The sequence below is a fragment of the Mauremys reevesii genome, linkage group 4 (genome assembly GCF_016161935.1).
Source record: "Mauremys reevesii isolate NIE-2019 linkage group 4, ASM1616193v1, whole genome shotgun sequence".
In the NCBI taxonomy this organism is placed as follows: Eukaryota; Metazoa; Chordata; order Testudines; family Geoemydidae; genus Mauremys; species Mauremys reevesii.
In genome coordinates, this window is record NC_052626.1 from 26,895,473 (window position 1) to 26,967,561 (window position 72,089).

The window sequence follows — 72,089 nt, forward strand, 5'->3', positions numbered from 1 at the left end:
AAACTCTCTGTCTGCTCCCAGCTCGTCTACCAGAGACCAGTATAAAAAAACTAACAAGAACACAGCATATTTTTCAAAGGCTTGACATTTGCTCACATGCCAAGAAAAAGTATGTAGAAGATTGTGTAATTGTGCCACCTGCTGATTCCTGCCATAACAACAGGACAAACAGTGAGCATCATTCATAAAGCATTTTCTCCATTAGGGTGTGGATTACTTGAATATAAAACAACACATCCATTACATGTGTTAATCCTATGTAAGGTAGAATGGGGCCCACTGTTTTTACTCATTTATTAACCGCATAGAGTGTTCTGGCAGATGCTCATCTTTGAACTAAATGTGTGAGTAGGATCTCTGAACCATGGGCCTGGTCTAAGGTAAGTCTTTCCATTGACTTGAATGGTATTTGGTTCAAACCCTGTCTAGGTATGTGGGTGGTGCAGTCCTCTTTCCTAGCCACTCCTGCAGTGGGAAGCAGAGTGGTCTTTGCTTAAAAGCAGATGAATGTTGCCTCCTATGGCTCACTCATGCTGCTGGTGCTGCTTTGTGTTCATGTCCTCTGGGCACTCAATACTGTGGTAATTCACAATGGAATAACTGCACAGATTTCCCTAGCACTGCAGCTATTAACCTTCTACATGACAGTTTCTCACTTGAAACCATTTGTAACCCAATGCAAGGTATTTCAAATGCCATCTTTGCTCCTTTCTCACTTCCCTTGTTCTTTTACTAGAGAAAGATCCACACCAAAGCCCAGGTCTAACCAACTCAGAATCTGAGGTGTTCAGACTCCAGATCTCTTGATCCTACTTATTTAAAAAAAATCTTATGGGGTAAATAATGAAGGGATAGGAATGTCATTTATTTACATTTGTTGTTTGCGGTGTTGTAGTCGTGTTGGTCCCAGGATTGTTGTTTCATTACAACAATCTGTAGCCCACTAACCCTTCTTTGCCCTATGACTGCAGAGTTGTGAAGTGCCCACTTTATCTTGAATGGTCTCTTCCAACGTGTGTTAACTCCTTATGCTTAAAAATCTGTTCCACTTTGTATTTCACTGTGACACTCCCAGTACTTTTACCAGACCCGAAGAAGAGCTCTGTGTAGCTTGAAAGCTTGTCTTTCACCAACAGAATTTGGTCCAATAAAAGGTATTACTTGACCCACCTTGTCTCTCATTTATTTACATTAAAATATTCAACCTGAGTTCGCTAATGTGAGGTAGTTAACCTGAGTTAAGAACATCCTTTTTTTTTTTTTGCAGTGTAGACACACCCTTTGAATTCCCACTTCCCAGGATGCTTTGCTATTGGGGAAGCAGTTGGAAATATTATGAAAGATTTTATGTCATTCATGACTGTGCAGTGAGTTCTCATGTTTAGAGCTGGTTGGAAGTTTTCAATGGAATGTTTCCATTGGAAAATGTTGATTCATCAAAAACAAGACTTTTTGCGGAAACACATTGGTTTTGATTAAATTTTCATGAGGAAGATTCCTGAGGATGGAGTGTTTTGATCACAGAGAGAGCAAGAGTCCAGAATAACCAATGGTCCAGTGGTTAGGGCACTCACCATTACAGAATGAGAACAAACGTCAAAACATCGCCATTTTTTTGCGAAACAGAATTCTTGTTTTCTGGCCATCATGACTCACTAAGGTAAGTGTAGCACAACCAGAGTCATGGACTTTCCTATATTTCCCTTCACTAATGCTGGTGCATTTCTAAATGCAGTCATTTTTTCAGAATGTAAGACATGTGAGTAATAACATGTCAGAGTTTTAAATGGCTTTTGAGTCTTTTTGGCCTTGTTTGGACAGGAATCTGTGTCTGAGAGCAGCCAGCACACATGCACTGAGCATTACACATTGCAGCTGTGGTTAAACTTTTACTGATTGAAAAAAAACCATTTTTGTTCATTGTCTAAACTGGATCAAAGAATTGTTGTTTCCTGTCTCCTATTACTTCTATTGTAACCTTTAGAATTTTTTGTGTCACACTCAGAGGAGGAGAGTGATTCCAATGAAAGATTCATCCTGAGGATCATATACAGAAAGGCTATATTTAGGGGAGATTGTTGAACCAACACATTCTATTGGCATCTACTGATCAATAGGCAGCTTATACTGAGCTGTAGGGCCTATGCTACAGACTCACACATAGTGGGCCTGCTTATCTACTGCTTTGCACCTTCTGTACTCATTTAAAGTTGTGCCGAGTGCATTGTGATTGGGTAGCATTCCACGCAGATATAAAGGCTTTACAAGGCATGGGCACTAGAAAGAAAGATGTCCAGTGACTTCTGCATTATAGTGTATGATGTGAAGGGTTAAGAGCACTCCTTTGTATACAGTTTCATAACGTAACTGGTCATTGCCTTTCATCTAAGATGCTTACGTATAATACATTTGTTTATACCTTATGCTTATACAGGCACTCAGATAAAATGAATTAGGACTTTCTTATAAAGCGCTCATGTCATCTGAGGATCTAAAAGCACTTAACAATCATTATCTGAACCTCAGAACATTTCTATCAAGTTGGTAAACTGAGACATGTTAACCTCTTTGCTTATCTATTTGTTTAAGTTACTTGTCCAAAGTTTACAGAATTCAAGTAGCAGAACTGAGAAAAGATCCCAGAAGTCTCAGACCGATACCCGAATCATTAGAAATCATATTCCTTCCTAATAAAGGTCTTGTGAAGCTTTTGTGATCTTCCACATAACGTTATTGCTACAGTATAACAAAATGATGGACAATACCATGTTCTTTATTAAGATCCTCTTCAAAATCAACTTGACAATTGGATCACTTATTCTATGCCCAGTAAAACAAAGTTTCCTGCATACATACATAATTTCAAACACAGTTCTTAGCTTACTTAGATTTCCATACACATACATGTGTCAATGTACAGTAATGGCTGAGAACTTAAATGAGAAATAATAATACTTAACACTTTTATATAGTGACTTACAGACATTAACTAATGCATATGAATCACTGCCCAATGAGAGAATAAACAAATGTTATCCTTATTTTACAGCTGTGGAAGCAGAAACAGAGAGGTTATGTTATTGGCCCCAAACCACACAAGGAGTGAATGGTATATAGACAGGAAGGGTAGCCCAGTAACTAGTGTGATAGCCTGGGTCTTGGAAGACCCAGGGTGAATTTGCTGCTCTTGCTACAGATTTCCTGAGTGCCTTGGACAAGTTATGTAGGCCCAGATTTTAAAGATCTGTAGGTGTTGCTCTGCCCAGCATTGAGGTAATTTAGCTGGCTAAGATACTCAGGACTTGCAATGCTGAGCAGAACATCACCTAAATAACTATAAAAAGCGAGTCTTGACCTCTTTGTGCCTCAGTTCTCCATCTGTAAAATGGGATGACAGAGAAGTACTATCTCACAAGAAGGTTGTGAGAATACATACATGAAAGTTTGTGAGGTGCTCAAATACTGTGGTAACAGAGGCTATATAAGAGCTGAAACAGACAGTGTAAGAGCCTAGAATAGAACTCCCAGTCCTGTGCCCATTATGTACTGTTCATGGCTTTTATTTATATGACCAATAGTAAAACTGTGTTGATCCTGCTAATGTTTTTCTCCATGAACTTGGTGGACAACAAACATAAGCTTATTGAGATGATAATAGGGCTCTGCAGTTATTATGGGCAAAATTCTGCCTTCACTTTCTCTAAGCAACCCCACTAATGCTGCTTTAACATGATAGACTGTAATGGTTTCCAAAGGCTTATGGCAGAAAGTTGTGTGGTCTTTAGTGATGTCAGTGAGGATGTTAAAAAACCCAGAAATATTTTTTTCTTATCATTAGAGATGGCCAAAATGATTCAAGTTTTGGGCAAAGGTTCAGGGAAGTTCTTATTTTACCAGAAACAAACCCAATCTCAAAGAGTTCTTAAGGTTCAAAAAGGGGTAGCATTTTTCCTGTTGTTTTAAAAATAATAATTTTTCCCACCTCTGCATAAATTATTCCTCATCTTACTTCTCTGGAAATTCTTCCTCTCACAAACCTGCCATGCTGCTTCTCCTTTTATCTAAGAAGGTAATCAGAGAAGAAAACTTTCTATTTTGATATAAGGCTAGGGTGTCCTTCAGTATTCTTTCATTTAGAGCTAGTCCGAACTTGGTATAGCCATCCCATGGGAAATTTTGGCATTTCAATATTTCCTGTGAAATGAAATTTTCAAGAACAATTTGTTTTCAGTCAGTCAAAAAGTTCTGTTTTGGTAAAACTGAAACATTTCAGTCTGATTTTGACTTTTTTATTATATTATGGTTTATAATAAAATATCAAACAAAATAAATTTGTAAACAATAAGCTAAGAAACAAAAAATTGAAAATATTGCATTGCACCCTTCTTGAAACAGTTTAAATTTTTTTAAATGAAATTTTGTCAGAATTGACATATTCCCACAGCGCGTTTTACATTTGTTTATAAAAAAAGGCATATTCTGAGGGAAAAGCTTTCCATCAGAAAATTTTGAACCTGCTCTGCTTTCACTGTAATTTAGGGCCACTCTACTTATGCTTTTCATAATATGCATCTTGGCTCCCTATGAGTAAATAACATTAGCTACTGCATAAGGACTTCAGCCTGCAAGCTGTTGAGCACTTACTGAAAAAGGCTGAGTGTCATCAATTGACTTCAGCTGTACTCTAATGTCCAGAGCCCAGTTCTGCAAAGGGCTGAGCACTCATCTCCAGTGTTAGCACAATTCAGCAGCTGCTAACACAATCACTCTGTGCAGCTCCGGACTCATTTTGCAGTGTGGCTGCTCTCACTTGAGCTAGGCTTACTCATGAGAAGTTAACTCATGTAGCTAAGTTAACTCAACAGTGCGGATATCGCCTATATTACATGATAAAGAATGTGCTCATGCATTTCTTAATCATTCAGATCTTCCACTACCATCAGTTTGATTTCAAAGGCAGTCATTGTATGGTTTTCTCCATTATACTTCTGTTTTTAATTTTTTATGAGTATGCCCCATGTTTGTCTAATCTGTATTCTCGTGTATTAATTATACAGCACCACAGATGCGAATTATTCTTTATAGACAGGTATAAAATACAGGTCTTTGCTCCTGAACAGCTTACATTCTACATTGTCAGCTACATTCATTGACCCAAATTGTGCTCTCAGTTACACCTGTGCAACCCCTTGTTGCTGGGGGTTACACAGATGTAAAAGACAAGAAATTGTCCCACTCTACGGAATAGAGGGTTACATTCCATTCCATTCCATGCCACCAAAGTCAGAGCAATCCCCAAAAGGTATAACCTGGCAATCACGTAAACAGCAATTTTTGGATTGGAGCATTTGGAACACCTTATTAGCCAAAGGGGGAAAATAATGTGGACACTAAACATCAATTTAAATTGAAAGGGGGGAGGGATAGCTCAGTGGTTTGAGCATTGGACTGCTAAAGCCAGGGTTGTGAGCTTAATCCTTGAGGGGGCCATTTAGGGATCTGGGGCAAAAATCTGTCTGAGGATTGGTCCTGCCTGGAGCAGGGGGTTGGACTAGATGACCTCCTGAGGTCCCTTCCAACCATGATATTCTAGGATCTTAATGATCCTATAAGACCTTCCATTCACTATAGTCTCATTTGAAAATGTTCCTTATATTAAAAATGTATTCTTTCAAATGTATGGGTACGGTGTTTAGCTTCATAATACTGACAGTAGCTGTTATAACATGGCTTTACTTAGAGAACTATATTCTGACATCAGACACTTATCTTCATTAGCAATATAAATATTTAAAAAGATAGTGTGTCAAATATACTTCAGCCATGAATATATAAATATATCATGAAATGTGATTCAGTCATGAAAAATGTTGTCCATTAGCTGGTAGAAATAGGTGTCTACATGGAGTTTTGTATTGAGATCAGCTCCCCAAGCTTTCATGCATAATGAATGCAGCCAGGGCACACAATGGGGTGCCATAATAGATGGATATTAGGAACTGATATGTTGAAAGGTTTTCTTGTAACTTTGCAATAAGCAAAACTGTGCTATCGTGCTAATGAAGAAGCAGACTTTTTCTTTGGGCATTCAGTCGAAATGGACGTTCTCAGAGTGTCCAAAGAATTCTCCATCCGGATGGACTCTGATTTGTTGCATATCCTAGGCAGGCAGCATTTGTAGAGTTCCCTGGATTTCTTTCTGAAATGCTTGCCTACAATGACATACAATACTGGGTTAAGGCAGCTGTTGCTATAAGCACAGTATGTAGCTACCTGGGTCACCAAATCACTGATATCTTTAGTAATGCAGTCAGAAATGATGCCTACCTGAATTAGTATGTCAATGAATGTGGTAATCTGGAAAGGAAGCCAGCAAATGATAAACAGCAAAAGGACAGCAAGGACCAAGATGGTGGCTCTCTTCTCAGTTTGGATTTCTGTGAGTCTTTGTATTTTGTTGTCTTGTAAGGCTTTGATTATTTGAATAGTACAATAGGTAATTACACAGAGTGGGATCAAAAAGCCCACAGTATTCAGCAAAATGTGTGTTGCAATTGTCCAGTGTGTGGATGGATAATGAAGAATGCAGGCTGTGTCCTTGATTTCTTCCACATAACCGACAGACCTGAACACTAGAACAGGGGAACATATGAGTAATGCAGACACCCAGATGATAAGGCTGTTCCATTTGGCACATGTACCTCGTCGCATACGTCCAAGAGACATGGTTTTCACCAGGGCCAGGTAGCGATCGATGCTCACCATCATCAAAAAATAAATGCTAGAATATAAGTTCATGTAAATGATTGCATTGACAGCCTTGCAAAGGAAAGTGCCAAAAGGCCACTTAAACTTATTAGCGATATTAATGGCCCAGAAAGGTAAACCGCAAACTAACATCAAGTCGGCAACTGCCAGGTTTGCCAGGTAAATTTCAGCCACTGTGCAGCGACTCTTGTGGAAACACAAAACGCTGAGGACGAAGCCATTCTCTATCACTCCCAGGACAAAAATGACCCAGAGGAACATAGGCTGAAATGTATATAACCAATCCCATGCATCCAAACTAATACAGGTAGAGCTGCTGCTGTTTTCTGATGTGTTGTGTGAAAAAGACTGATTGATTCCAAGCTTCCAGGTAGTCATACCACTGGAAATATTTTCTGCTGTGATGGAATCCATTTCTCTGCTGGAAAATAAAATGTGAAATAAGATAACTGTTTATACTCCCTAGGATCATGTCTTTGAATAGAATACAGACTGACAATTAATTGTATATAGCATGTGGTTTACTCTCTTACAGATACTGCATATCTGCAGAGGCTTTGAGACAGTAACCACAGGAGCATCCCAAGTGGACCTCGTTCAAGTGACTGAAAACAGAAGAGGTGAAACAGCGGCATATGTGTGGGGGGCTATGGTTTGGGATGACTGAGGCTGGGACAAAATGTTTTTATGGATCATTAATTCTATCAATATAAACTAGAGCATTTTTGACACCTTGAGTGGGCTGTTGGTTTCCTTCAAGGTTTATCTTTTTGTAGTGTTAAGTGTAGTCTCCTATAGGACAGACTTGTATTCTCTTTCTCTCTCTCTTTCTTGATAGTTTTATGGTGTGCAGGTGTTATGCTTGTGGCATCTCACTTGTTATTTTATACCCTTCCTTGAAAAGTGGTGATTTGGTTTCTACAGGACATGATGATCCTTTCCCCCTCTTTCTTTAATGGTTTTTAGGCTACAGTGATGGAATGAATGTTGTCAGCAGCTAAGCACCACATTTTCAAATGCAACTGTGCAACTGTGATTTTGGACAGGTAAATTTGTGAGTGCAAAACCTGCATCTGCCAGCAAATTGGGTTGCTTGCCTTCTAATGGCACGCATCCAACGAAGTGGGTATTCACCCATGAAAGCTCATGCTCCAAAACGTCTGTTAGTCTATAAGGTGCCACAGGACTCTTTGCTGCTTCTAATGGCTGGATTCACATGCCTATTTTTTGCATCTATAATACCCTGCCTGATCCACAGAGTGTATGAATGTTACAGCCCCAGCAAGAGAGTCCTGCTTTTAGTCTGGAGGACCCTGTTTCAATTTCTGGTCTGATGGCCAAGATGGTGTCTGTCACATAAGTTCAGGCCTGTCCAGGATTTCTGTGGGACAATTTTGATGCCAGGTGACAACCTCTTAGAGAACGTGGCCCTATATTGTTAATATTACACAGCTTGGAATGCCTTCATGTTTCAGGGGAAGCACTTTAGAGGCACTAATGTCAGTTAGGTGCCTAAATTCCGTTGAGTTCAAATGGAAGTTGGGTTTCTAGCTGCCACTCTGGGCCTTTGAAAATCAGCCCTTTGCTTGTTACTATTATATTCATAGATTCCAAGGCTAGCAGGGACCACTGTGATCATCTTGTCTGACATCCTGCATAACACAGGCCATAGAACTTCCTCAAAGTCTTTTAGCCAAACATCCCAACGAGATTTAAAAATTGTCAGCGATGAATAATCCACCACTACCCTTGATAAATTGTTCCAATAGTTAATTACCCTCACTGTGAAAAACATATGCCTTATTTCCAGTCTGAATTTGTCTAGCTTCCAAAATCCAGCCTTTGGATCATGTTATACCTTTCTCTGCTAGACTGAAGAGCCCAGTGTCCAATATTTGTTCCTCACATAGGTTATAGACAGGGGCGGCTCCAGGCCCCAGCACACCAAGCGTGTGCTTGGGGCGGCATGCCGCGGGGGGCGCTCTGCTGGTCGTCAGGAGGGTGGCAGGCAGGGCTCCGGTGGACCTCCCGCAGGTGTTCCTGCGGAGGGTCTGCTGGTCCTGCGGCTTCAGTGGAGCCGCGGGACCAGCGGACCCTCCGCAGGCTCGCCTGCGGGAGATCCACTGGAGCCGCGGGATGGGTGAGCGGCAGAGCACCCCCCGCGGCATGCCCCTGGTTATAGACTGCAATCAAGTCACCCCTTAGCCTTCTCTTCGTTAAGCTAAATAGAGTGAGCTCCTTGAGTCTATCACTACAAGGCACCTTTTCTAATCCTTTAATCATTCTTGTGGCTCTTGTTTGAACCCTCTCCATATTTTCAACATGCTCTGGAATAGTGGACACCAGAGCTGGACACAATTTTCCAGCAGCGGTTGCACCAGTGCCAAATAAAGATGTAAAATAACCCCTTTACTCCTCCTAAAGATTCCCCTGTTTATGCAGCCAAGAGCATACTGTGATATTTTTAAACTGTAAGTACAGTACTGTAAGTACAGTCTTCCAGGGTTTTAGTGTAGCTGTCAAGACTGAGTGACCCGTACGGAACCTGCCTTATGCCAAGCCTTTAAAATTCCATAACTTTTATTATAGTTTTATTGGCAGCTGTTTCAAATGTATTTGTAATCAGGGCAGTTGTCTGATACAGCTGGTAACTTGACAGCAAAAGGACAACTTTAGATCTCATTGAAGGGCTCTACTGTCTATTATGCAAATATAAGCTATGCTCTGGTTACTACCTTTGCTAGCTGACAGCTGGAAATGTACATAAAAACATACTTGCTGGAAGCAGGATTACCACAAAACTGTCATTAATTTATTATTACTGTAGTATCTTAGAACCCCATCAAGATCAGGATTCTTTTGTGCAAGGTGTTGTAAAGGCAGGTAACAAAGAAGATAGTCTCTGCCCCAGAGAGTTTATAATATAGATGTCAGATAGGGCGGGGCAGAACAGGGGAATGAAACAGACAGAGCGGGCTGGGAAGATGAGGTAACTTTAAAAGGAACAGAGTTTAGCAGACAAGTAGATATCATGGTCATTTAGGGTGACCAGACAGCAAATGTAAAAAAATTGGGATGGGGTGGGGAATAATAGGAGCCTATATAAGAAAAAGCCCCAAGTATCAGGACTGTCCCTACAAAATGGGAGCATCTGGTCACCCTATGGTCATTTGTGTATCCATCCCCCATGAGCAAGATAAAGTTCAGTATCCATTAAGTTGTATGGTGAGTTCAGTGTTCTCAACTGTCCCAGGATTCATGTTGTCCAAAATATAACACGTCCTCATACCCATATCTAAACTCAGGAGCATATCCCCATCCTCTGACTTCACCACTGGCTCTCTGTCCTTGTCAGAACCCATTCAAACAACCTCCCTCATTGTCTTCAAATTCCTGCCTGGTTTTGGCTCCTTACCCGTTTTACTATTGTCTGAAGAATTAGCAGCATGTCACAGTGAGTTACACTGTGACCGAAGGTCTTGGGGATGCCTTGATTTTTGGAGCTATTTGGTACAATTGATTTGGATTTACTTACTATAATTTAAAGCCAAACAGACTCATTTTGGGAGTTTTATGTGTAACATTGTACTTCTTTTGATTGCAGCCTTTCCCCCCGCCCTTAGTTTGTGCTCATTGTCTTATATTGTAAAAGCTGCTTGGTGCCAGGATTATGTCTTTGTGGGAACTCCCTTTATGCAGTACAGGTATAATGTTAAGGCTCCAGGATCATGACATCCACCATTCTAAGCAACATCATCACTGCAAACTCCTCTATACCAGCAAAAGGGCTCCCACCAGACTTCTCTCTCCTGCTCTATTCAGCCCCCTTCCTGCAAAATGCTGAAGTCACTGAGCAAAAGTCCAGTGCTGGCAGTGGCAATCTCTCACTCAGTTTCATACAATACCGGTATCAAGACACCAGTGCTAATAAGCTAAATATCTGAGAGCTCTGAGGATGTGGTAGGTCCATATAATGTGTTGCAAATAACTTTGCTTTACTCCCTCTTCCTGTAGCACTTACAGATTTATGCCATAAATGTACTCGTCAGACTGGTGGACGACTGCCAATCAACTGGTCATTCCTGAACAGAAGTCCTGCTGGATGCTGCAATTAAACAGAAGCTGTTTATCTTCCTGTTAGTAACATAAAAGGTTCTGACTTGGTGAAGAGCATTATAAGAGTCCTTTATTTTGTGCTCTGTGGTTGGACATATGCACATATTTAAAAGCCATTCATCTGCAATTCAAAGAAAGTTCATAAAAGTTGTGACATTGCTTGGCAATTTCTTATTCCTTCTCCTTATAATTATGACAAGCAGAAGAAGAATACCCCACTGCAGAATGTTAATTTTACAGTGAATAGCAGCACAACAAGGAGAGAGTACACGTTTTAGGATATTTCTCCCTCACCTCATCTCTTTGGGATTACATTTTTAGAAGGGAAGCATTTACAAAGACAATTCTGTAAAATAAAGTAAATAGTGGCATTGTAGCCAATACAATGGCTGTGATTTTGTTTTCTGTGTACTGGACCCCTCATACTTTGAAAGTTAACTAGCTACTATTTTGTATTCAGTTGAGATCAATCATAGAATATCAAGGTTGGATGGAACCTTAAGAGGTCATCTAGTCCAACTCCCTGCTCAAAGCAGGACCAATCCCCAGATGGATTTTTGCCCCAAATGGCACCCTCAAGAATTGAGCTCACAACCCTGGATTTAGCAGGCCAATGCTTAAACCACAGAGCTATTCCCTCCACCTGTTACAATGGAGATACTATGCATGAAATCCTCTCTCACCTCAGAACCCTAATCCACAGGCTACTTTGAGGCAGGGTTCTCTCCTGCATGAAATACTGAGAGATCCAAGTTCAAGCCCTGCCCCCCAATATATCAGGCAGAGTAGGGATTTGAACCCAAATCTTCCAGATTTTAACTGAGTGCTTTAGTTACTGGGCCATAGGCACCATTTCCTCTATCAGCTATATTTTGTATATGTCCTGATCAGGTAGGCATTTTCTTAGGCAGCCTCTAAGCACCCCTACCCAACAGGACCCCAAAGGTGAGATATGTGGGGAAACATCTAGCTTGTGAATCCAGCTGCAGCTTAGATAAGAGTTAGGTGGCTTTGTGCATGTCCAGTGACAGAAATTTAGGCACCATGGGGAATTTAGTGGTGGAAACTTAGGCGCCCAGGGACTTCAGGTACCTCCAGGGCTAGGTAGCAACTGAGTGGTGGTTTTCTGAATGCCAGTGGTGCCTAAATGTCAACTAACGTGAAAGGTGCCTACATCCCCCTGTGAATCCAATATTAGCTGATTCATCCAAAATTCTGCTAGAGATGCCCAGGCAGTCACCAGTGGGCTTTGCTGCAACAAGCTTGAAAGGAATGCAGTACGCTTCCCTCAGTGACTAACCAGCTCTGTTAGCCTATGTGGAGTGGAACCATGATCCAACCCTCATCCTCAGCCTGGTCCACCACCTTTTGAACTCAATGGATAGACTCCCATTGACCTCAGTGGGGGTTGCATCAAGTTGCCTCTCCTTCTGTGCCTTCTTTGAGTTACCTAGGGCTGAAGCAACCAGAGTCTAGGTTCCCAGTGAGGATTCTGGCCAATCCCTGAATTGAGCCCAAAGATAGAGGAGCATCTTGGGTTCTACCTTACCACTCCCATCTGTGAGCATCCATGCAGCAGTTAGCCAGAATCTGGTGCAATGTTAGTTATAAAGCTTTGGAGATGAAAAGCACTTTGTAAGAATCAAATATTGGTATAGATGTGGGAGGAATTTATGAATACTGCATGAACCAGGATTTTGAGTTCAATTTAGGTAATATATTTAAATGCTGCAACATGTTATGCAACATGTTCTCTGTAGTGTAGACGAGCACTCATTTGATTTTACCACTTGTTTATATCATGCGTTTACTGACCGATCCATGGTTTACACAGCTGTGGAAATGGTAAGTGTCCTTAAGCCATGGTTTTCAAACATTTACAGTGACACCACATGACCATTAGCTTATTTATCATAAATTAGTTACATGTTTACACGCAGGGTGTAAATATTGACCAGGCAGGATACAGAAAGGCTAAAATCCAAGACAGTGCCTTTCCAAGGATAGGGTGGTTTCATTTCTTTGTTTAAACACTGTCCAATGCTAGAAAACCATCACAAGTAAATATAAATGGCTAGGCAACCTCAGTTGATGTAACCTGGCAAACAGTTCAGGATTTGGCTCAGAGAATCTGATGTTCATCTTGCCTCTGCTGTGCTGCAGATTTTTTGTACAGTTCTCTGTGTAGCTAATCTCTCACAGGCATTAACAGTAATTGCTTTCTTTGCTCTGAAGTCACTCTTCAAATTTCAGACTGAGGAACTACTGGAATTTAATTGTTGAATACAATGCACTATTTCTAGAGCGCTTAAGGACTCTCGTCTCCTAGGGTCTCTCGGATTTTGTAAAATATATGCATATCCTGAAATGGCTGTTTGCTTACATCGGCTGGAGATTTAGGGCTGAACTGTGTCACCACAGGCTTCCCTGACTCAAGCAACAGATAGATATTCCTTGCCTTTGATGCCATGTGGTGGGGTGTAAACACCACTGAGGTGAACAAAGGGTTAACAGGAGTCTGAGAGCTCAATTAACCCCCTTTTCTCCAAATGGAGGATGTGTCAGGCTTGATTTGTTATCAGACCCAGCTGGGGCAAAGCTAAGCAAAGCTAAGCCTTCTACATAAAGGAAGGAAGTGAAAGCTATAGGGGAGGCCTAGAAGGGGAGTAGGTTGGAGTTTTCCGTCACTCTGGGAAAGGAATTATGGGGAAACTGTAGGAGAGGAGTTAGCCCCACTGGTAGGCCCTGTGAAAAGGGCCCCAGGGAAGTAGCCCAGGTAGTTGGTTTTCTGGATCTGGAACAGGGATCTTGGGAGATCCTGGCGGGACTAAAAGCTCAAGTCAGACTTGGTGGAGATGACTTTAGTTTGGTTTGTTTGGGGTTTTCTGTGCCCTATTGGGAGATACAGGGAGGAAGCCTAGGAGTCTGCTGCTTTCTGAGGAAAAGTGGAACTGCAGAGGAGCTCTGGATACGAATAAGATGCTCTGTTAATAATTAGAGTTGTGTGGGACACTGATACCCTGCAAGGAGTAAGACTTTAAGGTGATCTGGCTGGGGGGCTGAGTCACCAAACAAAGTGGACCACGGAGGGCCAAAGTGGCTGTTGGCAGGGACACCAGATGCGTAGAGCCTACTGTGCCATGCCCCGTCATGTGGAGGTGTGTTGGCCAGTAAGTCACTCTTCTACATGCCACCTGTGCAACTATGAATAACTTCCAACCCCCCTCACCTGTAATTAAAGAAGGAAGAGACTGTATTATTAAAGTAAAAATGCCCATTGCTTGACAATGCTGCCTTGCACTAACTAGGTGTGTCACAGCTAAATTGCTATCATCTCAGACTTGGGTCTATTGAGAACTAATGGTAATTGATAAATAATGTTCTGTGTTTGTATAGAGCCTAACACAATGAGACCCTAATCCATGACTGGGGGGTTCCTAAGCACTACTGTACTACACACAATAAAAAAATAGTACAAATGAGAGTGCACTTTTCGCTGTGGAAGCTCATAACATTATTTACCTATTTGAAGCCCAGTCCTGCAATGCAGCTCATGCAGGTAGTCCTTTTTGCTATGCAGTGATGTCAGTGGGGTTCTAGGACAGCATGGGAGTCTGCTAACATATAACTCATTGCAAGGTGGAGGCTTTTAAATATACTTTAGGAATATTTTGTTCCATGGTGAAAAGAGAACAGTGGCCAAGTGATCTTGTTTGTGTGTAAATTATTGCCTTTCATGACCTCTTAGTATTGAGACCAGTGAAGGAATCACTGACAGCTCTTTAAGACTTTGGTCCAAATTCAGCACTGACATAACTTCACTAGCGATAACAAAGTGTAAACTTGGTGCATTGATTTCTTCCCTTCTGCTTCTCTGCTGCCAAGACCTGAACAGGATGGGCTGTATCATTGCCAGCACCGTAATGTGAGATGCAGTCACAACATCCTGAGCAAACTCAGCTTCTCTGCTCCAACCATCTCTGTATTTTTAGTCATACAAGATATCTGACTTCCTGTTTGACACCATGGATTAAATTTATGGTGAGCATAAATTGGGCATATACCTCTGAACTAAATGGAATGACTACTACTTGTAAGGGAAGGCATCACTTGACTTAAAATGACTGGAGATTGTTAATGTACTGGATTTTGTCAACAGAGTAGTGTTATCTCAGGAATCTACTCATGACTCTGAGTTCTGCATGGCCTCAAAATGGTACAAACACAGCATGGAAATATCTGTAATTAGTTAGCTTCAGGCTCCATTCAGGAAATCTAAGATAAGCTTTCTTGTCTCAGTCCTCATGTGGACAAAACTCCCACTGACTTCTGCAAGATTGTGGTTGATCAATATGTACATCTCCCACTCACCTAAGCCTTTACCAGCTCTACCACATCCCTTCTGCTGGACGATTATCATTGCAGTAGTGCCTCCAAGCCTCTAGTTATGAATCAGGACCGCATTTGCACTGTACAAACATTGAAGAAAAAGATGGTGCCTGCCCAAAGAGTTTGTAATTGAAGTATAAGACAAGAACCGCAGGTGGATACAGACAGAAGGGAGAGCACAAGGAAAACATGAGAGAATTCTGTTCAGCGTAATAGGCAGTGGTCTCAGCCCACACCACATACCTAACTGTTCTCAAATGAGGAAAACAGCTAATCATAGAAATGTAAGGTAGGGCTGGAAGGGACCTCAAAGTCATTAAGTCCAGCTTCCTGTGCTGATGCAGGACCAAGTAAACCCAGACCATCCCTGACGGGTGTTTGTCCAACTGTTCTTAAAAACCTCCAATGAGGGGGATTCCACAATCTACTCCAGAGCTCAATTCCCTTAGAGTTAGAAAGTTTTTCCTAATATTTTCATCTAAATCTCCCTTGCTGAAGATTAAGCCCCTTACTTGTTGTCCTACCTTCAGTGGACATGAAGAACAATTGATCACCCATCACCTTTATTACAGCCCTTGACATATTTGAAGATTGTGAGCAGGAAACCCCCCATCCCCATCTTTTCTCAAGACTAAACATGCCCATTTTTTTTAACCTTTCCTCATAAGTCAGGTTTTCTAAACTTTTTATCTTTTTATATTATTATTATTATTCTCCTCCAGACTCTGACCAATTTGTCCATATCTGTCCTAAAGTGTGGCCCCCAGAGTTGGACACAGTACTCCAGCTTAGGCCAGTGCCAAGTAGGGAGGGACAATTTAGCTCCCAGGTAAATACCAATCCTGTTAGTACCCCAGAATCTTAGTCCTTTTTGCAACTGTATCACTGTGATGGTATCCAGGGTCAAGAGGCACCTCCCCACTACCTGCCCTTAATGTGACGTGGTCTTGTCTGTACCTGCTGCAGCTCAACTCCCTGAAACTAACAATGCAAGCACTAATGTTCAGGCCTCCCCAGATCTTGCTCTCTCAGTGCAAGCTAGTGACACTGACTTTGACCCCAGGGTCCTCAAGCACGCTCCCTGCAGTGCCCAGACCCTAGCCATGGACACTCACAGAAATTACCAGGTTTGCTGTCCCCAAGGGGACCCTGTACAAACTAGCTTGTTTGATTCAGCTGCGGATTGACTCCCTCAGAACATCCCAGCACTGAGATATATTCATAGTGAAAACAATCAGACATTTATTATTAAAAACTAGGATTTAAGAGCTAGTGAGTACAGATAATAATAGAAACAGAAATGGTTACATATAGAACAAAGTATAACATACTTCCTAGAGTGCAAATTTAATGTTAACAGGCTAAATCCCTATCTAAAGCAACATTAGATGGGATAAACTATCTCCCACTGTCTCCCGCCAACATGGCTGGGATCCCTCTTTTGTGAATGCAAAAAGTGCTGTCTTTTTTCCTTCATTGGTGAAGGAAGCCAAGGTGTCCTTTTGCCTCTCCTTATATCCTCAAAATTCGTTGTTGGTCCCTAGAGTCAGGATGACCCAACCCCCGGCCTGGGGTTTGTTTGCTGACATGCTGACTTCATGCTGGCTTCACATTCTCATGCTGATTTTGTATGAAAATAGGACTTCTGTTGTTTTGGCTTACAATGTTCAATTTACATGTGAACCAAAGCAAACAGAGGAATATACCTCCCTTTGTCTGGCAAAAACCCATTTGTCAACCCTGTGTTGATTTAGATTTTAAAACATTTTCCTGTGTGTGTGTGTGTCTGTCTTAGATCTCCACAACTTCTTATATGGTATTTGTACATATATTTTCACAATGTTATCAAGGATCAGTGTGATCTGGGCTTTTATTTGAGATCTCACATGGCATTCATCATAGATAAATATTATGAAAGCAGTGTGCTAGGTGCAGTGAGTTTGTCAGGCCTGTTAGAAGTTGTTGTGATAGAATAGTGAATCTTTTTCCAGTTGGCATTGAGCAGTTCTTAGGGTCACAATCACATTGATGACTCAAATTCAGTGTGTGATGCATTACAACCTGCAGTTATTTTTCACCAGTACTACTACCTAGCCAGTTATTCCCCATGTTATAGCAGTACCTTTGATTTTCCCTTCCTAAGTGAAGTACTTTGCATTTGTCTTTACTGAATTTCATCTTGTTGATTTCAGATCAGTTCTCCAATTTGTCAAGGTCATTTTTAATTCTAATCCTCTCTTCCAAAGTGCTTGCAACCCTTCTCAGCGTAAAGTCATCTGAAAATTTTATAAGCATACTCTCTACTCTATTATTTAAGCTATTAATGAAAATATTGAATAGTACTGGACTTAGAACTAACCCCTGTGGGACCCCAGTAGAAACGCCCTCCTAGTTTGATAGTGAACCATTGATAACTACTCTTTCAGTATGATCTTTCAACCAGTTGTGCACTCACTCTATAGTAATTTCATCTAAACCATATTTCCCTAGCTTGCTTATGAAAATGGCATATGGGAATGTGTCAAAAGCCTTACTAAAATCAAGATATATCCCAATTACTACTAACCTCATATTCATTAGGCCAATAACCCTATCAAAGAAGGAAATTAGGGTGGTTTGGCATGATTTATTCTTGATAAATCCATGCTAGCTATTCTTTATAACCCTATTTTGTCTCGGTGCTTAAGATTGATTGTTTAATCATTTTTTCCAGTATCTTTCTTGGTATCTACATTAGGCTGACTGATTTGTACTTTCCTGGGTTATCTGTGTTCCCCCTTTTAGGATAGGCACTATATTTTCCCTTCTCCAATCCTCTGGGACCTCACCCGTCCTCCATGAGTTCTAAAAGATAATTGCTAATTGTTCTAAGATTGCTTCCTAGTTTAAGTACCCTGGGATGAAGTTGATCAGGTCCTGCCAACTTGAATACATCTAATTTATCTAAATATACTTTAACTTGATCTTTCAGATGTGGTAGCTCTTGTCCCATAAGTTGCTGCCTATGTGTATTACATACCAATAACAATGGTCTGATTGTCGTTTCTCTTACAACAGCTTTCCACTTGTGTAACTCTGTAAAGTTCCCTGGCATTTCCCCTAACTTACACCAATATAAGAAAGAGAAGAACCAGTTGTGGTGTGCCTTATCTCCTCACTTATGTGCCTTTCTTCTTCCTACCGTAGTCCATGGCAAAACTCCCATGGATTTCCCTGAGAGAAGGACTGTGCATTCAATTTTAATATGGAATACAGCTGCCCACAAGTCTCACTCATACATTTGAATAGGAAGCATTGCTCTCGTCTGATGATAGCCACAACAATTAACCAGGAAGTGGAACCTCCCACCATCTCTGTAAGTTTTCCATCCAGTGTGGTGCGTTTCCACAGTTCATGACCATTCACAATGAATTTGGCATAGTTGTTAACATATTATGGTTCAATTATTTAGTCATTTGTGTCTTAATAAAGGATGGGTTCTCCTGTAATATTCAATGGGAGTTCAGTGCATGGTAGGTACCATGTCCAAAGTGAGCTTATCTGGAATATACACTGTATCTTACATTTTCACAGATGCTACAAAGGGCCAGACCAGTATTCTGTGTATCCCAGATACATGCGGCTAGCTTTACAATACAGATGATTGCCATGGGCAGCAAAATACTAGTGGCAGGAGGAAAATGTGGTTCACAGCTATTTATTATTCTGTGAATAACTGCAGGCTCCGAAGGGCAGACATTCACCCAGAGCAAAAGCCCTAGAGCTGGTGCTGTAAGTATGTGCTTAGATCTTAGTTACAAGACAAATGTAGGGCAGAGATATCAATACTGATACAAAAACGATATTAATAAAATTATATATATATTTAATAGCAGGTTATTAAACTTGCTTGTGTTTTAACTGAAGCTTACAATATATTTATCATTTCTTTCATACATACAGTGCTTGGATAAAAGTATGTCAGATGCAGGTATTTGTTTGTTTAATTATATGAAATATTCAAGCTAACCAAAGGAATTTTAGGAGGCTTCTACCTTATGTCCCAAGGACGAGCAAATATCTGGGAAGATAAACATGGCTTTACAGACATAAAATGTTTATTGCCTCCAAGTCTTTCTACACTGACCTTGGAATGCAGTTTTATAACTTCTATTTTGCTTTAATATTCTGTACTATTTGCTTTTATACTATGTAGGGTAGGGATAGGGTCCAGAGTGATCTAGACCAGTGGCTCTCAAACTTTTTTACTGGTGACCCCTTTCACACAGCAAGCCTCTGAGTGCGACCCCCCCAATGCATTAAAAACAATTTTATATATTTAACACCATTATAAATGCTGGAGGCAAAGCGGAGTTTGGGGTGGAGGTTGACAGCTTGCAATCCCCCAATGTAATAATCTCACGGCCCCCTGAGGGGTCACAACCCCCAGTTTGAGAATCCCTGACCTAGACAAATTGGAGGATTGGGCCAAAAGAAATCTGATGCGGTTCAACAAGGACAAGTGAAGAGTCCTGCACTTAGGACGGAAGAATCCCATGCAGTGCTACAGGCTGGGGACCTACTGTTTGAGGGGCAGTTCTTCAGAAAAGGACCTGGGGATTACAGCGGACGAGAAGTTGGATATGAGTCAACAGTGTGCCCTTGTTACCAAGAAGACTAATGGCATATTGGGCTGCATTAGTAGGAGTACTGCCAGCAGATCGAGGGAAGTGATTATTCCCCTCTGTTCGGCACTGGTGAGGCCACATCTGGAGTATTGCATCCAGTTTTTGGCCTCCCACTACAGAAAGGATGTGGACAAATGGGACAGAGTCCAGTGGAGGGCAAAGAAAATGATTAGGGGGCTGAAGCACATGACTTATGAGGAGAGGCTGAGGGAACTGGGCTTATTTAGTCTGCAGAACAGAAGAGTGAGGGGGGATTTGATAGACGACTTCAGCTACCTGAACGGGGATTCCAAAGAGGATGGAGCTAGGCTGTCCTCAGAGGTGGCAGATGACAGAACAAGGAGCAATGGTCTCAAATTGCAGTGGGGGAGGTCTAGGTTGGATATTAGTAAAAACTATTTCACTAGGAGGGTGGTGAAGCACTGAAATGGGTTACCTAGGGAGGTGGTGGAACCTCCATCCTTAGAGGTTTAAGATCCAGCTTGACAAAGCCCTGGCTGGGATGATTTAGTTGGTGTTGGTCCTGCTTTGAGCAGGAGGTTGGACTAGATGACCTCCTGAGATCTCTTTCAACCCTAATCGTCAATGATTCTATGATTCATTATTGTAATTCATGCTTTCATTCATTCAAATATAGAATATTTGATATTTGATAAGTCTGCAATTACAGTTGTAAATATACTGCAAATGGTAGACTGAAAATCTAGAAACCATTTAGTCAGAAAACAAACCAATCAATCAACCAGAGTGTCTTATCAAAGAATAGGACATATCTCCCTTTGTATAAGATACCAGCTTGATACAAAGGTAATCCTTATTTCAAGAAGAAAAACCATGTAAAACATTCTTGTTTTAGGAAGATACCTGATTGTGAAAGGAATGTAGGGTATATTATCAGAGTAATTAATCTAAGTAAACCTGCACAAAACATTCTAGAAATATCCTAATTGAAATTAATTTTCTAATTGCTCTTAAAAACTATATTCAGAAAATACTCTAGGAAAAACATGTGTAGTTAGAAGTGTTTTAAACCTTGTGTTTATTCCTTAAATGTTTAAATGGCAAATACCTTTATGAAACCCACGCTTTCAAATATCTTAGCTAAATGCTATGTAAATGGTAAAATGCTTTATGTACAAGGTCACCTGATGCTTTAACTGGTTACTAATATGAGATGTCATGTGAGTACAGAAATATTTATATTAATTGAGAAATTAATCATCTGGCAATGCTTAAGCAGCCCTTCACCAAACTTGTGAAGACAAGAAGAACCTCTCCAAAGATTGGTAAAAAGAAAAGACAATATTTCTTTGACCATTTAAGAATTTGAAAAAACTATTTTGAAAGCTGACTTCTATAGAGGAAACAAGAGTATTTGGATTCATTTGAAACTGAATTTGAACTCCTATTAAACTCCGATGGAACTAACTGGATATCTCAGAAAATGGACTGAATAAAAAGAAAGAGTTAAGTTATCTGATGCTTCCTGCCACAAGAACAAAGGCAATTAAAGAACTGTTGTATCTTGATCAGGCCGACTGCATATTCAGGAGCTGCAGGTGTCACCTAAGCCAACGCAGAAGACATGAAGCCAATGAAAGAGTGACAGCAACTGACTTTGAATCTAAACAGGCCTGAAATAGGAGCATTTTCATAATTTCATGGAAATAGGAAAGAAGAGAGCAATAAAACCCTCTGAAGTGAGCACCTTTCACACACAAGCCTCTGCTACCCTGCTTAGACAGCAAGCACTCCACAATCTCCCAGTCCATCTCTACAAGCAAGCTGCTAGATATACGTAAGAAAACAGGGAAGACTCAGGAAGAAACAAATCCAAGAAAAATCTCCCCAAAACTTCAATGTGGGTTGGGGAAAGAAAGTTAACTAAGACACTGACAAGGGATTACATTGAAACTTGTATAATTCTATTGGGCTATTGAAATGTGGTTGTAACTTAAATATTAAGTTTCTCCTGATAATCACAAAGTGGTTAGACCATGTATTCCTGAAGACTAGACAGGAGCTAAACGTTGCTAAACAGAGAAATAATGGGATTTAATTGGATTTAAGATTCTTAATATTGGTTAATTGACCTATTTTTTTTTATTTCATAGGATGTACTTAAGATTGCTTAGCTTACCCAGCTATAAACTGGCTGGTTATTTATTAATAACTAACAGATCTACCTGTACTGAAATAAATTATTTTTCCCTTCTATCAACATTCTTAATGACCTAAGGATAGACTAAATAATGGATTCATAATAATTTCAGGAAACAGTATACTTTGGTTTTAATTTACCAGGAGAAAAGTGCCCCGGAGGCAGTTCACTCTCAAGTGTGTCATTTCTGTTAAAGGCTCTTCACAGAGAGACATATAGAAGAGATTGTAATGGAAGTAACCGGTTTATCATTTGTGTTTTGTTTAATGTTTTCTTTTCCTTTCTTTAATGACTGTGATGATTTTGCTTGGTCTTAATCCTGGTGTCTGTAAGGTATGTAAAAGAACCCCTGTGACTAAATTAGTGGAGTCACAATTCCTGAAATAGTCTTATGAATAGCCTGTATCAATCCATCTTTTGATATGCTTTTGTCAGATTTGGCAGTAAGAGGAGCAATTAGTAAAAGCTAGCATACCATTTCTTGTTTCTCAACACAACCTCTCTTCCTGAAACTGTTTTCCTAATCAACCTTCTGCTTTTACTGGTCTCACAGCCTGTATGCAGACTGAATATTTTCATTGTGATTGTGTATTTCCCATACAAAATGACCTCAGTTTGTGGGTTCATCTCCTCGAACCTCTTGTGTTACATGAGCCTGGCTAATATAGTCAAATATCCTCCTGAGAATACTTATTAATTTTGAAGACTTGCTCCTTTAGGTAAACATTAAAACTGCAGCAAATACGTTTATCGAGGGGCCATCTGAACTGTGGAAAGAAGAAAAATATATACCTGACAGAAATGTTGTGATTAGAGTGAAAGGTAAAAAGAAACCTAGTTAAAAGCTGCTTTAAGTAAGGGTGGCTCATCCTGCAATATTATGCACAGAAAAGTCTGTCTTCCACTGGTTTTATTTGTACATAGATTCCACTGTTATGCTGGCAGGCCAGAGGCTAGCTCTTGCCCACGCTGCAGGCATTAGCTAAGACCTGACCGCCTCATAAATGGAGACCAGACCAGGTCACCTGTTTGTTAGTTTTGCTCAAAAATACTGTAGGTATTTAGTCTTATATAATGTTTTTAGGGTTGAGACTGAAATGCTGGTATGTTGCTACATGCATTAATGTCTATATCCCATGGGGGAGGGATAGCTCAGTGGTTTGAGCATTGGCCTGCTAAACCCAGGGGTGTGAGTTCAATCCTTGAGGAGGCCACTTAGGGATCTGCAGCAAAAATTGGTCCTGCTAGTGAAGGCAGGGGGCTGGACTCGATGACCTTTCAAGGTCTCTTCCAGTTCTAGGAGATTGGTATATCTCCAATTATTACCTAAGGTAATATTTAAGTGTGTGCTTTGTAAATGTAGAAGTGTTTGCTGTGGTGAGAAGCATTACCAAGTGTGAAATACTAGTTTGCCACAGGAGATGTCCTCTCCTGACCAACAAAAGAAGGCCATAGATACCAGACAAACTATTGGGGAACATCAGAGGACAAAAGACTTTGTTGATTGCTCCCTCCTCACCATGAAGAGGAGATGTGCACATGAACTTGTCCCATTATCCTGAACTCTGGGGGAAGGCAATTAAGAAGAAATTGGATCTTTTTGGCTGCTGGAACTCTCAAGGGCCAGAGATTCCCAGGGGCTGCCTCCTGGTCTGCCGTGAAGATCACTACAACTCTTGTCATTCTTAGGATTTAGATGGTAACTCATTTGTATGTATGTGCTTGCTTGCTTTAACTGGTAAATAACACTCTTATTACTTTTTCCTAGTTAATAAACCTTTAGATTATTACAGGATTGGCTAAAGGAAGTGTCTTTGGTATAAAATCTAGGGTACTAATTGACCTTGGGTAAATGACTGATCTCTTGGGACTGGAAGCAACCTGAAAATGGTGTGATTGTTGGTGTAAGTGACAATTTATCACTAAGTCCAGTTTGTCTGGGTGGCAAGATAGACTGGAGAGACTAAGGGGACTATCTATGACACCACGGTAAGGCTGTTCTAGTGATCCAGGAGTTCACATTTGTTAAAAGTTTGGTGAAAGGTAATTATAGACCCCACCACTGGTTTGGGGTATCAGCTGTGTTCCCTCTAAGATGCGCGCCTGCACAGGAACCCATCCAGGGCCACGCACCTTGCAGGTGCGCAGCCACAGGGGTCTGGAGAGGAGAGAGGTGTAGGGTGAGGTGGAGAATAGGGGGTGGGCGGGGAGCTCCGGGCATACAGGGCTGCGGTGGGGAGAGAGACCTCTCCCCTGGCCCCGAGGCTGCTGTGGTGGGGAGAGGTGCCTCTTCCCTGGTCCCAGTCCCGGAGCTACTGCAGTACCTTTGCCCCCAGCTCTGGCCCAAGTCCCGGAGCTGCTGCGGCTGGGAGAGCCGCCTTTCCCCCGGCCCCAGGGCCAGAGTCTTTTAGAAACAGTTTGAAGAATAGGAGTTTATGCCTAACAGTCCCAATGATAAGAACATTTAACGTCTCCTACCCATGTGTAAGTTGCTCTGATTTTGAAAGTCTTTAAGGATTACAAAGGAGACTTTTCTGTTGCACATTAAGATATTGTTCACTGTTAAGTAAGAATACATGAGAATTAAAAAAGTCATAATGTGTCATAGGTCTAGTAGTGCAACCAATCAAAAGCACCAAAGCAGAAATAAAGGAAAAGCAAATGAAAAATCTTTCCCTATTTCTGTTCCCTTTATAGGAAAACAATGCACGTCAAGAAATAAAGACAACATACAGCGATAATACACTTTGAAAACTAAATTTTAAGAGCTCCCACAGCATGTGATCTGATGGCATAGTGTGAAGTTACAGTTATCATATCGCATCTGTAGGTAAGTGCATTGAGCTCATTTATTTTTGGAAAAGATGAAAAACAATTACGTCTATTGTTTTTAAAGTTGTTTTGGTAGTAACGAATCTAGTGGAAATAACAAGTTGCTAAATTTCCCCCAGGAGCAATCCATTCAGTTCTGATGCTGTTCCTTTCTATTATGTAAAGGAAATGTGGAATAGATGCAAAACCCATCCTGCTGCAACAAAGTAGTAGAAACAATTATTAGATAAAGGGTAAATCTGGAAAAGTCTTGCCTTTAATTATTTCCAACATAATGCCTTTGTTATAATACCCCAAGTGACCAGGGGATAAAACTATGGAGTCTGATCCTGTGGTTACCTGGGGTTTTTCAGAACCAAAAGCAGTGGTAACTTAACTGTTTCTCTCCAGGCAGTATCAGGAATAAATCAATGGGAACACAGTGCTTCCGTCTGAGAAATGATTGATACGAAAAAGCATGCTCTTATCTAAAACTACTATTAGATATTAAGCACACACACATACACAATAGGTGTAGGACATCCTGGACATGGGTGGCGGGTATAATAGGCAAGGGGAGGCGTTGCCTCACTTAGCAAGCTGTACCTGCTGCCCGACACCTGGGCCATGGTGCCCCCACCCATGGGTGCTGACTTCTGCTCCCGCCGGTGGGTGCTCTACTTCCCTCTGCTCCCAGCCCGCCCCGACTCCACACCTTCCATAAGGCCCTGCCCCTCCCCCATTCTAACCCCTTCCCCAAAGTCCCTGCCCCAACTCTGCCTCCTCCCTGCCCCTATTTCCCCTCCCACCCCAAATCCCTGCCCTGGCTCTGCCTCCTCCCCTGAGTGTGCCATGTTCCTTCTCCTCCCCCTCCCCGCTGTTTGGCGGCAGCCTGGTGGGAAGCTCTGGGAGGTAGGTGGAGGAGCAGGGACACGGCGCACTTGGGCAGGGAGGTGGAGGAGGAGGTGGGGTGGGGGGAGGGCAGCTTGGCTGCCACTAATTTTTCCCTGTGGGTGATCCAGCCCATCGGAGTCGGCGCCTATGCCCCCACCTGCCTCTTACCCTTCCTGCTCTGACCCTTCCTGGAGGCTCCTACGGCCTGCTGCTGCTGCCTGGTGGGAGTCTTCCTCCACTACACCCTCCTCCCCCTTCAGAGGAGCTACCGGCGTGTCCCTCCTCCTCACCTTCCATCCCTGCAGGGTGCGGGGTGTGTGTGAGTGGATGAGAGCAGCAGGCAAGGGAGTGGAGGGGATCCCTGAGTAACTTTACACAGACCAGACCTAGTAGCAGATCACTAAAACTGTTAAAGGCCATTAAAGTGGTAATGAAGTCATTTAACAGGCATTTGCCAATGCCCAGGAAGCCTTTGGTGACATTCAGCTGTAGGAAAATGTGTTCTTGGGGTTAAAAACAGTTTCCAAACAACCTGTCAGTTATTCTTTGTACCAAGGGCTCAAAGAGGAGTTGACATAGCCAGTGAATTTATTTCTTGATCTAGTCATTTTATTCAAACCCAGTTTAAGTAAGTGAATCTGGCAAGGAATTATGTGTAAGAAACATCATTAAACTACTGCCCTAATGCAGGCTGTCAATGACAAACACTTCTCAAAAGGAGAGATTAGGCTTCGGTTTGGTGTAGGTAGCCTGACTTTTCATCTCTCTTTATACAGTATACACCAAACTCCCTGCCATGCAGAGGAGAATCCATCTGGCAATTGATCTATAGCTCTTCAGTTCCTGCAGGGGAATTTTATTGGTGCTTTAAAGGTGAACGGGGTAGGGTATCTTGGGGGGGAGAGGGGGAGCAGCAGGTGAGGAGGTGAGCAGCGAGCCAGCTGCATGGCAGGTGGTGGGGTTTCATGGTGGGAGGAGGAGTCTGGCAGGGGGATGAAGAGGTGAGCAGCAGGTGGGCAAGTGGCAGGTGGGCAAGTGGGAGGTGGGCAAGGGAGGAGGTGAGCGGATGGGGGACCTGATGGGGGGATGAAGAGGTGAGCAGTGAGTCAGCGGTGGGCAGAGGTGGGGTCTGGGGCAGAGCAGGGGTGGAGTGTGGGCAGGGCTGTTGTGGAAGAGGCAGGACAAGGAGCTAGCCTCCCCCAGAGGAAGTTTCACCCATGATCCCAGATATAGTTACCCACAGTCTGAGATGGTTTCGAGTGATCACATGCCGGGCTTCCAGGGGTCCTCCTTCTGTCCCAGCTGATGGGAGTTTAGATGTCAGCTCCTTGCCTGAAGAAAAGCTCCCTCGGATTTCTCTGAGATACTTACTTTTACCTAATCTTTTATAGCAAACTAACAAAACACATAATCTAAAGTGACTCGTAGTGGGTCAGTATAATAACCTCTACTGGGTCACCAATTCTCCTAATTTCAACAAACTACTCATTATCTCAAAACATTTCTAGTAGTTCTAGCCATAACAACAATATGTTGGGATACCTAAAACCAAGGTTGCTGTTCAGTCTCTCTTCCATAACTCTCTATCCCATCCTCCCATTCTGATGAACAAATTGCAAGTATGCAGCTGTCTGACCTTGTCTCACAAAAGACCTAAAATTAGTCCTAGCTATGTGATGTTAAGTTTTCAGCTGGCAGTGGCTGAACATACAAAATGTCTGACTGCAGTACTGTCCATTACATCATTTACCAGCATACTAGGGGAAGTCAGCCATGAAAACCCTTGGTCTCTATGTGCTTGACGCCAGGTCAGAAATAGCAGTCTGCAGCAGTGAGTACTATACCAATTGCAAATAGTCTTTTTAAAAGTCCCAATAAAACAAATGGGGCCCAGAGACTAACCTTTAGCCTCTCCTCCTATCTATTAGCTGCTTTAATGTTTGCCACTTTTATTCATGGTGAATAAACATCATTGCCCTTTGTTATTGCATCTCATAGCCTAGCTTCCTTGCCAGGGTTTTGTCTCTTATGTTTTTTTGGGGGGCGGGGGGAAGGGGGAGAATCTTACTCACTTAAACTGTAGCTTGAAATGTCTATCGCTCAATCTGTCCCTATGGGTGGATGCAGTATGGATACAGAGCCCTTAGAGAGACCCAGTTCACCACTGTCCTAGGGCTACCTTGCAGCAGCTAACCTGGTGCAGAATGGCTACAGGGCAGGTGGAACTCCCCGCTCCAAGGAATACTCTTGGTGAAAAGGCTACACTGGATCCACCAACTCTGCAGTATGTTGGTAGCAGGCACAGGCATAGGGGGTGTTTGGAGATGGGGGCAGAAAGGAGGCTACTCGGCTGCTGGAGAGGCAATTCTGCACCATTGTAATAGCCTGAACAGGAGAAAGAAGCTGCTTCCCTCTGTCCCTAAATCTGCTTCATCACAGGGATGGATCAACCTTTAAGTGGCTGTATTATGTTGCCCATACTGCTCCTAGATACACATTCTTTATGTGCCTTTGTGGTGGATACCTGTGGTGTCGATCTGTAAGACTTTTGATTTAGTCATGGAGGTCCGTGACTGCCAAAGACCTTCTTGACTTCAGTCAGCGCCGGCTGGGAGCTGCAGGGATCCTGGTCAGTGGAGCAGCGGGGCTAAGGCAGGCTGCCTGCCTGTCCTGGTTCTGTGCAGCGCCCCGGAAGCGGCCAGCAGGTCCATCTCCTGAGGGGGGGAGGCAGGAGGCTCTGCGGTGTGTGCTGCTCTCGCCCGCAGGCACTGCGGCCCCAGCTCCCATTGGCCAGGAACTGGCCAGTGGGAGTGCGGAGCTGGTGCTCAGGCAGCTCACAGAGCCCTGTGCCCCCCACCCGCCTAGAGGCCGGACCTGCTGGCTGCCTCTGGGGCAGAACGAGGAGGCGAGCAGCAGATGGGCAAGTGGCAAGTTGGCGAGGGAGGAGGTGAGCGGAGTGGGGGATGAAGAGGTGAGCAGCAAGTCAGCAGTGGGCAGAGGTGGAGCCCGGGGCAGAGGGTCTCTTCCAACCCTAATATTCTATGATTCTATTCTATGATTCTACGTGTACTGTGCCTAAGGAAAATTCTACACCGGGCTTCAGGTTGGCTGGCCCCCTTCTCCCCACAGACACAGGAGGAGGTTATGGTGTGAAAAATGGAGAAGTTATTTGCAGACCACTGGTTTCCTGTCCCTACATGCAGAAGATCACAAACACAAGGGAAGGGAGGTTGTGGCTGTGTGGGAGGGGGCAGCCTGGGGGAAACAGGCAGGCAAATCCTGCTTGGTGTTTAGGGTGAAAACTATGTGAAATGTGACCATTTGGGATAAGTTTTTGGGATGGGTGAACTAAAACCAAAGTTTGCATCAACCCCCCCCCCCCGTGAACTGAAGTCACAGTTTTGTGCATCCTTATCTGAAAGGCATGACACAAAGTAAAGTAACTATTATGTACTTCATAAGTAGCTAGAAAACCCTATTATGTCTCACTCACGTGCCTTTTCCCCCAAGGACGTGTGCTCTATGTTTGGCTCATTGCTGAGAGAGATGGTCAACCGTTAATATAATGTTTTTCTTTCCAGTAGCTGGCTCACTGCCTAGCTTCACAGTGTCTTTATAATCACATTGTTCTGCTAACCGCGTTGTGTGGGAAGCAGAGGTCAGTGCACATTTGCACGCCTCTGACAGAACAGCCTGGGATGGTAGAAAAACACTTCATGAAGAAAAAAATTAAAAAGAGTCTTGGCATCAGGATGCTCTGCATAGACTTCCTCTTCTTCACGTGTGGCAAGTGATTGCCTGGGAAGTCCCAGCCAGAGCTGTAACTAGGCATTTGTGTGCCTGGGACGAGCAAGCATATTTGTGTCCCCTACCAGAGGCCATATGCCCTCCTCCATTTTTGGGTTGCATCCCCCCAGCCCAGACAGGTTAGGTGGCTATGTGGCCCGCTGAGGTGAGTCAGGGGGTGGAGGTGACGCCTCCACCCTGAGCCTCACCATGTGGGGCTGGCTCCATAGGCAGAGTCTGACTTGAGTTTGTATTTGGGGGCCATAGGGCTTAATAAAAATGTTTATAGATAGAGAATATGGGTGTTGGACACACCATATACATGAGATGGTTGCACATTCACGCAATCAGAACAGAACAGAGCTAATGTGGTTTGATGTATCTGACACACAAACACTCCCTGACACTTTTTCCTATTCTTTATACATGGCACCAGAATAGCACTTCACATCTCCAAGGTGTTTTACAAATACCTAATTAATTCTCAGAACCTCTCTGGAAGTAGGCAAATTTCCCTATCCCTAATTTACAGATGGGGAAACTGAGGCACACAGGGTAACTGGCCTTCCAAAGGCCACAGAGACATCAGTGTCTGAGGCAGGATTAAAACTAAGGAATGGATGGCTCCGAACACCAGGCCTGGCCCTTCTCCCTTCACCATGTCCTCCTAAGCACCTACTCTGCATATGGAGTTGTGTGCATGTTCTGAACACATTTGATAACAGCTCTTTGATCATTACTCCTTAAGAGGGGGGAAAGGGTCAAATCATTTCTGATTCAACTCCATCTGTGCCACTGGAGAAGGCTCCTCCTTCACTGCCCATGCAAAGGGGTTTGCATTTGCAATTCCTGCATTACTTCCTCTGGCTACATTACAGTCACTAGTCTTTTACTCATCATTACATATAAGTCAACAAAAGAGCCCTGCATGAGTCATTATTTAGTGCTCCCCATTCCTTCCCTCCTCAATAAAAATATATGCCTCTACTCCCTAGTTTATGGTTTCAGAGTAGCAGCCGTGTTAGTCTGTATCTGTAAAAAGAACTGGAGTACTTGTGGCACCTCAGAGACTAACAAATGTATTTGAGCATTTATTTGCCCTTATCCGTCATCTAACCCTGCGCAGCAGTTAGTGCGGAAAGTACCAAATAGCATGTCATGCTCACACTGGAGCTTCACTGGAGGGAAAGCAAAAACCAAAGGAAAGGACAGAGAAATGAAAATCAGTGGCTGAAAGTTCTCGAGACATTCACCTTCTCAAAGCAGCTGCAACAAGTGGTATTTCATTATTCTCCGTGCCGGGGCCGAGGCTTTATATAGCAGTTCAGCTACATACAGAACTCCATTTAAAACTCATCAATAAGCACATTGGTGATGCCTTCTTTTGGCTCTCCCTTCTGTTAGACTGCACATAAAATACACGGTAACTCTTACTGCAATTTAGCTCCTCTCTGGTAGCAGCTGAAATGAAGCTCTTTTCCCTGGGTGGGAACTTTACAGCTCTCCTGACTAGGCAGAGTATGATGGTCTAATGACCAAACAACTTTTGCCAGTGTCTCTTTCTCTGCACATTGACTATTTCATGGAGCGATCTGACTTTCGGAAGAACTGGCTGTAAGCACTTTGCTAGTGGTACCACGTTGACACTGTGTCAGCCCCTAATAGAAGAGGCTGGAATTCATGTCATCCCTTGCCTGCCATCACTACAGCCAGATATAGGCGCCATTGAGGGTGGCTGCAACAATGCTGCACACTTTTACATGTCACTAATTGTCATATACAGACAGTTAAGGGTTAATTCCTCTTTTACCTGTAAAGAGTTAAGAAGTTCACATAGCCTCGTTGACACCTGACCAGAGGAACCAATGGGGGGACAAGATGTTTTCAAAGAGGTAGGAGGGAAATCAGTCTTTTGTCTGTTCAAAAAAGTTTGTGCCCGAGTGAAGGTTTCAGGAATCAGCCATCTAACGTTTCTTAAAAGTAATAAGTGTTTACAGAAGGAATGTATTAGATTATGTTTATTTTCTTTTGTGACTTCGTTTTGCATAAGAGGGAGAATCAAATTGGGTTTCTTTGTGTAACTTTAAGGTTTTTGCCCAGAGGGACATCCTCTGTGTTTTGAATCTGTTGTCTGTGAGAGTAGCTTGCAGGCTAATCTCACAGAGCTATTCCGTTCACCCTTTTTCTCTAATTAAAAATCTTCTTTTAAGAACCTGATTGATTTTTCCTTGTTTTAAGATCCAAGGGTTTTTTTTTGATCTGGGCTCACTGGGAATTGGTGGGAGATGAATCAGTCTCAATCCTGCCAGGAAAAGGGGGATAAAGACTAGGGAAATATTTGGGGGGAAGACAGAGTTTCCAAATGACCCTCCCATAAACATTTGTTTAAATCATTTGGTGGTGGCAGCTACTAGCTCTAAGCTGTACATAAGCTTAGGGGTTATCTCATGCAAGTCCCCACATCTGTACCCTAAAGTTCAGAGTGGGGGGTGACATCTTGACACGAATATATTTTCACACATGACTTGTGCACAGCTGCAGTTCCTCAAGGGAAATCTGCTTGTCATTATTAGCTAAGGCAGGCTAGTGTCTAAAAGCTCTAAGGCCTCATCTACACTACAGAGTTTTGTCAATGCAGGTTACGCTGATGTACAACCACTGCTGTAATTAAACCTCTGTTGCATGTCCACACTACGCTCTTTGTGTCGGTGGAACGCATCCACAATAGCAGCTCTTGCATCGACACAGAGAGTAGGGCACTGTGCGTAGCAACTGTTTGCAGGGTGCTTTGGGGAGGGTTTGCAATGCCTCATGGAGGCAGGTACAGCATCACATGATGCAGGTTTCTCAATCCCATCATTCTATGGACATCCTAATAGATGTAATGTGTGTTGCTGTAGTGTGCTGAGCCTGGCGTTGTTGGTTTGCACCTTGCTATGAACCTTGTCATGCTTGCTGGATGTGTGCCTGAAAAGTAACACTTTTTAAAGCAGCACTCAGTAATATGACCAAACTGACATTGCTGAACACTAACAAAAGAAGCCCACAGAAGTGTGTGAGTGAGAGAGAGGGAGAGAGTGTATTCAGACACCAGCTGGAAGCAACCAATTCTGTGGCAACAGCTTTTGCCAACACTGTTCCTGTCTCCCTGTTCCCACACCCCAGCTCCGCAGAGACTGGGACACTGGTGGGGGGAGGGGAACACCCCAACATCAGCCTCCAGCTCTGCACAGCACAGCACGTGTATGCTCTTTCCCCCCTTCTCCACAACAGCCTGTCCTGCCTGCTGCTGTGGTCCAAGTGCTGGGGAGAGCAGGATTCCACGTTAATGATTTGATTCTGTTTCCCTCTGAGTTCTACCACAGGCCCCTCTCCCCACTGACCAAATAGAGCCACCTCCTCCCCTGTAGTCCAGGAGTGTATTTCCTGCTGTGTTTAGGTTGGACATTAGGAAAAACTTCCTAACTGTCAGGGTGGTTAAGCACTGGAATAAATTGCCTAGGGAGGTTGTGGAATCTCCATCATTAGAGATTTTTAAGAGCAGGTTAGACAAACACCTGTCAGGTATGGTCTAGATAATACTTAGTCCTGCCATGAGTGCAGGGGAGTGGACTAGACGACCTCTTGAGGTCCCTTCTGTCCCTGCTGTCTTGATATTGCAGGGCATCCCATGCCTCTCATCTTTATAAAGCCTTTCTGGGAGTGTATCATTCTTAGAGACAGACCCTGGGCCTCACTCTGCTGAAGACTCCACTCCTGTGACTCCACTGCTCTGAGACTGGGTCTCTGGCTTCAGCACCTCTGGTTCTCAGTAGGGCTCCTTCAGTGGGTCCCGATGAGTTTGGACTCCAGTTCAAGACTTCCCCTCTTCGGAGCTCTGCAACTGAGAGCTGTTTGCAGTGACACAGGACAGCCTCTTCAAAACAAGATTTTCTTTATCAGTCCACAGGACAACAGTATTCAGGAACACTGGATTAAAATGGTAAAGAAAAGCCTAAATGCACAACTCTCCCGTAATCTGTCAGCAACCTCATGCATGATTAGGAGGGTCCCTCTTTGCACTGCCTGGAAGACAGATTCCTGCCTGCAGCCAGCCTCCCTGGACCTGCCCAACAGTTACTAGATGGCATTACTGTCTACTGTTCTGTGAGCAAGTCTTTTAACGGGTCAGTTCTTTCTCTGTAGTTGCATTCATGCTTTTTTTCACTTGTACCCTCCCACGTTCCCTGCTCCTTGAGTTTAGGCAGGGCAGGAGCTGTGTTTAGACAGGTAATCACCCACCATATTCCAAAAAGTTCTCTTGCCTAGCAGGCATTAAAAGTTAATGGTCCAGTCATGGGTCTCCATGGTATCTGTAAGGTAGGTGTAGTCAGATGTTGACAGTTCTTGACTGTTCATCCACACCAACCCAGACATGCCAAAGTGACACACACTCCGTGAGAAATCGCTGGAAAGAAGTCTGCTTCTTGAGACCAAGCAGATAGCACTAAAAAAGTGAATGTGTAAACTGAATGAGACACAATTTTCATAATCAAGAAATTTCCCACATTCTTCACAATGGCAAAATATCCCATTTGAAAACTTTCTTTAGCAAGAACCACAGACATGCTGCAGAGTGTCCGGATGGGGTTTTCTGAATGTAGAAAAAGAGAGAATATGAGCTCTGGAACACAGGACAGGGGAAACCAGGCTGAGAAACAAGCAAGTAGAGTGGGGAATGCTGGGCTTGGGAAGGGCGAGAGAGATTTTTAATGTTCAGAGACGGGTTTACGACACAGTATGAACCAGGATCCAGATCTGATTTATGAACATCCCAAAGTTTGGATCTGGGGTTTTGGTTTGGCCCAGTATAAAACACAACTTTGGTCCTTAGCTAGGTTTAGAGTTCAAACACCCTGAAAGTTCAGCAGTGTCTAGCCTATTTTAATTTATTTTCCCCTGTACATGATGAGAACTCATTCATTCCAGCCTAAAAACTTTTTCAAACTTCAATTTAATTCATGTACAATGGAATCTATATATACAGTGAGCTTGGCAGCAGATAAGCTTGTTGTTATATGCAGCAGAATGAAAGCCCCTCATATTTAACAGCATTGCAATGAGCATAGTGGACCTGTAGGTTGAATGACACTGTATAAAGTGCTGCTTTTGTGGGAGAAAATGGTTTATTGGGTGGGGAGTCTCACTGCATTTCACTAAAAAGTGAATATTTCTAAATCACTGAACGAAACATCTAGCCAAGTATTTTTAGCCAAACTTCATACACCGACCCTCCCTCTAGCTCTGGGAAGCAGGTCCATTGCTGAGCCAAAGGGCTGAGATGGTTGTGAGATATTCAATTTATAGGAAAACTGGCACAATAATGTGTGGGAAATTCTCACTCTTTTCTTCAGATGAATGATGTAAATGGAAGCTTTGTCCAACATGCCTCTACAAGCTCCTTTTGTTACTATATATATATTTCAGCGTACAGCATCTTAGACATGCAGGAGCCGCTTTGGTGCCTGACTCACTCTGACTTTGCATTAAGCTATGATGGTGTAAAACGAGGCCTTGCCACTCTGAAAATGAACTGGCAACCCACAATTGAAAAAAATAAATAGCACCATTTGGAAAGTTTTTCAGCTTTAAAACATTGCCTTAGCTCTTGTGAAATCCTAGCTTGGCTTCTTCCACACTTAGAAGCCAAAGAAACCCCTTTCCCTTATGGTACTTATCACAGATCTCTGCAAACAATCCCAGACCAGCTGGAGGCTTGTTTATCAGCCAACATCACTATTTGTCTAGAAGAAGGAAAATAAAAGATCCATGTCCAAACATGGGAAAGGAAATAAATTAACAAATCATTTTTGATCCTAATAAAAGGACATCAGAATTTTCTGATGAAAATAATTCCTGAGCACTTTTTAGCAAGGAGGATAGTTTCCTGGGGGGCCAGGAAATACACAGTACAGCTGCCCACAGCATCCCACCACATTGCGTTAACTCAAGAGATGGCTACGGGGCTGATGCAGCTGCAAATGGCAGTATAATTTACCTTCCTATCAAGATGCAACATAATTCTCTGCTTGTGAAGCATATATCTACAAGGAGGCCATTTAACTCAGCTTGTCCACTTGCCACTTCTCCGTCCTTCCCTAGGCCTGTGCTATTTGCTGTCTTGTTCCCCCAGAAAAAGGAGTTTGGTGTGTTTCCAATGCTGTCCTTACTAGGACAGAATGGGACGTAGCAAGAAACAGACCCTTCAGGGCAGTAACAAGGAGGAGAGCAGCCCGTGCAATGGACCATCTCATAGATAGGAAGGATAAAGAAGTCTCCTGGAGGGAGACTGAGGGAGATCTCTAAAGACCCTGCATTGTCCATCTTCAGGGTTTGAATGTAGATCCTTCCACACTGAAAGCATGAGTTTGGAAATATGGCATATATTTTTAATGGCAACAATAATTAACCATTGGAACAATTTACCAAGAGTGGAGGTGGATGTTGCATCACTGACTGTTTTAAAATCAAGATGGGATGTTTTTCTAGAAGATCTGCTCTAGGAATTATTTTGGGGAAGTTCTATGCCCTGTGTTATACAGGAGGTCAAATTAGATGATCACAATTGTCCCTTCTGGCCTTTGAACCTATGAATCTACCGCTAAGCTCAGGGATTCATAGATTCACAGATTTTAAGGCCGTTAAGGTACCATTAGATCATCTAGTCGGATCTTCTTGCATAATAGAAGCCATAGAACCATACCTAGTAATTCCTGCATCTACTCCAAGAACTGATAGTCGAATTAAAGCATGTTTCTTTGTATTGTGTGTCCCATTTCACAGAAGTGTTTAGCTGTGATGGCAATTAGTGATGGGCCAGCTACATTGATTTCTGATCCTTCCTGGCCAGACAAGGAATACAGTAAGAAAAGCCTTTGTCACCATATTGCTGGTGCTGAAACATCTTCTGTACAAGTTTTGTTGGCTTAGCTGAGCCCTTGTTTCTGGGAGTGCTCTCCCCAGATGGCAGGAGAAGGGGGTTATAATATAAACTGGCAGCAAACAGAGGCTTTTTATTACCCATCCATTTCTAGTAAATAGATCCCTGGGACCAAATCTTCAGCTTGTAAATGTCACAGCTCAACTGAACTTGATGGAACTATGCCCATTTACACCAGAGGATGATCTGGCCCCTGGTGGTAATTGTATCTGTTGATCCAAAGCCCACTGAAGTCAGTGAGAGTCTTTCCATCTTTCCACTTCAATGGCATTTGGATCAGGCCCTAAGTGGACATTTTGAAGGCTTCACAGTTTTGTTTTTTTCATAGGGTAAGGGCTAGGGTGACCAGACAGCAAGTGTGAAAAATTAGGACAGGGGGTGGAGGGTAATAGGAGCCTATATAAGAAAAAGACCCCAAAATCGGGACTGTCCCTATAAAATCAGGACATCTGGTCACCGTAAGGGCTGACAGCTAGTGATGAACTAACAGGCCACCAGCTTAGTCATTATCATGAGACAGTTTATCATTAGCCATTACTATTAATGGAGGAAAGTGAGCTGGGATGAGGTGGAGTATTATCACTTCTCAGTGTGCCTGTTTTCCAAGCTCAAATCACTCCCACTCCCAGCATGATATGCTCTCCTCGAGAAAGACCAAGAAAGTGTTTGCTGATGGGAAATCACATTGAATAAAGGCAAAAGGGATGGAATTCCCTCCAGAGGGACAGACTGGGGTAAGCAGGAAGGTCACAAAGATGCAGAGAGATGAGAACATCACTCTTCCTCCTTATCGCACTCTTCACTCTGCCAGTGCAGAAAAAGTGCCCTAGAAAGACATCTATGGCCCACTGCTCCCTCTGTTACCCAGGTGCAAGTCCCATTAAAGTCAAAGGGAGCTGGGCTACTAGCCGTGACACTTTCTCTCCTCCTGGGACTAGCTGTGACCTCAGATGTACGGTACCTCTCAGAAGGAACCCATGACTGCAAGTTGACAGCCCCACCATCTGAAGTTAACCAGGGACCACATTCTGTCCTCTATTGCAGCCATGTGACACTATTGAGATTAATTGGTGTGCATAGGCATGAAAGCTGGACATTGTGCAGAGTAGGCAGTATTGGAGGGTTCATACACCTGACTAATCAGATTGAGGGTATTTTAAAGAAAAACATCCCCGAAGAACACAGTTGAGGAGTCAGAATATTGAGAGGAAATAAAATTTACACAGCACGGAAAGCAAGCCAAACTTGTCACTATGGGGAAATTACTTGGCACGTAAGGAAAATCATTCTCAGCATATATTTATCTTAAACCCTCAAAACCTGTGTTAGCACAACAGTAAGGGTATGTGATGCAGGGACTCAATCTGAGCCCAAAACATTCCACTCAGGTTTGGGATCTGGCAACTTTGCAGCTAAATCTTGCACCTCAACGTTTTGTAATTTGCCCAGTTCCTTATCAGCCTGATATTTAAAATGTCCCCCTCTTAGCAGGTAACTTTGCACTCCCTGTCTGTATTTACCTGTTGTCTCTCATCATATGCTTAGATTGTATGCTTCTATTTAGGCCTGGTCTACATTTAAAAGTCAGGTTGATTTAGCCACATCAGTCCCATGTGTGAAAAAAAACACACTCCGAATCCTGACTGACATAACTATGCTGACCTAGCCCCCAATGTAGACACAGCTGTGTCGATGGTTAACACAAGCATTTTTCTAGTTGACCATCATGAGGGAAAAACCTCTTCCATCAGCATGGGCTGCATCCACACAACAGGGTTATGCCAGCATAGCTATGGTGATGTAGCTATGGTGTCTGCAGGGGTGGCTCTAGACATTTCGCTGCCCCAAACACGGGGCGCTCACCGAAGCCGCGGGACCAGCGGACCCTCCGCAGGGACACCTGCGAGAGATCCACCGGAGCCCTGCCTGCCGCCCTCCCGGCGACTGGCAGAGCGCCCCCCGCGGCATGCCGCCCCAAGCACGCACTTGGCGTGCTGGGGCCTGGAGCTGCCCCTGGGTGTCTGCCTAGTGTAGACATACCGTTAAACTATAAGCTCTTTGCCATTGGTCTGTGTTTGTATAGCATCTAATGCAGTAGGATCTGAGTCCATGACTAGGACTTCTAGGAGCTACTGCAATACACATAAATAATAAGGATACTACGTGCTGTGATGACATTTCACTGCTTGCCAGCATATGTGCTGTAACATCCAGAAACAATGGAGCTGCACATACAGCTGAATAATGCTCCCTTAAACTCCCTTCCTTTGTCTTTGTCCCTAGAATGTGGATGGGATGTACACACACATGGGTGGGATATATATATGCAGCTGTGTGATGCTGAGTTCTGGGAGCCATGAAGTCCTGAGATCTAAATCTGGTTCTTCCACTAATTTGTTGTGTGACAATGGACAAGCCATTTAATCTCTCTGGGCCAAGATCATAAGTGGGTGCAACTCCTATTTACTGCTGCGGGAGTTGCACATGTTAAACCTGGGCTGAATTTGGTTCTCAGGTTCCATCTGTGGGGAGCAGTCAGACTGTTTAAACTACCTTCTCACACAGGGCTTGTTCTATTTGTAAAAGTGCTTAAAGGTGGCGCTATCTTTTCAGTCATGCTGAGGCTCAGCCTACCCTTTTTAAAGTGCTATTTGCATGCACAGTTGCATAGCAGTTGCAGTCAGGTTGTTTGACACACTGGTTCCTCTTTGTGCCTGCAATTCAACTTCGGGAACAAATATTGCAATAGGGAGGCCGATCAGCCCTTTTGAAAATCTAGCTCTGTGGATCTGTCTAGGGAGAGATTTTCAAAGACACACAGGGCAGTCAAGGTGGGATTTTCAAAAGCACTGACTGAAGTATAGGGCTGGTCAAACTTCTTTTTTATTGAAAACCGAATTTTTTTGTTTTCCTTGAATTGTCAATTTATTCTTCTTCTTATTTTATTTTTGATTATTTTATTTTGAGGGAAATAACCTTCCCCCCCTTTTTTTTTAGTTTTCAGCAGCTTTTTGGACTATTTTTTTTTCTTTTTTGACTTCTGGTTGCTGAAAATTGAAAATTTGTAGAGTATTTGTGTTTTTGACAAAATTCAAAATTTTGCCACGGAAAATGTGTACCAAAATGAATTTAAAAAACAAACTTTTGTTTTCTGACCAATTCAGCATAGGAACACAAGACCCATTGACTTAGGATTGTGCCCCCAAGTCACTTAGATGCTTTTGAAAATCTCTCCATTACTTTCAATCCCTCTAACTGTCATTCGTGCCTTTGAAGATTTCCCCCTTACAATCTATCTCATAATTTTATTTTAAGACTAGATCAGTGGAAACTGACACAAACTCTTCACAGGCACTATACTGAAACCTTACAAAACTCCTGTTGTTTTTTGCCTGAGGAAGAGCTTCAGATATACAGTGCTGAAAGTTTCCTAAAGTTATGGCTCACATTACTGGTGAGCTCCTCCAGTCAAGGACTCTCATTGGTCATGTCTGGATTGTGGAGTGTTCAGGTAGCGCTGACTAAACTCAAATCCTGTTTTAGCATGCATTGGGCTCATTATAAAACCCATGGAAATTTTTCTGGGGCCTGCCTCCTCTTCTTCAAAAGTTTTGGCCAGGAATTTAGCCACATCTATTCCTGGATCTTTCTCTTCCCTTCAAGTCTGTATAGTTCAAAACTTGACAATACTGAAGACAAGCAGGGGCGGCTCTAGCCATTTTGCCGCCCCAAGCACGGCATCTGCCGGTCGCGGGTCCCGCGGCTCTGGTGGACCTCCCGCAGATGTGCCTGCGGATGCTCCACCGAAGCTGCGGCACCAGCGGACCCTCCGCAGGCACGTCTGCGGGAGGTCCACCGGAGCCACCTGCCGCCCTCCCGGCGACCGGCAGAGCGCCCCCCGCGGTGTGCCGCCCCAAGCATGCACTTGGCGTGCTGGGGCTTGGAGCCGCCCCTGAAGACAAGTAAACCTGCAACAATTCTCAGTTATGAAGAAACTCCCATTTAAACATCTTTCTCTCTTTCATCTGCAAATTTCCAAAGAGAGCAGACAACAACAACAATAAAAACAAAAATCATATTATTGATATGACTTGCTATCCCAAGACTTTCAAGATGGCATGCTGCAATATGAGACTTTTGGAGATTATGGCGTGTAAACCGAAATTTTTCTAACACACGCATTTTAGCCTTAAAATATATCATTGTTTAAAATAATACATATCCAACAATGTAGTAAAAGTAATTCAAAGTTGGGGATCCTAGTGACAAACTATTTGAATTTCCCTGTCCTGGTGTTCTGCTGTTGTATAACTATTGTTATAATGCTGAGACATCTCTAAAAGTCACTGCATGCTGCACCAGGAGTGACTTAAAATTTCTAGCATATATTGTGACATTATTACCTGCTCTTTCTGCCATATCTTCCTAGAAATAACTCCAACTCTAAGCTTCTTTTAATATCATCAGCTTACACGTTACGTTTTTTGACACTTTAAAGCTTTTCCTTTACTATAATGTAAAGCAAGATGTAATTTTTAACAAGAAGAAGCTTGATAATATTTAAAAGTAAATTTGAACTCTCAGCTTTGCTGTACGTTGCACATACTTTAGATTTTCATATTTGCCGTCTGTTATTTATTAAGCACAGATAATAAAGCTCAGCAATGCAAGATACACATAAAAAGACAACCCCTGCCCACAAAGCTAACAATCCAAATTACAGGCACAGAAGACAAGACACCTGTAAGGGACACAAAAGAGAGAGTTCACTCAGTATGTTTTCTCTACAGTTTGTTAGGCAATCTCTTACTGAAGACAAACTAGGAAGTCTGTGGTCTGAATTGTTTTGCACTTTTGTGAGACACAGTAAGTGACCGTCGCTTACAATGATCTGCCCTCTGACATGCAGTGTAGTCACTTGGCAACTGAAATTCCACTGGGTCAGTGACACCTTAACTGCTGTCAAGGGGTGACATTTTGGGCCGCAAATCCCATTAATCATCAAGACTACTTTTGAAAGATAGAGTCTAACATTAAAACAAAATTTGAAGCAATAATCATAATTAATAATAATCCTCCTTTGTAGCATAATCTCCTTTGTAACTTAAACAGAAACAGAAAAAAAATCAAGGAATTTGTCTGAGGAAGAAAAGAAAAATTGTGGTGAATTTGAATAATTGAGGGCTTTTCATATTCACTTAAAGAGAAGCAGAAACACATACCTTCACGCCAAATACACCTCAAAGGAGGTAAATGTTGGTAAAGAGAGAGATTTCTCAGTGGACAGGCAGGCTCTGGCTGTTGTATGAATGATTCCAACTTCTGGTTTTTTGCTCAGCTATAGACAGAATAAGCTCATCCCACTATTCATGACATCAGACTCCTGGATTTTTTTTCTCCCTCCGGTAATCTCCTCGAAGAACAAAGTTTGGCAGCTGTTTTCAATATGAGGTCACTGGTATTTGATTAAAACTGGTGAATAATACAAATCAAGCTAAAATCTCAGCCTGATATGGAAGTGCCAGGAAAATCCCTCTCCCTTCCTGCCTCCATGACTTTAGGCTTGATCCTGTATGGTGCAGAGTGCTTTCTTAATCCTGTTGGCTTCACTGGGAATTGAAGGTGCTCAGATCTAGAGCTAGTCAGGAATTTTTCTGGCAAAATATTTTTTTCCACTGGAAAATGCTGAGTCATCAAACTTGAAATTTTTCAACAAATTTTTCTACTAATTTTTTTTTGAAAATTCCAGTTTTCTGCTTAAAAATGCCTTTTGGTTTTGAAATTTAAGCTAATTATATATTTAAAAATCAAAACTGAAAATGAAATGTTTTGATTGACCCAAATCAATTTTTTTTCATTTTGCAAAATTTTTGAGATTTTGACTTTTCATTCTGATTTGAGACAGAAACCTTTCTCGAAATCTCAGAAATGTTCCTGGGAAAGGCAAATAATTTCCCACTCAGCTGAAGTGATTGCCTTGCAGGGTTGGGACCTCTGTGAAATTCCTTAAATCAGAACATATTAAATACCCCCTGTGCCACTGCAAACGCTTTCTTTCAGAGGGATAAATCTATAATTTGTGTTTTCACAGACTTCACAAGACTCAGAGAGATTTACTTTCCCTCAGGAGAACTGCTGATGACTTCCCCTGGTTGAAATATGTTTGCTGTTACGTTTGTCCCTTTCATGAAAGGTGAAATTCTTCACAGAGAACTTGTATGAGCTCTGTGCATCACTTAAGTGGGATTTAAATGTTCCCCCCAGCCTTGTGCTAACCTGATGCACTGGGGTGGATTACACCCAGAGAACAGAGCCTGGGTTTTACTGCCTAGAATGATGACTTTTGATCTGAATTAGAGAAAACATCAAACCAAGAAAGAACTAATATATGACTTGCATCCGACGAAGTGGGTATTAATCCACGAAAGCTCATGCTGCAAAACGTCTGTTAGTCTATAAGGTGCCACAGGATTCTTTGCAACTAATATAATGTCTCCATGAAAGACAGACATAGTTGCTCACCTTGTAATATTGTATATCTGAACTGAAATAAAAAATGTCATTGACCACTGCAGAGAGGGAAGTGGGCACCTCTTCATTTGAAGCTACAGCATGCAGAAAACAGAATGGCATTGCCTTTCAATTACACACACCAAATTCTTCCTCCATAATTTAAAAAAAAAATCAAGCAAACATTTTTGTTACTAGCTTAGTCTTATGAGAGGTCTGTCTTTATGTTGTGATCAAAAGTAGCTGCCGGAAAGGGCATTTTAGCACCTGCTCTTTTCCCCAGTTCTTTATCTCCATCCTTCAACTCACTCTCTAGAGTAACATTATCATTTAAAACTTCTTCAGGCCAATAAGAAGGACAATCATCTCCTTTCTGGTCTACTGTTAGCGGCTTGTTTCAGTACTTTTCCCTTTTTGAAACCCTTGTAATAGCTTGCTCAGTATATTTCTGTATTGTTTTAACTTCTACCAGGTAAGTCATTTGTCCTCATTCCTTCATGACACCATTGTTTCACCCAGTTCCAGCCCTCCTTTCCCTGTGCCAATACTCTCTTATCTAAGCATATAATCCCAGAACTCATAACTTGTGGACTTTTTACTCTGTGTTTTTCATTTAGTCCTTTTGTTAAATCTTTGCTCAATAAAATCTAGTTTGTTAGGGACATTTTAGAACAAACTCTTCTGGGGGTTTCTCTGTGGTAGAGGGTGGGGGAGTCTGTATGGTAACAGAAAATGTACAATACAAATGTTGCAAACTTCATTATTTAATGTCCTTTTAAGTATCTGTGCAAGGGTTCTTCTAGCCCATTTGTTGCTGAATGAAAAGCGGCAGATTTAGTGTGCTGTACTCCATTAATCCTGAGGAATGTTTGAAATTTCTCAGAAACCAGTTGAGGGCAGTTATCTGACATGATCCAGATAACCCTTACACAGTGTACAGATTCCCACATACTTTGACGTTTCATTATGTATGGTGCTCTACTTCTGGCCACCTGCCATAAGCACCACAACTAAGTACATTCATTTATTCTTCTCTGCAAATTCAGTACTTTGGCCAGGGCAGAGTGGCCCATGTCAGCGAATGACCTGAAGCAGTTTCAGTATCTTCTCTACAGTAAGACGCTGACCTTTCTATGTCCTCATCTGAGTCTAGCCACCAAAAAGAACTTCTGGGTGAATTTTCTTTATCAGTCGACTTTGTGATATTCACATAATTCAACCAGTATCCTCACTTGTAAACTGTTTGGTATTATTCCTCTGTAAACAATCATCCTGTATGGATAACTACATTTTTCTAGCAAAGTAGGGATAAAGTCTCTGTCTCCTTTCTGATTTGCTCATTTAGAAAAGGATGTGTTGAATTACTTTTAATTAAAACATTTCTTGTTTAGTATCCATAATTATAGAGTTCTCTGGATGTAATAGGAAAATCATCCAGGCAAGAGAATCTGCACACAGTGATTTCACATCTGGCTGTGGCTCCACTCTTTTCAGCATTAGCATGTTTTACTGAAGTAGACACATTTAAAAAAATCTTATCTCAGTCAGTGAGATATTACTGGTTTGAACAGGTGCATTCCGTACCCCATAACAGGAATGCTGCTGGAACTGGTATTAGCTTACTTTCAGAAAAAGATAAACTTTTTTTTTTAATTGGGCCCTCTGTCCTTGATGTTATACTGATACACAGTCAGAAACAGAGCCCTTCTCTCTGTCCTGGCCGCTGTTAGAAGTGCGATAGACTTGGTGCCTTTGGACCTAGTGGGCTAGATTCTGGCCTCCTTGGTGTAGAGGGCACAAAGAGATGTGGCCAAAAGTGTGTCATGCTACAGTGATCCCAGGCTGGTGTAACCCATCGCCTTCCAGGCAGTGACATGCCAGAATAATTAGGATGTTCTAAATTACCCTGGGGGTTGAACTGACCCCGATTGCCCCAAGAACTGGTAGACTGCTGTGATGTCACAAAGCCATTATTAGTCTTGCTTCCGGCCTTGCACTGAGCACAGCTTGGCCAGATCCAAGGATCAGTATGTTTACTAAAGACTTGAGGAGGATATTTTCCTGACAAGCACTCATGAAATGTAATTATCCCCATAATAGTGCCAAGCCCTTCTTTTTTAAGGAGAGTCTTTCCTCAGCTTTTAATATGTTCTGGAAGCAAATGTTATGCTTATCTTTCCCCCTTTACATATTTGTGGAATGATATTTCCTAAGCCCATGAGAGAGACAGTGCATGCTAAGAGTATAGGAAGCTCTGAAATATAATGCCCCAGTACACAGGAGCTTTTCAGTTTTGCTTTTGCTTCCTTTTCAGTTTTATCCCTTGAGCTACACTCATTTCACATTTTCTTCTTAACCTTGCAAATTGTTGGCTGATTGAAGCTGATAAATTTGGAATGAATCTTTCATAACCATTCAGCACTGCTATAAAAGATCCAAATGCTAAAATATTTTGGGGTACAGCCACATTCTCCAGAACTCATTATTTTTCAGGGGATGTTTCTGCATCTCTGCTGTGCCCCGAATAACTTCCATGCAGGAATAAAGCACTTTTTTCTTTTTCTATCAGTAAAATCATATTTTTACAGTCTTCTCTGAGACTCTGAGGAGTCTTACACTTTCTTCAGTATCTTTCCCAATGATGAATGTGGCTTCCAAACGACAGATGGCCCCATTTAACCCCTGCAGTACCTAATGCATGATTCTCTGAATACCTCAATGAAAAATATCCTCTTCCACAACCTGCTGATATGATTGAGACTAATGAAGCTTTATAAATGTCACCCCTCTTGCCAAGTTAGCACAGAATTCTTCGGCTTTTGGAATCAGATTTCGATTTACCTCCAACCAGGAGTTTACCGGGACTTTATAATCCTCACAAATTCTGAAATGCCCATCAGTTTCTGGAACAGGCACAACTGGTGCCATCCATTCCCTGAACTTGCCAGGTGAAATTACGTCCTGCTTGTGCAATTCTTCTACCTACCCATCTACTGGCCTCTTAGGTTCTATTAATATTTTTAATTTTGGCATCACAGACCCAGGCTTCACAGGTAATTAATTGTGGTCACACAACAGCAGGATTCACAGTCCATTTGTTGCGCACTCAGAGCTATTAGAGTGCTACTACTATATAATATGTGCCATGGAGAATATTCCTAGAGGCATTAGAGAGCTAAGCCAATGGTATCAGACATCAGTGCCCCCAAATGCCAATGGCGAGGGGGCTAGTCATGTCATCTACTCCTAAGAATGAAAGGAATGCAAGCCTGAAAGCACTTGTGATCTAACGAGTAAGTGTCTGCACATTCCGATTCATATCTTCTCCACTAGTGACCATACGCCAGAAAAGCCTGACTCCTATCCTTCCACAAGGGACTGCTTCTCCCCACACCAGATGTGACTGTGGGCATTCATTGGGAGGAAAATGGGGCCCCAAGAGCCTCTCATCACAGCTATGTACTGAATATGGGGCTCCCTCTGTCTCCTTTCCATTTCCAGTGTGTTGGAGAAGGGTTATACACCTTGTTCTTTATAGACAATGAGGGAGTAATATTATGAGTATAAATAGGATTTGCTGTAAGCACCACTGAGCATTTCCTATGTAAGTGAGAGTGGGACACTGGCAGACCAGGTGCCAGCTCATGTCAGGGCCCCTGGGCCTCAGCTGAACACTGACAAATACAGAGCTGGAGCCAGTCTGGTTCACCTGTGTGTTTAGACTTCATGAAGTGCTTGTAAGTTGCTGCATGCATTAATCTCACTTGTAATATCTGTATCTCATGTTATAATGTAATAGTTAAGTGTTTGCTCTGTAACTGTAAATCACCAGACAGGAGAGAAGCGTTAACAATACTAGTTTCCAACTGGAGATATTAGCCTCTGCCTAACAAAGGAGGCCCATCAACACCAGATGAAGCATTGTGCATGTCAGAGAACAAAAGAGTTTGTTGATTGATTCCTTCCCCACCACATGAAGAGATGTGCAAGTAAATTGCTCCCAAGGACTGTATTTGAAGCTTGATGCAGAAGGGGGTAAGGAATAAAAAAACCTAACAAGGAGGAACAGTATCTTGTTTGCTGCGTGGACTCTACGGGGCAAGGATTACTAAGCATATACAAAAGATGCTCGGTGCTTGGCCTGGGTTAGCCCGAAAAGACATATAGAACTTGCTTATCATAGAAACTTCTGCTATGTTTTGAAATTTAAGATTGAAACTCATTTGTGTGTATATGTTTATCTGCTTTAACCTTGTAAATAGCTCTTTTATTTCCTTTTCCTATTTAATAAATCTATAGATAGTTCATTATATGACTGGCTACAAGCATTGTCTTTGATGTGAGATCTAAGGTGCAGATGACTGGCCCTTTGGGACTGGGAGTAACCTGAATGTTGCTGTGATCTTTGGTGTAAGGGACCATCTATCACAAAGGTAAGTTTACCTGAGTGGCAAAATAGATAGAAATAACCAAGGGGACTGTGGCGTTCCCCTGGTGTTATCTGGACTGGTGATCTGCTGGGTCACTCCAGTCCTCCACTCTGGGAGCCAGCCTTACCCTGCTCTGCTTTGAGAACCCCTACGCCTGGGCTGTTCATGCACAGCCTCTGGCACGTAAGCTGCTCCTTGGATCGTGCAACTGAATGACACTAGCCAATATCTCTGGTCCCAGACACAACCCTAGGAAAATCCGTCTTGCAGTGTCCCGTTATGCCCGCTGGACGCTGCAAGCTTATATGAGTTCATCAATTTAACAAAGAAATTGATATGTACCAGGCTTGTTATCCCAAGGGGAGTCTCTGACATGCTTCAAACCAAATGCACTGATTCAGGTAGAATAAACAAACAGATTTATTAACTACAAAGATAGATTTTAAGTGACATTAAGTGATAGGCAAAAAGTCGGAGCGGTTACCAAAATAAAATAAAATAAAATATAAGCACGCAGTCTAAACTCTCAACCCTATTAGACTGGGCAACATCTAGATTAAGCAGTTTTCTCACCCCACTGGATATTGCAGTCCTTAATATACAGCTTTCCTTAAACCTGGGCCAATCTCCTCTGTTGGAGTCTTGTCTTCTCCTCAGTGTCTTGGTTGCTTGTAGCATAGGTGGGGGCAGGAGAAGGGCCCATGTTTTATACCCTCAGTCCATGTGCTTGGGGAGCACAAGTCCAGGCATGTCTGGGAGGCATTGCTGAGTCTCTCCAAGCAAGGTTGAACAATTCCCCTGGTGTGGCCTTATGCAGGAGAGTCATTGCGTTGTTGCTCCCTTGCTGGACAATGGCTGTTGATGGGTTGTTTGACACCCTGCCCGGGCGTTGGTTATTTTCCTTCCTTGCCTCTGAGGAGCTAATATCTGGCTGATTCCCCAATTTACAGCATGTTTTAGTGACCACCATACAACACAATTCTCATAACTTCACATGCATTAATGATACACATATATGGATAGAGAAATGCCTTTCAGCAGCTCACAACCTTTCTCCTGATACCTTATAAAGCATACTTTATACATAAGATCATGATTATATGAAAATGAGGAATATGGGGGTTACAGTACGCTCCCCCAAGGCATAGAATGTCACAGCAACTGGCTGTGACTCCACGTTAAGGCTGTTATAGTGCCTGATGAGTTTACACTTGATACTCAGTGGGTGGAATCTAAGTATAAAACTCACAGCCAATTTGGGGTTTATGCCCTGCTTCTTAACAGTCTGTCCTAAGGTTGGTATTGATGCTCTTGAGCCACTGCAGGACAGCTTAGCACAGAGATTCACAATTAGAAATGAGGTAGTAAAGCTTTTGTGTAAGAGAGTGTTTAATATGGGTCCATAGTGAAGGTTGTGGCTAACAGTACTACAGAACAGAAAGGTCTGGTGCAGAACAGCAGTATCCTATGTTGTCTGTCCCATCGGTCTGCAGGTTTGAACATACCAGAGGAGTGCAGACTACTGTTGTATTTCCTGGATAAAGTTAAGGCAGGAGAATGCTTCTGTCATTTCCTGATCTCTGCCAGTCATGGCCAGAGCTGAGAGTTAGGCGTTTTTAAGTCACCAAGCCAACTTCTAATTATACACGTGGCCCAAGGTCAGCACCCTCTTATGGGCTCCTCTGAAAGTCATGGAATGTTTTCCAGCTGATGATGTTTTCCTCAGGTGCTTCCTGTTTCATAGGACAGGGCCACACAAATATGTCAACAGCAGGAAATCGTGTTGTAATATATGAAAGTAGCTTCTCACTGCCTTTTTTTGGGAGATAGGTCTGTGCCGTCCAAGCTTCCTTGCAGTTTAACTTTGTAGGGAAGCCAGTAGAGCCTGTTCCTCAAGCCATTTGCAGGGCAGGGAAGGAAGAGCTTCCTGAATGGCATAAACAAGCTCAAAATGACATGTTATTATGAAAACCTGCCAAAGCAGAGCGGCGGTTGTGAATCCATTTGGGATGCTGCAAGGTTGGACTGTTTCCACAGCTTCTTGTTCTAAAAGCTAATGCTTTTCTTCCAGCAGTGGCTACAGTCCTGAGGGAATTATATGTTTACAGCAGGGCTCTAATTTTTCATATGAAAGCTTTGATGGTTTTCCAGAGATGGTGAACCACAAGCTCTAGTGGAGAAAAAAATAGATCCCCAGACATTTTTTATGGGATGTTCAGGGTGAAGTGCGTCAGTAATCTGTTTAAACTTCAGTTAGAGAAGGGCCCAGGACACAGATCTATACACAATGTACTTTGGGGAAGTTCAGATTCCAATCCAGATGCAATCTTGGTGACACTTCAATTTCAGCGGCAGGTAGGGTGCAGGCATACCACATACCACAATGAAAAGCAGGCTGTCTCCACAGTGCTGTATGTAACCACATGTGGCAAAAAAAGGCTGTGGCAGAGGGGAGGCAGGAGAAAAGCTTGAGTAGCTGCTGGAGCCTTTCACTGTGGCATGGAAAGGCTCTGTCATGGGGGGTGGGGGGAAGGGGCAGCAGGGAAAAGCCTCCCCCATTTAGGATGACCAGACAGCAAATGTGAAAAATCAGGACAGGGTGGGTGTGTGTGTGCTGGCGGAGGGGGTGGTGGTGGTAATAGGAGCCTATATAAGAAAAAGACCCAAAAAGCGGGACTGTCCCTATAAAATCAGGACATTTGGTCACCCTACCCCCATTCCAGAGCCTTGTCCTGCAGTGGGGAAAGGCTCCGGCAGCTGGACATTACGTAGATGGGAACGCATGGCTTGGGTGAGTAGAAAGCTGTGTAGGGTATTGTCACAGGGCAGGGTTCCCTCACCCTAAGTTCTGACTGTAAACAGTCCTTGCGTACACCACTGGCATGTGAACACCAAGTGCTTTATTTACAATGTGCTTTTTAAACATTTGTTGCTTACAGCATAAGGCTTATCCACAAGGGTCGGGGGAGAGTTCTCACCTTTCTGAGATCTTGGGCTTCTCTGGCCCTTGCTTCGAGCCTAGGGTCGCCAACTCTCCAGTATTGGCCGGAATCCCTGGCATCGATCTCCCAGTGACTATTGAAAGCAATCCGGGATATTTTAATAGGATATTTTAAGAAAATGACATTACGTCATGTGGGGGGGGGGGAGAATCTCCCGGAATAGTTGGCAGTCAGAGTTGGCCACCCTATTCCAGCCTTCTTCCTGCCTCTTTTAACTGTTTCTAGCTGACAAACTGAGTCACTTAGTACTTAAACTACCTCGTCAATTTACCCCGTGTGGTGACACTTCCAAAGTGCACAGAGTGGTGAGTCTGCCTAAGCGACGCAGTTATACCAACCTAACCCCTGGGGTAGACAGCACTATGTCTATGGAAGGGTTTCTCCTGTTGATATGGCCATCCCCTCAGAAGGAGGTGGAGTACCTATGCCTCTGGGGGAAGGTCTCCTAGCGGCATAGGTAGCGCCTTCCCGCACTACAGCAGCACAGCTGCAGCGCTGTAAGGCTGTCTACACTAGCACTTTTGTCAGTATAACTTATGTCACTCAGAGGTGTGAAAAAACACACCCCATAGCAACGTAAGTTACACCGACAGAAGCACCGGTGTGGGCAGCGCTATCTTGGTGGGAGAGCTTCTCCCACCAACATAACTACCACCATTCATGGAGGTGGTTTTATTACGTCAATGGGAGAGTTCTCTCCTATCGGCACAGAGAAGCTACATGGAGATCACACAGCAGCGCAGCTGCATTGGTAGAGCGGTGCTGCTGTTGCTCTCTGGTGTTGACATGGTCTAAGCGTAGATAATCCCTCAGACTGTCACAGGTACCTGCTCAGCACATACCCCACCCTTCTGGCGTGTCTGTATTCTACTTGCCTAAACTGTGCCTCACTGTCTATACTGTTACTTAAACCAGTGCTAGGGGGGCTACCTGAGTCCATACTCTACTCGCTGCTGAAAGAAGCATTCAGTGTAAATGTCGCCTCTGTACTCTAAATTCAAGGGTCATGTTGCCACTAAGCATCTTAAACATAAGGAATTCCTTCACTCTCATCAATCCCAAGCTTCTGCAGTGCGTTTCTTTTATTGTTTCACGCTCTCTTGGCACCAGGTTATTTTGTGTTTCTAATGTTGTGTATTGTTGTGTTCTTTAGGGCCCAGTTCAGCCAATGCCTGGGGACAGAGCCTCATCTGGTGTCAATTGTCATAGCTCCATTGAAGTCAATGCCACTATGACAGTTTACACCAGATCGTGATCTGACCTCTGGCTTTCATGCAGGTGTATGACATGGGTCTGATCCACTACCCACTGAAGCTAATGGAAAGGCCCCCATCAAGCCTTGTGCATGTGTGTGACTGTGCCCTCCCTTGTGTGGTCTACTTGTAGGCCAGTTAGAACTGCTCTCCCTGAGCACAGGACAAGAACTTCTCCTAACCTACTCGTCTAGCACCCCTGCTGCACAAGGCGAGGTGAACAGCACCCACAAAATGCAGGAGCAGGCGCGTAGACTGTGTGCCCACAGAAGCATTCCGTTTGGCAGAACACGTCTGCTCTCATTTCCTGAGCCCCACAAGTCATGGCCAGGGGTGGCAGCTAGGCGTTTTATTGCACAAATCAACCTTCCAACTACACCCCGGGCTCAATGTTAACACAAGTTCCTGGACTTCTCTGCAGCGCCTTCCAGTGTTCCCTCTGGGGGTGGTGGGGAGGGCACAGCTCTTTGCCATCTCTTTACTGTGAGCTGTGGCTGAATGACACAGTTAGGCCCGTATGTGTGAGGGGGTGTACAAACCACACACTGGAGAGCAAGGGGTTAAGGAACAGCTCTGGCCTCACCCAGCCGCACCTGCAGGGCTTGCACAAGCTGGAGGAAGGGCTTTAAAAACAGGAGCAGGGCACTTCAGAGGGAGGCAGTGTAAGGGAGCAGAGGGTGGTTCTGAAGGGAAAAATATTACCCAGGAGCTCATCGCCTGGGACCTGCAATGCAGGCCTGTGCAAACCAACAGAGCAGAAGCAGTGGTTGAGACTCCAGGTCAGTGAGTTACTCTGGGAAGCTAAAGGGGATTGGGGTAAGACGTAGTCCAGGGGAGAGCAGTAGCTTAGCACCCCAACAGAATTTCTAGGCACCTAGATACCGCCAACGTGCCCATGGCGTCAGAACCTGCTACAAAGAGACAGACAGACAGAGTCAATGAAATCTGTCTCAAATGGCCACTCTAGGGACTGACAATTTTTTAAAAACAAAGACAACCTTTAGATAAAGGTGGAGCAGAACTGAATACAATCACCCTGATCTTCCGTTGTTGCCAGATAGGGCACACTGCACATTTCAGGAGGGGCAGGGTTGCAATCTCCCTCTGTGCTCCTCAGGCCACTATGCACTCCTGAAGGCTGCTTTATCTTCCACTGGCTGCCTATGGCCACCAGCGTGGCAGATGCCCAAAATGGTCATGGGGAACACAGAACTGGCTTAAAGACATTTTCTGAGCTGCACCAAGCACTCCTCTGTGTCAGCTCAGAGTCTAAGCTGTTGTCTTCAGTGCTATCAGTCTGGCATTGTTCACCAGCATCCATTCACTAAAACTCTTTAGAAGGTAAAGGTACATAGTGCATACAGTCAGTAAACTACCAATAATATCTATCTAAGACGTGCTGGAGCTTTAGGGAGTTTCCATGCCTGACAAAGTAGACCTTCTTTGTCAGCTATTGCTTGGAAATGATGCTAACTGTGCTGTTCTCTTTCTTTTTAAACTGGACACCGATAGAGGTCTCAGTGCCACACCATCGTATAGGTAACAGGGTTCCAGGAATAGAGTAAATGCTAAATTCATTTTCATCAGTCTCATTGTTTGAGCCTCTTGAACTGTTCCTTCCTAGCAGTCAGCCTGAGCAAAAGGAAATACAGCAGGATTTTAAAACCACGTCCTTCTTGTGTGACTAAAACAAGACACAGAACATTACAGTCCGTACCCTTAAAAGGCTTGTAATCTAGTTAGTCGCAGGAAAAACAGTTCAGACCCAAATAATTAGAGCTGGATAAGTCGTTTAGTTGATAAATTTCACTTTGCTATTGTTAGCAAGCAGTAATTATAATATAAAAGTGGCCTAATGCTGGTAGGTGTGGTGGAAGAGGCATGCTTTAATGAATGATTTTAAGAAGAGAAGGTGTGTGTGTGTGTGGGGGGGGGGGGGGGCTGCCTTTTGTGCCCAGGTGGCAGGGAATTCTAAATAGGAGGGGCTGCATGGAAGAAAGCATGGAGATGGGAATCAGAGAAAGCTACACAGGAAACCGTGAGGCTGGAGGCTCTGAGGAAGTGTAGGAACAGGAAGAAATGAGAGCAAAGAGGTGAGAAGGTTTACTTGCTTATTTCCCAAGCTCGCCACACTAAGAGAGAAGGCTGTGGATTAGTGACAATAATAAACCCAAGGTTAAGTTATTCTTGATTCCATTCGAACAGTGTGTGGGTCAGGATAGCATCATCCATATCCCATTTAGACAAGCAACAATATCTGATTGCAATAAAAGTCAGGAAATGAAGGAAGGGAAGTGGCTTTTTATCCTCCTAAATATTACCAGAGGTCATAGAAAGGTAAAGATTCAGTTATTGCTTTTTGTTTGTTTGTTTGTTTGTTTGTTTTAACATCTGTGTTTTACACTCCTAGCCTGCTGTTTCCTGGCCAAAGGCTTAGTGGCTGAATCAAATTGTACTTATTGTAGCAGAAACACTGCAAGGCAACTGAATGGCATAAAGTGGGAGAGGAGGGGGAAGAGATGTCACCAAAAAGCTCATCACTTCAATCAAGGCAGAATCATTGAACTAAAACCTCCCAAGATGGGGAAATGTTTTGATAAAAAGATCAGGGCAAGAGCCCTGGAAAAACACATTGCTTACTAAGGCAAGGCAACAGAGTGGAATACAATGCAGGATTAGAGAGCATGACAAAATGCAGCTGTGGAAGGGAGGAATACAGCTAGAATCATAGGGGATGGAGGGCAAGATTTAGAAAGTATTTAGGTACCTAAAGATGCAGGTAGGTGTGTTGTGGAATTTGCAAAAGTGCCCAGATCATAGAATATCAGGGTTGGAAGAGACCTCAGGAGGTCATCTAGTCCAACCCCCGGCTTGCTCAAAGCAGGACCAATCCCCAGACAGATTTTTGCCCCAGATCCCTAAATGGTCCCCTCAAAGATTGAATTTACAACCCTGGGTTTAACAGGCTGATGCTCAAACCACTGAGCTATCCCTCCCCCCAGATGAGCTTGGTGTTTAATTCATATTGGCTTGTAATGGGAGTTAAGTGCCTAACCTGCACAGGTGCTTTTGTAAATCCCGCTATGTCCCAATCTTAGTAGAGCTGGTCAGGAAAATTACCATGACACATTTTTCCATCAGAATTTGCCCAGTCATCAATCAAAACATCTTGTGGAAATGGTTAGATTTTCACGAACTCCCGATGGAACCCAAGGAGGCTGCAAAACCAGGTAGTTTAATTAACATTATGCTGCCCCTGTATTTCTAGTTGTTCAATTTTGCATTGAAAAAACATGATTGCACTGTAGAAATTGTCCTGGAGAAAGTTGGAGGTTTTGACAGGTGTGTTGCAGCTAAACTATTTAAAACCTGGAAAGGTGAGAGAGCAGTGGTTTCCCCAGGAATTGAAATTAGACCAATGAGATATATAAAAAAGATATGAATAAAGTAAATGTTTTGTTAGGATTATGCAAATTTAACATAAGAATAATGCAAGTTACACCAAAACACATAACAGGTCTAGATTTCTAAAAAAATATACATTTTTTAAAAAAGTATTTAATTTAAATTGACTTTTGAAAAGTAAGCCATCATGGGGTAAGAGGGAAATCCTCTCATGGATCAGTAACTGCTTAAAAGATGGGAAACAAAGGGTAGGAATAAATTATCAGTTTTCAGAATGGAGAGAGATAAATAGTGGTATGGACCAGTGCTGTTCAACATATTCATAAATGATCTGGAAAAATGGGTAAACAGTGAGGTGGCAAAATTTGCAGATGATACAAAACTATTCAAGATAGTTAAGTCCCAGGCAGACTACGAAGAATTACAAAGGGATCTCATAAAACTGGGTGACTGGGCAACAAAAATGGCAGATGAAATTTAATGTTGATAAATGTGAAGTAACGCACATTGGAAAGCAATCTCAACTATACATACAAAATGATGGCATCTGAATTAGCTGTTAACACTCAAGGAAGAGATCTTGGAGTCTTTGTGGATAGTTCTCTGAAAACATCCACTCCATGTACAGCAACAGTCACAAAAGCAAACAATGTTGGGAATCATTAAGAAAGGGATAGATAATAAGACAGAAAACATCATATTGCCTCTATATAAATCCATACACCTTGAATAGTGTGTGTAGATCTGGTCACCCATCCTAAAAAATATATATTGGAATTGGAAAAGGTACAGAGATGGGCACCTAAAATGATGAGGGGTATGAAACAGGAGGAGCAATTAAAGTGACTGGGAATTTTCAGCTTAGAAAAGAGATGACTAATGGGGATATGATAGAGGTCTACAAAATCTTGACTGGTGCGAAGAAAGTGAATAAGGAAATTTTATTTAATCCTTCAAATAACACAAGAACTAGCAGTCACCCAATGAAATTAATAGGCAGCAGATTTTAAAAAAACAAAAGGAAGTATTTCTTCACGAAATATAAAGTCAACGCAGGGAACTCTTTGCCAGGGGATGCTGTGAAGACTAAAACTATAACAGGATTTTAAAAAGAACTAGATAAATTCCTGGAGAACAGGTCCATCTGTGGCTATTAGCCAGGATGAGGGGGATGCAACGCCATGCTCTGAGTGTCCCTAGCCTGTTTGCCAGAAGCTGGGAATGGGCAACAGGGGATGGATCACTTGATGATTCCCTGTTCTGTTCATTCCCTCGGAAGCACCTGGCCTTGACCACTGTTGTAAGACAGGGTACTGGGCTAGATGGACTATGGGTCTGACCCAGTATGACCATTCTTATGTAAAAATTAATTATAATAAAAATGTTTAGTACAGAAACTCCCCAACATAATGACCTCCCAAGATAGCAACAATGTGAGATAACACCCTTGGCTAATACTGCATTTTAAAAATCTTAAACATATTTATATAAGTTTCCATTCCCAGTCACAAATCTAGCATTCTGGAGCAAAGTGACTAAAATATAGTCCAACAAACAAATGTTTATTTAACATGGTGTTGTCCTTGGTCAGTGGAGACTCAGAGTTCAGAGGTGCTTTCACGTGAGTACACCTTCCAGGTGGGGACAAAAGGCACAGTTTGCTCTGGCCACGGCTGCTCCACCACTCTGTTGCCAATGGCCCTGCACCGTCACCTTCTGCTGTCACCTACCACTGTGACCTCTGTGAGTTGGTCTCTTGAGGTTCCACCAGCTCTCAGTGATTTCAGCTGAGCTCTCAGTGGGGGAACCTCGCTGCTAGTGCAGGCTGGGCCGTCTCTTCCACAGAAACACTGTACCCACAGGAACACTGTCCCCACAACAGGACTAAACCTGACTGTCAGTGATTTCAGCTGCAGTGGTCACTTAACAGAACAAAAGACTATCTATTGGAGCCTAATCAGCTCTGTCTTTAAACAGTGGAGAGGGACAGGTCCCCACCCTCTCTCTTGATGCTTTCAAATCATCACAGACTAAGTACAGTTCTACTGCCCTTTACTCATACAATAAGAACAGCATTTCATCCCCTCTTCCCCCCACATTCAAGTGGTTTGTAACCCAACCCCAGCCAAAATCTATCACTTGGACAACACAGCTCTGTTTGCTGGATACCTAGGTAGATTAGGTGTGAATGTAAATATAATCTGGCCCTGAAGCCTTAGCTGTCAGGGAGAACTCATTTTGCTTACAAATCATCATTTGAAATTATTAGGTTGGCCAACAACACTGAAATGAATGCACTTACATCATAAAAAACAGCTGTATAAGGAAGCAAGGAAGCTAGTCTGTTCATACTTTCCAAATCCATTATACTTTTTCAGATACACATATTTTATCATACACTGTATAAGCTTTTAAAGTGTGTATTAATGTTTCAGTTTAAATTCAGATTTCCAAACAGTCACTAAATTGGTATGTAACTAGCTCACAAAACTGAAATCACTGTGAGAGAGGATTGGGGGAATAGGCCTGTTAGCTTGATATTTCTACTAAAATGGTTAATGTTGACATTTAATTTGTCATCATTAGTGTAACACTGGCAAACCAGGGGCCAGCTCTTGCCAAGACTGAAGACATTAGCTAAGAACTGACAGACTTGTAGTTGGAGACCAGGTCAGTTGACCTGTATGTTAGTTTTACTCAGAATTATTAATCTTATAAGAATATATTTAGTGTTTAGACTCCATGAAAAGTATGTAAGTTGCTACATGCATTAATCTCACTTGCAATATCTGAATTCCATGCTATAAGAAAATATGTAAGTTTTGCTTTTTAACTTTGAATTTGTGTGCTCTGAATTTATGAATCCAGGCATAAGACTCCTCCCCTCACCCATCCAGAAGGACTATCAAAATCAGATGGCCCATCAAGGAATATCACAATACAGAGTTGGTTAATGGCCCTCCCTGCACCTGGGAAGTGCTATGTGCCAGGAAGCTCCTCCTGTAGGTTTGGAAGCTGAATAAAGGAAATAAAACAAAACCACAGGAAAATTGTCCATCTTTTTGGTTGTTTGAATTCTGAAGGGCCAGAGACTCTAAACTGAAGCCAGAGATCCCCCAAGGGCTGCCTCCGGGGTCCACCCTGAAAGACAACTTGAATTGGAAGATCACAACAACTCTGACACTCTTAGGATTTAGATGGTAACTCATTTGTGTGTATATGTTTGCTTGCTTTAATCTGTAAATAACTCATTTCTTTTTCCTAGTTAATAAACTTGTAGATAGTTTATTACAGGATTGACTATAGGCAGTATCTTTGGTGTAAGATCTAGGGTACCAATTGATCTAGGATCGGTGACTGGAAGCAACGTGAATGTGGTGTGATTTTTAGTGTAAGTGACCATTTATCACTAAGTCCAGTTTGTCCTTGGGGGGCAAGATAGACTGGAGAGTCTAAGGGGGCTGTCTGTGACTCGAGGGTAAGACTGTTATAGTGATCCAGGAGTCCACATTTGTTACTAGCTTGATTAAATCTAATTATAGACCGTCACCACTGGTTTGGGGTGTCTGCCTTGTTTTGAGTCTGCATTGAGGTAGGCACTCATAGTTATGACCCACTGCAGACAGTGTGACAATTAGCTCTTAGAGTTAGTAACCCATTGAGATGAATTGGGCAGTTCATACTGTTCTAATTTGTGCCAGCAGCCACAGGGCAGACAGAGATTACCAAAGTGCAGGGAAAAAACAGCCACTCTCTCTTCTTTCTGGCTATGACCCCTACATCAATACTCACCAAGAGAGGTCGCATAAGACCAGAGGATCCTTCTTGGCTGGATTCACTGGGCCTGCTTTCTGCCAATGAAGCAATGCCAAGGAGCCAGAGTGCAACCCAGGACCGGGGTCCCTTTATTTAAAATCACTGCTGATGCATTTGGTTCAAGGGAGAGAATTTTCAGAGACAATATCTGAATTAAAAAGATCAGAATGTTTCATTAAGAGCCAACTTGGCAGGGACACTGTGAATTCAAATGAGACACTACGATTTAATCTTTCAAATATTTGTACTTGGATTAAAATTAAAACTCTTCGCTTATGAGCCAATCTATCTGAACAATCAAATGAAAAATGAACGTGGTCATTAAAAAACGGAGTAAACTTGCTGTTACTTTTTTAAAAAAAACTGGTAGTTTTCAAGGACTTTTCACATCAATATTTTTCTGCTTTTTTCTATCTTCATACTTTCAATAAAATCAAATGGTGTACTTGCTTGTTAACCTGTTGCTATGGGAAGATGGTGAGACCAGAAAACGGTGAGGATTATGACTCTAGCAGTAGGAAGATGATTATATAAAATTGCTTTTGCTAACAGTGTAAGGTATTCAGAAGTAAATGGTTGTATCTCTTCATGTTTTCCCTTTATGTGGCTCGCTGGAAAAAAGCTTCTTTGGTTGAATGAATGTCATTTCTGGTTTGGCTTTTTATAGAGATCAAAAGTTAGGCCTCCATCTATGCCCTGAAACATATGATCCTTACAAGGAACAAGTGTGCTGGGTTCCAATCTGAAACAACTGTGGGTTTTTTGTAACATTAGTATAGCTTCTGTTTTCTGATTCCTGTTTTTGCTGCGATACAAGGGACTTCTTACCATCAAGGGCCAAGTTGGCAACCTGACAGATGCCTAAGTGCTTCACCTCATTGTTGTGATTTGTTGACCGTAATCTATAGAAGCCCCAATCAAGATCTACCGTGCTACATGTTGTACATATACAAAATGGAAGGCTGTTGCTGCCCCAAAGACTCTCTGGTATAAGTAGACAAAGGATGTCGTATTATTATCCCCACTTTACCAGTGAGGAACAGAGAGATTAAATGGTTTACCCAGCATCACATAGGGAGTCTGCTGAAGAGCTGGGAACTGAACCATACTCTGCTGTGTTGTAACTCAATACTTTAATCATGTAACGATGCTGCCTTGGGTGGGACACTTCTGAGAGTATCAATTCAGGACAAATTTGCTTAGAGCAGGGCAGTTATAGCCCAAGGCTGGGGTTTCTCCACTTCTTAGGCACACCACACCAGACAGACAGAGAGGACTTTGGTTTTATCCCACTGGCTAACCACAAGTCACACAAGCAATTCCTTTAGACACTCCAGTTTCCCAATATCACCACCACTGCCACTCACTATGGGGACAAATGGTTATGAAAACCAACACCCTGGTAAAAGAAAAAGATTCTCCTGATCCCAAAGGACTAAGCCCCAGACCCAGGTCAATATACAAATCAGATATTACCCACAAATCACGCTGTTACTAATCTTTTAGAATCTAAAATCTAAAGATTTATTCATAAAAGGAAAAAGATATAGATGAGAGCTAGAATTGGTTAAATGGAATCAGTTACATACAGTAATGGCAAAGTTCTTGGTTCAGGCTTGTAGCAGTGATGGCATAAATTGCAGGCTCAAATTAGGTTTCTGGAGTATATCCACAGCTGGGATGGGTCATTCAGTCCTTTGTTCAGAGCTTCAGTTTGTAGCTAGGTTCCTCCAAAGGTCAGAAGCAGGATTGAAGACAAGATGGAGGAGATGCAGCTGCCTTTTATAGTCTCTTGCCATGTGGCCTCTGCTTTCTTTGTCCCAAAGACAAGCTATCCAGCACATGACATAGAAAAACCTTAGAGTTCTGTCCATAGGCATGTCCCTTCATGCCTTGCTGAGTCACAAGGTGTATCTGCCTTCTCTCACTGTATTAATTGTATAGCTGATGGTCCTTAATGGGCCATCAATCAGGATAGGCGGTGCTGATGCCAAATTGTCTAGGGTGTCACCCAGAAGCGTAGCACAAGTTTGAAATACAGACAGTATAGAGCCAATACTTATTACTTTAAATACAAAAATGATACATGCATACATAACCAGCAAACCATAACCTTGTCATAGACACCTTACTTGACCTCCTTTGTACAAGATTTGGTGCCACTACAGGATCTTGGTTGCAACAATGGTCTATACGGTCACAGTTTGTGTTAATAACATCACAAATTATAAGATCATTCTGCTTCTTTCTGGTTTTCAATGTGTTTTACCTTGCATAAAGGCTCATGCCTGCATTGCTTGCGCCTAAATTCTGCTCTTAAGCTACACATATAAATGTGGAGTAACTCTACTGACTTCATTGGTCTCACTCCTAATTTGCACTGGTTCAAGAGAGAGCATAAACTGGCCCCTTGACTATAATGGCAGTTTTGCTGACAGAGGGACTATATGGCTGGGTCCTAACTGTCTACAACCCTAACATTTACCGTCTTACTTCTTTGCTGAATAAAAATTGTTGCTCACTAGTAATAAAAACCTACAGTTGACTCGCTTCCTCCTCATCCAGCAGTTACAGAGGGAGCTCTCTTGCTAGACATGAAAAAACAGTATCAGAAGTTTTTAGAATTCTCTGGGTCACCCCACACTCTTGTCACTCCTGCACTCTGCATGACATATCCTGAATCCCAGATTTTCCATTACTTTACCAAAGTCTTCTAATTCCATTTTGGATTTTTTCTCTTTCAGGGTCTGAAGTTTTTAGCACCTTGCCCTCATTCCTATTGCTGGATTCCTGAGAAATTTAATATATTTTCTCTATAACTCATATACTTTCTTCCTTTTGCAATGCTTAATTAAGTGTATTTTAATGTCTCATGCAAAATCAATTGGGCATTTTAAAACAGAAGTAGCAGAAACTAGGTGCCACTTTGAAGGGAATATTTCCTAAAATTTATATCTGAATCTTTAACACAGGGATTGAAGTGAGATTTTTATAAAACTAAAACCATCAAACTTATCAGTGGCTCAGCCACACATTTAAAAGGTAGCCAGTCCTTGTGCGCGTTTCAATATTCAAAAGAATAGCCTGCAAGGGAAAGGTGGACAACAGGACGGTATGCTGCCTTCCTGAAACCAAGACACAAGATGTCACTCTAAGATTAGATAGGCTTTTGAAGCCGACATAATGGTTCATATTGCCACTAATGACACTGTATAGTGGGGTAACTTGCAAGGTAGTAAATGTCCTCAGGGAACTCACAAGCATGCTGAAGAAGACTGTCCAAGGGATCTTCTCTGAGACTCTTCCTGTCCCATAAGCAAAGGAAGACAATAGGCAGAAGATTCTAGAAGTGAATTGCTGGATAGCTAGGTGGTGTAGTAGGCAGGCTTTTGGTTTTGTGGACCATTGGTCCACCTTCTATGGGGACAGTTGGTGGTATTTGTTTGGATGGCCTCCACCTCAGTAAAAGGGGGACCAATATTCTTGGGGGGCAGGTTGGCTAAAGTTGTTACAAGAGTGTTAAACTAATAGCAAAAGGGGAAGGTAAAAAGAGGGAAGACATGAGTGCTCAGCACAAAATTGAGATGTCCAGAACAAAATTACTCGAGGAACCAAAGGACATCAAGAGAAGAAATTATTGAATTGCCTATAAACCAATGCTAGGAACCTGGCTAATAAACAAAAAAAAATTGGAATTGCTCATTTATGAGCATAAATTTGATCTAGTTGGTATTACTGAAACCAACTAAATGTCGCTCCATGTAGCCACTATTTGTTGGCTCTCCTGCTGACAAAAACCTTCCACCCGCAATGAGCAGCGTTTGTGTTGTCGGCAGGAGAGCACTGCTGCTGACAAAGCGCTGTTCACACTGGCGGTTGTTGTAGGCAAAATTTTTGTCTTTCAGGGTTGTTGCTGTTGTTTTTTTAACACCTCTGAAAGACAAAATTTTTGCGAATGACAAGCTCCAGTGTAGACATACCCTTGGACTCTCACTGGGCTGGAGCTATGAAACAGAAACAGAGATTCCTTGGGTCAACCTGGGTTATCCCTAAAAGACATTCAGAACTGACAGACTACTACAGCTCTGTCACCTTTTGGAAACCATAGACTGCAACTCTATTGTGTATATATTTGCCAACTTTAAGCCTGTAATTTCTTTTCTTATTTCTTTTCTTAGGCCTCGTCTATCATACAGAGTTAGGTCGATGTAAGGCAGCTTATGTTGACTTAAAATGTAGCTCCTACCGATGTAACTCGCCTACTACACTGACTGAACTCTGCCTCCGTGAGTGGCACAGTGCTTAGGGTGATGTAGTTAGGTCAACACAGTGTCACTGTAGATACTGCATTGCTTGCATCGACTGTTGCTTCCTTTCACAAACCATCCCAAAATGTCCTACACTGACAGTTAAATCAGAGCAAGTGCTCCTGATGGGGATGCACCCCTCCTCCCACCTGACATAAGGAGCATAGTGTGGACATGCAAAAGCGATATAATTACTGCAGTGGCTGTACATCGACATAACGTAGGTCAACTTGTAGACTTGTCATTAGTTAATAAATCATTTAATAATTTTGCTACATGATTGGTTACAAGCATTGTCTTTGGTTTGAGATATAAAGTATAAATTGACTAGGGGTGAGTGAGTGGTCTCGTGGGACTGGAAGCAACCTGAATATTTTGTGATCTTTGGTGTATAGCAACCAACTAGCACTAAGTCCAGCTAGCCTGGGTGGCAAGAGAGACTGGAATACCCAAGAGGACTGTCTGTGATTCCATGGTAAGCCTGTTACAGTGCTTCAGGAGTTCACACTTGTTACTGGGTTGGTGAAATCTATAGAACATACCACCAGTGTGGGGTCTCTGCCCTGCTTCGTCACAGTCTGCCCTGAGATTGGCACTCAGGGTCACGAGACACTCCAGACAGCATGACACCCACAACTGAGGAAGAAGGCTATATTGGTTTTAAAAAAGCAATCTGGTTTAGAGGGGAAGTGAAGGCAACTACATAAAAAGTGTAAGTATATCAGAAACAGAAAGAATCCTAACAATGGTATTGATTCATTACTAGATGGACAAGGTAGAATTATCAATAATAATGCAGAAAAGGCAGAAGTGTTCAACAAATATTTTTGTTATGTATTTGGGAAAAGCAGATGATGTAGCCATTTCTTATGATAACACTTTCCATGCCACTAGTCTCTCAGGAGACCATTAAACAGCAGCTACAATAGTAAGACATTTAAAAATCAGCAGATCCCAATAATTTTCATCTGAAAGTTTTAAAAGAGCTGGCTGAGGCACTCACTGGGCTGCTTATGTTGATTTTAATAAACCTTAGAACACGGGATGTTCAAGAAGACTGGAATGAATGTTGTGCAGATATTTAAAAAGAGTAAACAGGATGACCCGGTAATTATAGGTCTGTCAGTCTGACCAATCCCACTCAAAATAATGCAGCAGCTGATATGGGATTTGATTAATAAAGAATTAAAGGAGGGCATTATAATTAATGCTATATCAACATAGGTTTATGGAAAATAGAGCCCATCAAACTAACTTGATACCTTTTCTGATGAGATTACAAGTTTGGTTGCTAAAGGTAATGTCAGGCTTTTGAGTTCTAGGCAGTCATGCCTAATGGTTGGAGAGGGGGTTAAGAACAGGTACCAAAGGTCATAGCTGGATGTAGAATCAGGACTGGGCCATGGGCGGCACTAAAATTGGGATCTGGGGATAGGCAGTGGATCAGAACCACGGCCAGAGTCCATAAACAAGTCAAATCAGGATTGCACTTAGAGTCTGGCAGCAGGCCAAAAATCAAAACTGGGCTGACGTCAGTCCAAAGGTCTGGGGGTCAAGAGGCAGGTGCAGGGCTGGTGAGGATCAGGAATGGGTGGATTGAGGTCAGACTAGGGTATGGGCGAGGGCTGGATGAAGGCTGGGGCTGGGGTAGAAAGCGAAACAGGGACAGGCTCGAGGACAGACAGGAAGCCTGGGGAGTCTGAGACAGCAGGAGGTTTACTAGCTGTTGCACAGACTAAATTGTGGCTCTGGTGGTGATAGTGAAATACTTGTGCCTGGGGTCATCTGACCTGGGCCCTGCCCAGGGACAGGCTGCTGCAGCATGCCTGAGAAATGAGTCACTGCAGGCGCTGCAGGAGGGATGAGTCATTGCCGCTGAGGGAGAAGCCCTGGTCCAGCTGTGGGTTTGCCTCCCAGGTAATAACACTGCTGTATTACCTGACTTAGATTTCTGTAAGGTGTTTGACATTTTGATTAAAAAAACCTGAAAGATATAAAATTAACATGGCACACATTAAATGGATTAAAAGCTTGCTAAACGATAGGTCTCAAAATGTAATTAAAACATGGAATCATCATCAAATGGGTGTGTTTCTAGTGGGGTACTGCAGGGATCGGTTCGGGTCCCTACACTATTTAACACTTTTATTAATGACCTGGAAGAAAACAAAAAATCATCATTGATAAAGTTTGCAGATGACACAAAAATTGGGGGAGTGATAAATAATGAAGAGGACACGTCACTGATTAAAGAGTGATCTGGATCACTTGGTAAATTGGGAACAAGCAAACAGTAGGTTTTTTAACACAGCTGAATGTAAATGTAAAGAATGTAGGCCATACTTACAGGATGAGGGATATTGTCCTAGGAAGCAGTGACTCTGAAAAAGATTTGGGGGGTGGGGCATGGTAGATAATCATCTGAACAAGAGCACCCAGTGCAGTGCTGTGCACAAAATGCTATCATTGCAAAATGCATCAATAGGGGAATCTGGAGTAGGAGCAGAGAGGTTATTTTACTCTGTATTTGGCGCTGGTCGACTGCTGCTAGAATACTGTGTCCAGTCTGGTGTTCACAATTCAAGAAGGAGGATGATAAATTGAAGAGGGTTTAGACAAGAGCACGGATTATGATTAAAGGATTTGAAAACATGCTTTAGATCAGTGTTTCTCAAACTGGGATCGCCGCTTGTGTAGGGAAAGCCCCTGGCGGGCTGGGCTGGAGTGTTTACCTGCCCCGTCCGCAGGTCCAGCCGATCGCAGCTCCCAGTGGCCATGGTTCGCTGCTCCAGGCCAATGGGAGCTGCTGGAAGTGGCGTGGGCTGAGGGACGTACTGGCCGCTGCTTCCAGCAGCCCCCATTGGCCTACAGCAGTGAACCGCGGCCAGTGGAAGCTGTGATCGGTCCAGGGGCGGCTCTAGGAATCCCGCTGCCCCAAGCAGGGCGGCACGCCGCGGGGCGCGCTCTGGCGGTCGCCGGTCCCGCGGCTCCAGGGGACCTCTTGCAGACGTGCCTGCGGAGGTTCCGCTGGTCCCACGGCTCCGGTGGAGCATCCGCTGGCATGACTGCGGAAGGTCCGCCAGAGCCGGCTGCCACCCTGCCGGCAAAATGCCGCCTCAAGCGCGCACTTGGCGTGCTGGGGTCTGGAGCCGGCCCTGGATCGGTCGGACCTGGAGACGGGGCAGGTAAACAAAACGGCCCGGCCCTCCAAGGGCTTTCCCTACACAAGCGGTGACCCCAGTTTGAGAAACACTGCCTTATAGTGATAAACTGAGCTCCATGAGTCTAGCTTAACAAAGAGATGATTAAGGGGTGATTACAGTCTATAAGTATCTACATTGGGAACAAATATTTAATAATGGGCTTTTCAATCCAGCAGAGAAAGGCATAACATGATCCAATGGTTGGAGGTTGAAACTGGAGCGATTCAGACTGGAAATAAGGCCTACATTTTTAACTGACAGTACTTACCTATTGGAACAATTTGCCAAGGCTAATTGTGATACATGAAGGTTGGTGGAGGGGAGTAGTTCCCTTTGATGGACACCCAGCCAGCCAGTTAGCTGTAAAATCCCTCTTGGTCTGTTCTCTGCTTGCTTTACCTGTAAAGGGTTAACAAGCTCACAGGTAAAAGGAAAGGAGTGGGTCCTGACCAGAAGAGCCAATGGGAAGGTAGAACTTTTTTAAATTGGGAAAGAAACTTTCCCTTTGTCTTTTGTTCTCTGGGCTTCAGGGAGGGAGTAGCAATGCTGTAAGTAGCTTAAACCAGGTATGATGATAGATTATCAATTCATACCTTGAACCTAATTATCTGAAGCCTCAGATATGTAAGTAAAATTAGGGAATGTCTTAAAAAAACACAATTAGGGTTATTTCTGTTATTTCTTATTGGTTTGTAGACTCCTCTGTGCTAACCCCAGATGCTTTTGTTTGCTTGTAACCTTTAAGCTGAACCCCCAAGAAAGCTATTTTGGGTGCTTGATTTTTGGGAATTGCTCTTTTAAAATCTAGCAAAAGCCTAAGTTCCAGATGTATTTTCTTTCTTTTTGTTTTTAATAAAATTTACCGTCTTTAGGAAAAATCTTTTTCTTAAGAGATTTGTGCATATGCTGTTTGACTAGCTGGTGGCACAGCTAATTTCCTTTGTTTTCTTCCTCGGCTCTTCCCCATGGGGTGGGGGTGGGGGTGTGAAAGGGCTTGAGGGTACCCCACAGGGAGGAATTCCCAAGTGCTCCTTCCTGGGTTCAAGGGAGTTTTTGCTTTGGGTTGTGGCAGTGTTTACCAAGCCAAGGTCAGAGAAAAACTGTAACCTTGGGAGTTTAATACAAGCCTGGAGTGGCCAGTATTAATTTTTAGAATCCTTGCAGGCCCCGCCTTCTGCACTCGGAGTGACTGAGTGGGGATTCAGTCTTGACAGTAGTGATGGATTCTCCATCACTGACAATTTTTAAATCAAGATGGGATGTTGGTCCAAAAGATGTGTTCTAGGAATTATTTTGGGCAAATTGTATGGCCTGTATTATACAGGAGGACAGACTACATGATCACAATGCTCCCTTCTGGCCTTGGAATCTATGAATTTATGAAAAGAATCTTATCAAGTTAATATGATTCCTTACATTTTTAAGGCACTATAAAACACCGGTGCCTAGAATCTCCCCCAGCCTTTGATAGTTTTATACTGATGTAACTCCATCCATTTCCATAGTGGAACTCAGATGAGAGTGATGCTCTGAAACTTAACTTCATCTTTAAATATTTCTAAGTATTAACATTTCCCCTCACCCATGGACGTCTGTATTTCTAATGTTGTCCATTTGTATTCCTCTTCCTGCCTGCCTTCCTCTCTTCTGTGCTCTCACCTGACCCACAATTCTGTGTGTTTTCTCACTGGTGAACTTTTACACTTTTCCTAGTACTACTGGGCCTCGTTCCCCTGTTTTGTGATTGACTTGACCTGCTTCCCATTAAAATCAATAGAAAGCTGCCCATTAATTTCAGTGGTAGCTGGATTAGGCCCAATACAAGTAACTCCTAGATAGATTTATGTGTAGCGGTAGGGAGGAGCGGGTGGTTGTGGTACATGTAGGTACCAATGACATAAGGAAGGATAGGAGAGAAATTTGAAATTTAATGTGGATAAATGTAAAGTAATGCACATTGGAAAAAATAACCCCAACTATACATACAATATGATAGGGACTAATTTAGCTACAACAAATCAGGAAAAAGATCTTGGAGTCATCATGGATAGTTCTCTGAAGACATCCACGCAGTGTGCAGAGGCAGTCAAAAAAGCAAACAGAATGTTAGGAATCATTAAAAAGGGGATAGAGAATAAGATGGATAATATATTATTGCCCTTATATAAATCGATGGTACACCCACATCTTGAATACTGCATAGAGATGTGGTCTTCTCATCTCAAAAAAGATATACTGGCACTAGAAAAGGTTCAGAGAAGGGCAACTAAAATGATTAAGGATTTGGAACGGGTCCCATATAAGGAGAGATAAAGCGGCTAGGACTTTTCAGCTTGGAAAAGAGGAGACTAAGGAGGGATATGATAGAGGTATATAAGATCATGAGTGTTGTGGAGAAAGTAGATAAGGAAAAGTTATTTACTTATTCCCATAATACAAGAACTAGGGGCCACCAAATGAAATTAATGGGCAGCAGGTTTAAAACAAATAAAAGGAAGTTCTTTTTCACACAGAGCACAGTGAACTTGTGAAACTCCTTGCCTGAGGAGGTTGTGAAGGCTAGGACTATAACAGCATTTAAAAGAGAACTGGGTAAATTCGTGGTGGTTAAGTCCATTAATGGCTATTAGCCAGGATGGGTAAGGAATGGTGTCCCTAGCATCTGTTTGTCAGAGGGTGGAGATGGATGGCAGGAGATCATTACCTGTAAGGTTCACTCCCTCTGGGGCACTGGGCATTGGCCACTGTTGATAGACAGCATACTGGGCTAGATGGACCTTTGGTCTGATCCAGTATGGCCATTTTTATGTTCTTATGAGAGAGGTCCTGGAGGCCAAATTTAGGCTGATAGGTAAGAGATTAAAGTCCAGGACTTCCATGGTAGCATTCCCTGAGATGCTGCCAGTTCCACCTGCAGGGCCAGTTAGATAGGCAGAACCGCAGAGTCTCAATGAGTGGATGAGACGATGGTGTAGGGAGGAGGGGTTTAGATTTATTAGCAACTGGGGAAACTTTTGAGAAAGGGGGAGCCTATACAGGAAGGATGAGCTCCACCTAAACCAAAATGGAACCAGATTTCTGGCAATTAACATTAAAAATGTCGTGGAGTAGTATTTAAACTAAGGGCTGGGGGAAAGCCAACAGGTGCGGAGGAGCACATGGTTTGGACATCCCTTAGGGGAAGGTCTATTAATAGAGAACCTGTATGTCCTAGTGAGGATGAGAGGATGGAAAATGATAAAATACAGGCAAGGTCTTATCAGAAAGAGTCAAATAAAAAAGATTCCCATTCAATTACATTGTGTAATGGCAGACAGTTAAAAGGAGACAAGTTTTTAAAGTGCTTATATACCAATGCTAGAAGTCTAAATAATAAGATGGGTGAATTAGAGTGCCTAAGATTAAATGAGGATATTGATATAATAGGCATCACAGAAAGTTGATGGAATGAGGATAATCAATGGGATACAATAATACCAGCATACAAAATATATCGGAAGGACAGAACAGGTCATGCTGGTGGGGGGAGTGGCATTATGTGTGAAAGAAAGCGTAGAATCAAATGAAGTAAAAATCGTAAATGAATCAAACTATATCATAGAATCTCTATGGATAGAAATTCCATGCTCTAATAATAAGAATATAGAGTAGGGAGATATTACTGACCACCTGACCAGGATGGTGATAGTGAAATGCTCAGGGAGATTATTTTAATAGTCTCTCTAATAATAATAATAGGGGATTTCTATTATCCCCATATTGACTGGGTACGTGTCACCTCAGAACGGGATGCAGAGATAAAGTTTCTTGACACCTTAAATGACTGCTTCTTGGAGCAGCTGGTCCTGGAACCCACCAGAGGAGAGGCAATTGTTGATTTAGTCCTAAGTGGAGCACAGATGACTGGAGGATAGCTAATGTGATGCCAATTTTTAAAAAGGGCTCCAGTAGTGATCCCGGCAACTACAGGTGTTTAAGCCTGACTTCACTACTGGACAAACTGGTTGAAACTATGTTAAAGAACAATATTGTCAGATATATAGATGAACATAACTTGTTGAGGAAGAGTCAACATGGTTTTAGTAAAGGGAAATCATGTCTCTCCAATCTACTAGAATTCTCTGAGGGGGTCAACAAGCATGTGGACCAAGGGATATAGTGTATTTAGATTTTCAGAAAGCCTTTGACAAGGTTCCTCACCAAAGGCTCTTATGCAAAGTAAACTGCCATGGAATAAAAGGGACGGTGCTCTCATGGATTGGTAACTGGTTAAAAGATAGGAAACAAAGGGTCGGTATAAATGGTCAGTTTTCAGAATGGTGAGAGGTAAACAGTGGTGTCCCCCAGGGGTCTGTACTGGGACCAGTCCTATTCAACAGATTCATAAATGATCTGGAAAAAGGGATAAACAGTGAGATGGCAAAATTTACAAATGATACAAAATGACTAAAGATAGTTAAGACCCAGGCAGACTATGAAGAGCTACAAAAGGATCTCTCAAAACTGGCTGACTGGGCAACAAAATGGCAGATGAAATTTAATGTTGATAAATGCAAAGTAATGCACATTGGAAACCATAATCCCAACTATACATATAAAATGATGGGGTCTAAATTAGCTGTTACCACTCAAGAAAGAGATCTTGGAATCAAACATCCACTCAATGTGCAGCAGCAGTCAAAAAAGTGAATAGAATGCTGGGAATAATTGAGAAAGGGATAGATAATAAGACAGAAAATATCATGTTGCCTCTATATAAATCCATGGTATGCCAACATCTTGAATACTGTATGCAGATGTGGTCGCCCCATCTCAAAAAATATATATTGGAAAAGGTTCAGAAAATGGCAACAAAAATTATTAGGGGTACGGAACGGCTTGCGTATGAGGAGAGAATGATAAGACTGGGACTTTTCAGCTTGGAAAAGAGATGGCTAAGGGGAGATACGATTGAGGTCTATAAAACTATGACTGGAGTAGAGAAAGTAGATAAGGAAGTGTTTACTACTTCTTATAACACAAGAACTACAAATCACCAAATGAAATTAATAGGCAGCAGGTTTAAAACAAATAAAAGGAAGTATTTCTTCATACAACACTCAGCCAACCTGTGGAACTCTTTGCCAGAGGATGTTGTGAAGGCCAAGTCCATTACAGGGTTCAAAAAAGAACTAGATAAATTCATGGAGGATAGGTCCATCAATGGCTATTAGCCAGGATGGGCAGGAATGGTGTCCCTAGCCTCTGTTTGCCAGAAGCTGGGAATGGGTGACAGGGCATGGATCACTTATGATTACCTGTTCTGTTCATTCCCTTTGGGGCACCTGACACTGGCCACTGTCAGAAGACAGGATAGTGGGCTAGATGGACCTTTGGTCTGACCCAGTAGGGCAATTCTTATGTTCTTATGTTCCTATTGACCTCAGTAGGAGTAACTCCTATCTTGATAAAAAAAACAGGAGTACTTGTGGCACCTTAGAGACTAACAAATTTATTTCAGCAGCATGAGCTCGTGATTAAAGCTCACTTTTTTGGATGCATATGCATCAAGAGAAGCTCTCTTAACTCCTCAAATCATGCTGATTGTCTCTC

General features: G+C 42.7%; 1 protein-coding gene across 5 annotated transcripts; it reads right to left on the minus strand.

Moving 5' to 3' along the window:
- Window positions 1-2,757: 2,757 nt before the first annotated feature.
- Window positions 2,758-41,870, minus strand: BDKRB2 (bradykinin receptor B2). Of its 5 annotated transcripts, XM_039538635.1 has the most exons (4): window positions 41,794-41,870; window positions 10,790-10,873; window positions 6,328-7,189; window positions 2,758-6,212 (listed from the first exon to the last, which is right to left on the minus strand). In XM_039538635.1, exons 3-4 carry the CDS (start codon window positions 7,180-7,182, stop codon window positions 6,108-6,110), a joined length of 960 nt encoding a protein of 319 aa, XP_039394569.1. In that variant the 5' UTR covers window positions 7,183-7,189; window positions 10,790-10,873; window positions 41,794-41,870; the 3' UTR covers window positions 2,758-6,107. The 5 variants fall into 5 exon arrangements, with proteins under 5 accessions (XP_039394569.1, XP_039394565.1, XP_039394566.1 ...); XM_039538631.1 differs by having other exon boundaries at window positions 2,758-7,189; XM_039538632.1 differs by lacking the exon at window positions 41,794-41,870 and adding an exon at window positions 27,048-27,130 and having other exon boundaries at window positions 2,758-7,189.
- Window positions 41,871-72,089: the final 30,219 nt, after the last annotated feature.

Excerpts from the sequence above, each read along its gene's own strand:
- BDKRB2 (XM_039538631.1), bottom strand. The coding sequence starts at position 7,182 with ATGGATTCCATCACAGCAGAAAATATTTCCAGTGGTATGACTACCTGG.